Source organism: Myotis daubentonii, chromosome 2, assembly GCF_963259705.1.
Source record: "Myotis daubentonii chromosome 2, mMyoDau2.1, whole genome shotgun sequence".
NCBI classification, from domain to species: Eukaryota; Metazoa; Chordata; class Mammalia; order Chiroptera; family Vespertilionidae; genus Myotis; species Myotis daubentonii.
In genome coordinates this window covers 15349836-15420225 of record NC_081841.1, presented here as the reverse complement: position 1 = coordinate 15420225, position 70390 = coordinate 15349836, and the positions used below count along the sequence as shown (strand labels likewise).

General features: G+C 43.6%; 1 protein-coding gene across 1 annotated transcript; it reads left to right on the top strand.

Moving 5' to 3' along the window:
• Positions 1-21458: 21458 nt before the first annotated feature.
• Positions 21459-64749, top strand: DRAM1 (DNA damage regulated autophagy modulator 1). The gene is made up of 7 exons (XM_059681844.1): positions 21459-22052; positions 42959-43026; positions 46372-46514; positions 51670-51847; positions 57852-57910; positions 61857-61949; positions 62845-64749. The coding sequence occupies exons 1-7, from the start codon at positions 21922-21924 to the stop codon at positions 62887-62889; spliced, it is 717 nt and encodes a 238-aa protein (XP_059537827.1). The 5' UTR covers positions 21459-21921; the 3' UTR covers positions 62890-64749.
• Positions 64750-70390: the final 5641 nt, after the last annotated feature.

The window sequence follows — 70390 nt, the reverse complement described above, 5'->3', positions numbered from 1 at the left end:
TTTTGTTTGTTTGTTTGTTTTGTTTTTTCTATCTTTTAGTTACAGAATATAGACATCATAAAAGCAGGAGACTTGCCCATCTTATTCATAACTTGTTCATATTTCCACCTTTAGCATTGTTCTTGACTATAGTAGCCCATTGATTAAAAAAAAGTATTATATAAATGAATATCTTTTACACTGATAAAAGTATTAAAATATCTAGTTGGCAACTACTGAAGTTTTGGTGAACTGAATTGTAATGTGTTGTTAAAGAAAATGACATGGAGAATAACTAAATTTTGAAGTAGATCGCACCTTGAAAACTGTCTGGACATAAATCAAGTATTTTGGTTTGGGGGATTTCCAGAAATGTAGTCAAGTCATCTAGGTTTTAAAATCCCTATTGTGGTTATTGCTATTTACTCTCTATTTGTTTCATTTTGTGCATTACTTCTTTGTATCTTCTCAACTTTTTTCTAAAAAAAATAAATAAATAAATAATTTTTTTTTTTTTTTTGCTTACTCTTTGGCTATTCTATTTTCCTGTGTTTTGTTTTGTTTTCTTCAACTCATTGATTTATGTCTTTACCTTTGTAACTTCCTTTCTTCTTATTCTCTGAATTTGCTCTGCTTTTCTTGTACTAGTTTCTCAAATTTAAACTTAGCTCAATTTGTTGTCTTTATTGCTTTTAATAAATGTTTCCAATCTATTCACTTTCCTCCAGGGGCTAATTTTATTGCATCTCATAAATGTTGGAATGGGATGCAGGTGCACATGGGGAGTTTGGGCTCCGCTGGGGGCGCCTGGCCTGGGCACACGGTGTCCACACAGGCCTAGGGCAGGGTGGTACCTGTGCTCTCAGGGAGTGCATGGCCAGGGCAGAGCACTGCGGATATTCTCACCTACTGGTGCACTAACCCACCACACAGCAGAAGGAAGGAAAAAACCCTTTGTTCCTGTAAAAATCCCTCTGTCGCCCTCTACTGGCAAAGCCTAACATCGTACTCACCGCAAAGAAGAAATGCTTGGGAGTCCAGTCTGTTATCACAGAGCAGGTTCTGAAAGGGTGAATTTGGAACTAAGAGACAACAGTTGATAACTGACACCTCTGCAAAACTAGGTTTGCGGATGGGATTCAGATTTTCCTCATCATATAAATGTGCAGGTTTTCATCTGGATGTGAGTGACATGGGGAGAGAGGCAGGGCAAAGGGCACCTATTGTAGCTAGTGAGTCCCTGCGAATGTGTAGTTCTGAAGCCAGTGACGGAGTCAGCAGCTTCCTTGGCAGCTCAGTTCAGCTGAGGCTTTTGGAGCCCTTTCTACAAATTCAACCCAACGTCTCTTTGTTCATCCCTCCTCATGGTTCATGGACGAACCAACTGAATCTCTTTCTGCTTAAATCAGTGAGTGGATTCTTTAATCTACAGATACTCTGACCAAAACATGGTAAGGAACATTTGGATGATACAACTCTTTAGAATTTATCGAGGCTTCCTTGGTTGCCTAGTACATGGCCACATTTTGTGACTGTTTCAGATATGCTAAAAAAGAATATGTATTTTCCATCTCTCTCTCTCTCCTGCCATCCATTTAACAAGAGACTTCAAATAGTTCCCAGGGTCAATATCAAGCCCACCATAATATACTTTGCAGAATCTACCTATTTGCAAAAGCTAACTCATATCCCTATGTTTGAGAGTTGGATCAGTTTCCTGACCGCCAAGCCTTTGGAACTTCATGATCTCTGTGATTTTAATTTTTTAAATCCTCACCTGGGGATATTTTTTCCATTGATATTTTAGAACAGTGGTTCTCAACCTTCCTAATGCCGCGACCCTTTAATACAGTTCCTCATGTTGTGGTGACCCCCAATTTTATTGTTACAAACTGAACATAATTAAAGCATAGTGATTAATCACAAAAACAATATGTAATTATATATGTGTTTTCCGATGGTCTTAGGTGACCCCTGTGAAAGGGTCGTTCGACCCCCAAAGGTTGAGAACCGCTGTTTTAGTAAAAAAGGAAAGGAGAGGGAGAGAGAGAAACATTGATGTGAGGGAGACACATGGATAAGTTGTCTCCTGCATGCACCCTGAAAGGGGCCAGGGATGGAACCTGCAACCCAGGTACGTGTTCTTAATTGGTACATAGGCCGATGCTTTAACCACTTAACAACACCGGCCAGGGCTTTGTAATTTTTTTAAAATGTTTTTAGTTTTCTGCTCCTTAGAGCCAAAATAATGAGCAGTCAACAGATATAAGTTGAGCCCAGCTTGGTGTGGCTCAGTGGTTGAACATCGACCTCTGAACCAGGAGGTTGAGGTTCAACTCCTGGTCAGGGCCTGTGCCCAAGTTGTGGGCTCAATCTCTGGTGTGGGCTGTGCAGGAGGCAGCTGATCAATGACTCTCTCATCATTGATGTTTTTATCTTTCTCTCACTCTCCTTTCCTCTTTGAAATCAGTAAAAATATTCTCTTAAAAGACATAAATATGTTGATAATACAACTGTTTGTCCAGCTCATTGCAATGTTAAGTGCATAATTAAGCAGGAAGACTTTTGCAACTTGTACAGTTGGCCTTCGTAGAGGCAGCCAGGGGTAACTCTGATATTTTACTATAATAATCTTTTTGCAATACTTTACACTTGTAATAGTCATTGTAACCAGACTTAAGGAAACAGTATAAATCCAAATGATGCCAACTAATTTAGTAAGGGCATCAAATTCCAGAGTAAGTTTATCTAAACTACAAATGCCATATGTAAGAGGCTAATATAACTCGTGCCTCTGACTTTTCAGGCTAAAAGAGTGAGGAAATGACTATGGTAAGACTCTCTAAGGTACCAAGGGGGAGGGTTAGTAAATATTAGGGTTAGTATGAATAAAGAGAAACTCCTGAAAAATAAAATCAGATTTTCTTTTGTCTTTTCTTCTGCCATCAAGTACAAACTAGCCACAGGGTTCTCTAAATGGCTCCACTGTGAGGAACTTATGAAACAAACAGATTCTAAAAGCTGCAATATAAGTTCCCTTGCAATGTGGACCATTCTATTCCTTTCAAGGGCTAATATACCCTTTGAGTCCTTAACTTAGAGCAGCGGCATTACAGTTGCACTTGGATGAAATAGAAGTACTTTTACTCAGGTTTCCATCTCACTTCATATTGATCACTTCATACTTGAAATAGGTAAAGTCATTCTTTTTGGCTTTATTTTTACTTCACAGTGTACAGATTCACTGCTAATTAATTTGGGAAATTTTCCTGTAGATAAGCTGGAAACATCCTTTTATATTAAAACAAATTTTTCTCAAATCTGTATATATAAAAACCTAAGCAACTGTTTGACTGTTCAAACGTTCAACCATTCAACCGATAGCTATGGTTCGCACTGACCACCAGGGGGCAGATGCTCAACACAAAAGCATGGAAACATGGAACAGACAATGAATCTCAGAAGGAAGGGGGAAGAGTGGAGGGTGTGAAGAGATTAACCAAAGATCTTATATGCATACTAGAGGCCCAGTGCACCCTCAGCCTGGCCTGTGAGGATCAGGCCGAAACCGGCCCAGTGCACGAATTCGTGCACCAGTGGGTTCCCTTGGTGTGGCCTGTGGGAATCAGGTTGAAACCAACAGTTTGACATCCCCCAAGGGGTCCCAGATTGCGAGAGGGCGCAAGCCAGGCCGAGGGACCCCACCGGTGCACGAATCTGTGCATCGAGCCTCTAGTATTATAAAAACAAAAAATCATGAGTCAACACCTCAATATCCGTTGAGCAATCATGCAATGTTTGTTTCCATTTCCATTTTCTATCCTAATTCTTTTTCAATTTCTTTCAATAATCTCTATTTAACATTTTGAAAAACAACTTTATTGAGATATAATTTTACATATCATAAAATTGACCCATTTTAGGTCAACAATTATTTTAGTAAATGTATAGAGTTGTTCAAACATCACCATAATCCAGAATTAGAATTTAGAATAGTATTTCTATCACTCTAAAAGTTCCTTTACTAGTATACCTGCTTACAGTTAGTCCCTCCTCCCACCTCCAGCTCTAGGCAACTAGATCCGTTTTCTGTCTCTCTAAATTTTTCTTTTCTAGAAAATGGATTAGAATCATACAGTGTCTAGAATATCTAGTCTCTTGTGCCTGGCTTCTATCACTTAGCGTGATGCTCTAGATCAGGGGTGGGCAAACTTTTTGACTCGAGGGCCACAATGGGTTCTTATTCTGGACCGGAACAAAAGCATGGATGGAGTGTTTGTGTGAACTAATATAAATTCGAAGTAAACATCATTACATAAAAGGGTACGGTCTTTTTTTTTTTTTTTAGTTTTATTCATTTCAAACGGGCTGGATCTGGCCTGCGGGCCGTAGTTTGCCCACGGCTGCTCTAGATTCATTCATGTTGTAGCATGTATCAGTAGTTCACTCCTTTTTATTGCTACACAGTATTCCATTGTATGCTTACAACATTTTGTTTATCCACTCCCTGGTTGATAGATATTTGAATTGCTTCCAGTTTGGGGCTATTATGTATCATGCTTCCCTGATAAATTATACACATACTAGAGGCCCGATGCACAAAATTCATGCAAGAGTAGACCTTCCTTCCTCCAGCTGCAGGCACCGGCTTCCCTCTGGCACCTGGGACCCAGGCTTCCCTCTCAGCCCTGGCTTCATCCAGAAGGTCACCCAGAAAGACAACGGTCTAATTAGCATATTACGCTTTTATTATTATAGATCTCTAGGTGGATGTATATTTTTATTTCTTGTGGGTAAATATGAAGGAATGGAATTAGTGGGCTGTGTCATAAGTTTATGTTAACTTTTGAAGTAACTGTTTAAACCATTTCCAAAGCAACTCTGCCATTCTACATTCCCACCAGCAATGCAGAAGGGTTTCAGTTTTCTCTTCCTCTCCAACACTTGGCACTATCTGTCATTTTCATCTTAGTCACTCAGTGTAGTTTTGATTTGCATTTCCTTCCTTTGCATAATGACTAATGATGTTATCATCTCTTCAGATCTTTAGTACCCATTTGTATGCCATCTCTAGTGAAACGTTTATTCAAACCCTTTGCCCATTAAATTGGGTGCCTTCTTTAACCTTTAGCAACCTGGTTTCTATCCTTACTCTGTTAAAACTGCCCTTTGAAATAATGAAATATCACTCAAATAATGAATCCTAACAAATCCAGTACTACTTTTTTATTCATCTTCTCCTGACCCTTCGGTAGAACTTGATAGTGTCTTCAATAACCCCTTTTGGAAATGTTGTCTTACTTTGAGAACTCACTTTTTTTGGGTAATAGTCCTCTTCCTGGGCTCTCTAGGTGGTCCAGTCCACGTAGACTAGACCTATGCCCTCTGCTCTTCTCCTTCTAACTTTAATTCCGTGGCAGTTGTAGTGTCTTTAAGGAAATGTCTAGAAGGAAATGAGATAGTTAACCATGTCTTCAGGGAAATGGTACAATCAGAGCCTGGTGAGAGCTGGAGCTGCGGGAGGGGCTGCCTGGTAGGAGTTGTAGTTATGGATTGGAAATGCAGCTACTGTGAGAAAGGATGCAGTGAGGCAGAGAGGGAACAGAGAAATACCCCAGACTTTTATCTATTTCTACCCTTTCATTGCCTATTGGTGCCTCCCGTTGGTTGAAGCCAGAGGCTAAAAGAGGAAGGGTAAAGCCATCAGTGGGATCACCAAAGGGGAAGGGAATTAATCTGGGAGCAGTGAAGAATAGCCAACATAAGACCCTATTGTGCCTTCACATTCAGTGTCTAAAACACATCTCATCTCAGTGGCTAAGTCATCTCCCTGTTTTGACTTCTGTGTCTCTGTCAATGGTACCATTACTCTTCTAGTCTCCCAGGCGGGAACCTTCAGAAAGCACTCCAACCCTCGTTAAGTGATCTGCTCTGCTCATAAATGCTCTACTCCGCATTTGGCATTAACCATCTCATGACGTTGTACTTGATGACTGCTAAGATCCTCCATACATGGAAGATTCCATGGCTTTACGGTAACACAACATTATGTCATGATTTTATTGAAAAACCCTCAAGTGTGAACTGTCACTTGAACAAGACTGCAAGCATTTTCAGGGCAGGGTCTGTTCTTCTTATTTCTTCAAATCCTTTTTGTGCCCATCGGTGTTCTATTAGGCTAGGGCCTCAACAAATGTTTGTAAAATGAATAAGTGAATGATTCAGACATGGACCTAAAACTAGCCCCCAAATTACAGATTTTGACAGCAAATAGTCAACACATTTCACCACTAAGTGGCAGCATCCACAGTGATAATTTCCAAAGATGGCCCACTTCCAGCTAGCACATCGTGAGGCTGCACTCATTCTAGTAACAACAGTATGATAAGAACAGAACCAGTTAGTCAAACTGTTCTTTCTGGTGAAAAAATACCAATGAATTACTTTCTCTGCAGATAATTCCTAGTAAATACAGTTAAGAACCAAAAGTGTCTGTGGGCTTAGCAAATATTTACTTTCATGTATTACTTATATGAGTATTAATATTCTTTTTGTTTTTAACTAAAGTTTAGTTTTCTTATTTTGAAAGTGTTACATTCTTAGTATAGAATAGGTCAAAGAAGATAAAAATCTTCCTGTTCTTTTCCTCTGTAAATGTTTCACCTTGCTCTTTACTTTTGCGAATTGACCTTTAAATTATATTGTCCCCAAACAAATCATGCTCATATAAAATATAAAAACAATACCCAGGGCCAGTGGGGCTCAGTTGGTTGAGCATTGTCCCATGCACTGACTCGCAGGTCCGATTCCCAGTCAGGGCATATACCCAGGTTGCAGGTTCAATCCCTGGTCGGAGGCAACTGCTCCATGTTTAACCCTATTAAAAAAGAGCAATTGTAATTTTGCAGATGATAAGACTGAGACACAGAGAAATTAACTAACTTGCCCAAGATCACAAAGCTAGTAAATGACAGTGCAGGAGAAAAACACAGGCAGCCTAGCACCAGAGTCCACAGGTTGCATCATTACACTACTGCCTCTACTCTATGTTCATAATATATGGTCTACCCTATTCCTTTTATGGGTGCATAATATTCCACAGAATTATTATTTTTTTATATTTTATTGATTTTTTACAGAGAGGAAGGGAAAGGGATAGAGAGCCAGAAACATCAATGAGAGAGAAACATTGATCAGCCGCCTCCTGCACGCCCCCCACTGGGGATGTGCCCGCAACCAAGGCACATGCCCCTGACCGGAATCGAACCCGGGACCCTTGAGTCCGCAGGCTGACGCTCTGTCCACTGAGCCAAGCCGGTTCTGGCATCCACAGAATTATTTTAATGCAATATGTTTAATGGTGTCCTTACTATCCTTATTCTTTTCTTAAACTCATTGTTTATTTTTAATATTAATTTTAATTTATTGATTTGAGAGAGCGAGGAAGGGAGAGAGAGAGAGAGAGAGAGAGAGAGAGAGAGAGAGAGAGAGAGAGAGACATCAGTTTGTCGGTCCATTTATTTACACATTCATTGCTTGATTCTTATATGTGCCCTGACTGGGGATCGAACCCTCAACTTTGGCTTATTGGGATGATGCTCTAACCAACTGAGCTACCCAACTGGGGCTGACTCTCCTTATTCTTAAATTTTTGTGCATGTTTATAAATATTTGTGTCAAGCCCTAGCTAGTGAGCTCAGTGGGTACAGCATCGTCTTGCGGACTGAAGGGTCCTGGATTTGATTCTGGTCAAGGGCACATACCTTGGCTGCATCACAATCCCCATACAGGAGGCAACCAATCGATGTGTCTTTCTCATACCAATATTTCTCTCTCCCTGTCTCTCCACCTCCATTCTCGCAAATTCTAGGAGTAGACTTGTTGAGTCAAAAGCTATGTATATTTTAATTTTGATAAATATTGTTGCATCCCTGCAGCACTCTGAATAGGCCCAGAAACACTCGATAGAGTGGTGTTTTCTTCATTGCAAAGCAAAAAGCCAGACCCAGGCCCCCTTTGCATTTGGTTCATCTCCTCATTGCAAACTGGAGTTTTCCCCTTTTCTGACTAAGCCCCTTGAGTTTCAATAGGGAGCAGTGGTTGTGTGCAAAGCAAAGGTCTTCATCTGTAACTCCTTCCCCCATATCTTCCACACCCTGAACCACAAGACCAGAGGAGGGCTTCTTTCTCAGAGGGCACCAGACTATGCCACCCCAAAATATGCCTTTTAGGCATTTGGATTATTTTGAGCTAAAGGGCTGTGAGAACCAGCAGATATCAGGAAAAGCTTTAGAAAGTGGGCACAGCTCTTCCATTTGTAATGGAAACTGACAAAGTGTCACCGGAAAGGGGACCTGGCCCTTAGCGGGTCTGCCTAGGGCAGTGATGGCGAACCTATGACACGTGAACTCATTTTTTTGGTTGATTTTTCTTTGTTAAATGGCATTTAAATATATAATATAAATATCAAAAATATAAGCCTTTGTTTTACTACGGTTGCAAATATCAAAAAATTGCTATATGTGACACGGCACCAGAGTTAAGTTAGGGTTTTTCAAAATGCTGACACGCCGAGCTCAAAAGGTTCGCCATCACTGGCCTAGGGCCTTGCTGGTGGTGTGTGAGTTCTTGATTCCACGCAGGAAGAAAATTTAACAACGCAAGTCCAGGTGAATTTCAGAGGCTGTGTGTTAAAGCTGGGGACAGTGAAACAAGAAAGGGCTGGGGAAATGAGCTTAGGCTGGTCTGCCTTGGCTCACTAAGAAGTCAGAGAAAAGGGTGCTTGGGGGACAGGTTCAGGAGGTTCGCCTTGGATGAACTGCTGCTGCCCATTGCTGGCCTGGTTGCAAGCCTCATGGGGTCCCTTAGAGTTTAGGAGATGCGTACCTGTGGGGGTAGAAAAGGAGAGGGGAAGGGGTGAACATGCTCCCAGACAGGAGAGCTTGTCCTGGGATCTTCATTTTGAGGGCTTTTAAAGGCTGGGTGTTTAGGGGAGGTCGTGAGGGAGGATCTCAATAGACTACTCATCAGCTTCATGCTGATGTACCCAAATGAGATTTATTCTTTTAACTCATTTGTCCTTGGATGCTCTTGCAAAGGCATTAATTAGATTTCTGCTATCTGTCTCCCTGAGGAGAGTGATTTAAGCTATTTTAACCTCTGGTTGGGGAGGAGAAGTGCAAACGATTTACTCTTAAGTGTCCTTGGTTTAGGAAAGATAGGATTTAGCAGATGTCTGCAAATTGCTTGGCATCTAGATTTTCTAAAAGGCTGCAAGTTGCTGTTTATCTGTCTCAGTTTCCCTATTCCACTGTCCTGGTTTACTAGCTTGTCTCAAAAGGACTTTTCCATTTGTAAAAGGTGACTCTCCCTAGCAGGAAGAGGAGGACTCTGAATAACATAACCAATCTTACTAAACAACCTTATTTACCATACTTTTCCTGCTCACCTTCCCATAACCTGCTTTCTCCTCCCCCCCCCCCCCGCCCCCCACACACAATGCAGAAGGCCAAAACTCTGCTTTCTTTGTTTAGCCTGAGATGGTATATAAACCCAAGTTCCAAGTACGACCTTGGGTTTCTCATGAGTGAGTGCTCCCATGTGTTTGCAAGATGCTCATGTTGATAAACTTGTTTTTCTCTTGGTGATCTGTCTTTTGCGGTCTCATTTATAAGGCCCCAGCCAGAGACCCTAAAACGAAGAGGAAAAACTGCTTTTTTCCTTCCTTACATTCCATTCCGTAATCTAAAGCTAGTTCTTTTTTTCCCTTTCTCTGAGGCCATAAACATTTCCCAGCCCTAACGTTAAGAATGTTTATAAAACAAGAAAATAGATTACAGAGAAAAAAAATATTTGGGAGAGGTGTTTCTGTAGTAGGCGGTGGGAACGGCACCAGGAGTCTGACTGGTGGGGTCAGACCAAACCTGGTTTCAGCAACCTCAGTACTTGAGCTCTGGCGAAGAAAAGAATGCGGACTCTCTAAAACCCTGTCTTCCCACGAGGGCCTATAGGGCCTAGGCGTGCGGCAGCTCGCCTTGGTGTATCCTGAGACTTTTGCTGAGTAGCCCCAGAGCCAGCACTGGTGTTGAGTTTGAACTTCTATCAATCTAGTGAACACATCTCTATCTGGTGACTCACTGAGAACCACCTGCCTCATGCAACTTGGTTTACCGCCAGAGGCTCTTTCAGTGACTGAGCCTAATAGGTAGCCAGCAAGTAGAGGCAGATCTCAAGGTACCTTGGGCCTTTTGCTGACCTGCCCCTGGGATTGTTGCTGGTGAAAGCTGGTCTAGGTACATAACTGGGCTCCTCCCATGAACCACTCAGGCCCAGCAGAGGCAGCCACGAGCTATGCAATGCTTTGTAGCTCTAAACAGGTAGCCCAGGGCTGGTCACAGGCAGCACCTGACTTTGACCTGCACCAGTGTCCCTCCCAAGAGGCTCCGGAATGAACACACCAAATGGCAGGCTTCAGAACAGATGAGAGCATGACCCAATTAGCTCCACAAGTGGCACAGTCAGAGGGAAATCTCGGCCAATACCAGACCCTGCTGGGGAAATTTTCGCTTTGTGGGATCAGCCCCCCACAGCAACTTGTGCGCTGTTGATAGGGTCAATCTTCACCGTCAGCCAGTCTGAGGGTGAACCTCCACCCACAAATGGGCCAACAGCAATCAAGACTCAACCACAATAAGAGGGCTCATACAACTCACACAGGGGACATTCCTGGAGCACCTCGCTCAGTTTATCAGGGAGACTGTGCCACTGAATTCCACAGGTTACCTACTACAGAAGCCCACCATACCAAGACCAGGAAACATAGCAGGTCTACCTAATACATAGAAACAAATACAGAGAGGAAGCCAAAATGGGGAGACAAAGAAACATGCCCCAAATGAAAGAACAGGAGAAATGCCCCCCAAAAAAGAGCAAAATAAAACGGAGGCAAGCAATCTACCAGATGTAGAGGTCAAAACAAAGGTTATCACCTGCCTGGTATGGCTCAGTGGTTGAGTATCAACCTATAAACCAGGAGTTCATGGTTCAATTCCTGGTCAGGGCATATGCCCATGTTGTGGGCTCGATCCCTGATCATGCAGGAGGCAGCTGATCAATGATTCTCTCTCATCATTGATGTTTTTATCTCTCCCTCTCCCTTCCTCTCTGAAATCAATAAAGATATATTTTTTTAAGTAATCTGCATACTACAGATGCATGTCTTGAGGTGACTCATTTTGAACCCCCACAAGATTATGAAACCTAGATTATGGTCATTGAGATGGAGACTCTGCCACCACAAAGCCATGTCAATTTGACAATACTCTCCGGTTTTAATTTCTTCTTTTATACATCTAAATGACCTCTAAGGAACTTATCTTAGGATCAACTGAGATGGTTTATTTTCTTGAAATGTGTCGCTGAGCTGTTATTCATGGGTCACATGTTAATCCCTTACTGGAAACAGAATATATCACATGGCTATTATGTTCTTTTAAGAGTGGGGTTATTAAAGTTAGTCAGAATGTTCAGCCCAATCTAAGCACAGACACATAAATTACATGACTGAGATTGGTAAACAAAAAATTCCTGTAAAGGAAACATTTTTGCTTCTATTTATGTCCTCCTCCTCTCCCTCTTGCTCCATGACCTTATTTTATCACTTACTTCCTCTGCTAGAGTCTTCAAATCCTCCCTCAGATAGGATTCTGTCCTAACTCAGAAATGTGAGCATTTTGTATTCTTGTAATACTCTCTACCTACCACCTTGGAACTGCTTTCACTCCTCAGTCCATTGTTCCACTCTACTGAAATATTTCTTATAAAGATTGTGGATGACTACTTATCTGCCAAACCAGTCTTTTCTTGTCCTTAATTTCACTGCAGTGATTTTTTTTTCGGTCTACTGTACTTTTATTATTTTTAATTGAATCTTTATTGTTCAGATTATTACAGTTGTTCCTCTTTTTTCCCCCTATAGCACCCCTCCACCCGGTTCCCACCCCATCCTCCGCCCTAACCCCCCCACCCCACTGTCCTCATCCATAGGTGCATGATTTTTGTCCAGTCTCTTCCCGCATTCCCCACACCCCTTTCCCTCCCAAGAATAGTCAGTCCACTCCCTTTCTATACCCCTGATTCTATTATAATCACCAGTTTATTCTGTTCATCAGATTATTTATTCACTTGATTTTTAGATTCACTTGTTGATAGATGTGTATTTGTTGTTCATAATTTGTATCTTTACCTTCTTCTTCTTCTTCCTCTTCTTAAAGGATACCTTTCAGCATTTCATATAATACTGGTTTGGTGGTGATGAACTCCTTTAGCTTTTTCTTATCTGTGAAGCTCTTTATCTGACCTTCAATTCTGAATGATAGCTTTGCTGGATAAAATAATCTTGGTTGTAGGTTCTTGGCATTCATTACTTTCAATATTTCTCGCCACTCCCTTCTGGCCTGCATAGTTTCTGTTGAGAAATCAGCTGACAGTCGTATGGGTACTCCCTTCTAGGTAACTGACTGTCTTTTTCTTGCAGCTTTTAACATTTTCTCTTTGTCTTTTGCTCTTGGCATTTTAATTATGATGTGTCTTGGTGTGGTCCTCTTTGGATTCCTTTTGTTTGGGGTTCTCTGCGCTTCCTGGACTTGTAAGTCGATTTCTTTCACCAGGTAGGGGAAGTTTTCTGTCATTATTTCTTCAAATAGGTTTTCAATATCTTGCTCTCTCTCTTCTTCTGGCACCCCTATAATTTGGATGTTGGTGCACTTGAAGCTGTCCCAGAGGCTCCTTACACCATCTTCGTATTTTTGGATTCTTTTTTCATTTTGCTTTTCTGGTTGGGTGTTTTTTGCTTCTTCGTATTTCAAATCTTTGACTTGATTCTTGCGATCCTCTAGTCTGCTGTTGGAACTCTGCATAATATCCTTTATTTCAGTCAGTGTATGCTTAATTTCTAGTTGGTCCTTTTTCATAACCTCGAGGGTCTCACTAGATTTCTTGAGGGTCTCACTACATTTGTCGGTGGTCTCACCAGACTTTTTGAGGGTCTTACTAAATTTATTGGAGGTTTCTAGAAAGTTCTTGAAAAACCTTAAAAGTGTAGTTTTGAACTCTCTATCCAGTCATTTGCTTTCCTCCATTTCTGTCATTTGTGTCCTGTTTCTTTGTCTCGGCATTTTTTATGCTTCCCTGTGTTGGTAGAGTGGCTTTGTGTGCTAGGTGTCCTATAGGGCCCAGTGGCTCAGCCTCCCCAATTACCTGAGGTGGACACTTTTGGTGCACCCCCTTGTGGGCTTTGTGCACAGTCTTGTTGTAGTTAAGCCTTGATTGTTGTAGGTATCACTGGGAGGAATTGACCTCCAGGCCAATTGGCTGTGAGAATCAGCCGTGTCTGCAGTGGGAGAACTTCTGTGCTAGAGACACCCCTTCGGGGCAAGGCTTGCTTCAGTGGGGCTTTGGTGCTCACTGAGTCTGCTCCCTGAGTGTGTCCTTTATGGATCCTAGGAGTTGCAATCTGGATGGTCCCACTCTGACCACCGGGCACACTGGCTCCTGGATCTCTAAGGAGTTGCTAATCTAGACTCTTCCTGAGGCTACCCAGCAGGAAGCTCAGCTGTGAAGCAATGCAAGTTGCTGTGGGGCCTTGGGCCAGCTGCAAGTTTGTTAGGTAATTTTCAGATTGCAAAGGGCCAGGCCTTTCATATGCAAAAGTCAACGCACAGCTTGGGCAGGGTGGGGGCCCCAAGGGATCAACAGGGCAGAGCAAGCAGCTATGGCTGCCCTCAGAGGCCCCACTTCTCAGTGTCCTGGCAATCACTGCAATCACCTCTGAGAGAAAGCTGCTCTCAAGTTCCGACCGATGCCAGACAGTCCAGTTTCTTCCATATGAGTCTGGGTTCCCAGAGACTCACCTGGAACTGGAGCTCAGAGCTTGAGACTCCCCACTGATTGAAAAAGACAACCATGTCCTCAGCCACCAGTCCTCTCCGCGTGTGCCTCCGTACCTCTGTACTTTACTTCAGCACCAAAGCTCCTCTGAATCTTGGTATGCTTTTCTCTTTCCTTCTAGTTGTAGAATTTCCACTCAGCCAGCCTTCCTGTGGTTCTGGATGATGTCCATTGCCGGGGTCCAACCCCAGCGGGTCCAGGGGTCCCCAAAGGTGTGGACGGAGTCGGCGAAGAAGGAAAGACTCGGAGGCAGCGTTCAGTTGATCAGCATGGTTGGGTTCTATTGCCAGGTTCTGTAGGTTCTCCAGCCAGGTTTGGTCGCCAGATTCTAGTCAGGTTCTCTTGCCAATCTCTGTAGTCAGGTTCAGTCCAGGATTCCTTGCCATGTTCTCCCGCTAGGCTCTGTCTCTAGGCTCCGAGGCCAGTCCCTCTCCAGGATCCTCTGGCATGCTCTCTCCAGCGAAGTTCTTCTGCCTCTAGAGAACGTTCTGTGTAGGTTCTGTGCCTAGGCTCTGTCTCTCTTGGTCCTGTCTTCTAAGCCCTGTGTTCTGTGTTCTGTGTTCTGAGTTCTGTCTCTTTCTGTCTTGTTACAACTGTATTTATACCAGTTGATTCAATCCTATCAATCTCTATTACAAAGGTTAGGGCGTTTCTTATCTCCATTCCAGGGAGAAAAGATTATGTAGTTTAAGCATGATTGTTCGTAGTTAAAGGGATTAATTACCCGCCTGGCACTTAGTTGAGGGGTTTTATTCCCTCCCTAACTTCAGGGGAAAATCCCTACCTGGGGAAAACAACCTTTCTCAGAGACCTTGGTTAAAACACATAGTGCCAAGAAGGTGAACAAACATATTAAGAACAGTATGCCATATATGCCAGGTCCCTTGAAACAGCAAGGATGGACCGGCTCCCGGCAGTCCATTCCATCTTTTAGTTGTATTCTTGAAGTGGTTGTGCTAAGCAGCAATCTCTGGTGTTTATCTATGCCGCCATCTTGGCTTTCTCTCCTTCAGTGATTTTAATGGTGTCCATCAAATGACGTCCATCCCTGTTCATCAATGCCTTCCAACTCAGTTTCCAACTACCAGCAGTTGTCTTCACCTCGGCATACTACATGCATCTTACACAATTTATTACATTGATGTCTATCTAAAAACAAACTCATAATCCTCCAGACTTCGTCTGTTCTTTGGCTGAATTAATGATTAATATGCGCTGAGCTTCTCAAGCAGGAAATCAATGCCATCTCATTAATTCTTCTATCTTATTCCACTCATCTAATTGGCTACCATAATTCTTTTCTCCATCCACAATCCACTGACTTAGGTCATTAGCATTCATATATATATATGAGTTTATTTGAGCCAAACTGAGAACATATGCTGGGGAGCATGATCTCAAATATTCTTCATTAGCATTTCTTAAAAGGAACTACCCATCATCAATCCCCACTGCTATCTCTAGTCCATCTCCCGCCCCCCCGCCCAGCCTTGTTGGAGTTTTCACCACAGATAATAATCCTGATAAAATTTCACCTCCTTGAAGCTTGTTTCCAAGTTTCATCCAAACTCTTTAGCATATTGATGCAATGCCTTTCACAATGTCATCATCATAATCTCTCCAGCCTTATCTTCATGTGTTCCAGTCACACAGGACCACTTTTCATCTCCTAAGCAAACCAAGTTCATTTGAACACCATGACCTTAATGAAATTAAGGCACTGGGTTTTCTCTTTTCTTAATTTATTACTTCCTTTTTTGTTTTAATATATTTTTATTGATATCAGAGAGGAAGGGAGAGGGAGAGATAGAAACATCAATGATGAGAGAGAATCATTGATCTGCTGCCTCCTGCACAACCACTACTGGGGATCAAGCCCACAACCCAGGCATGTGCCCTGACCAGGAATTGAACAGTGACCTCTTGGTTCATAGGTTGATGCTCAACCACCTAGCCATGCTGGCCAGGCCTGGGTGTTCTCTTTATGTATGTTCAATTACAAAGTACAAGGTCTGACAAATTGTACATCCTCAATCAATGTTTGTCGAATGAATTAATCATGAATCCTAGAAGGTTAGTACTTCAATGAGACATTATTAAGTAAGTAAAAGAATTATGAAAAATGCCTCCTTCAAAAATATTACTCCTGGGGTGTGAACACATAATACAATATGCAGATTATGTCTTATAGAATTATACCCCATATAATTTTATTAACCAATGTCACCCTAATGAATTCAATTTAAAAATTACTATTTTTTAAAGGCAAGAAAAGCAAATAATTGCCTGCTAGCCTGCAGTTTCTGTCATTATCCTATTCATTTTCAAATCTTACCCAATTCATGTCAAAAGAAGAACAGCTGACAAAACCTTTCCCCCATTTCTGTAATATCTTTACTAGGTCGAGAAATAAACTCATGAGATTACTGTAAACTTGAGCACCATACTTCAGTTTTTCCATAGATCATGACCACTACAGCCTGAGCTGTACTCCATAAGAAAACCCTATGAAGGATGGTCGAAGTATATAGAGATTTAAGGTTAGCTAAACTGAGAAAGATAGATCATATGAGTTCCCATATTTGCAAGTTAATTTAGAAACTATTCATAAGGGGAAGGGAGAAAAAAAATGATCTCTTAAAATTTAAAAGGAAATTCTCACTCTCATGGTCATAATGGAAATCCCCAAATTTCTCTGCAGCGTGTTCTTCTTCATCTCTGGTAGCATAAAAACGTCTGCCAAAAAATGTTATGAAGAAGTATTTGGTGTCATTGCCCAAATTTATAACTTACAACAATCAGGTTAGCCACATGAAAAGGCATCACTCCCATGAAGGACTCTGATTTCTCCCCTTCACATAACAGAAATTTATAAACCTTTACTGCTGTGTCTTTCTCATTTCTGTACTCAGTGATATGGAGTTAATTGTGCCTCCCATGAGATGCTAATATGTTTATGGTATGTACGATGGTATAAAGACCAGATTCTCTAGGTAATAGTATTAAATAGTATTAAACTAGTATCAAGCATTCATTTATTTTTCAATAAATATGTATCAACCATTTATTTTGTGCTAGTGGTTGGCACTGGAGATAGAAATATAGGGGATTCAGTTCCTGCTTGCAAACAGTTTAGAGTCTAGTAGATAAGCTGACAAGTTAACATTGTGAAATATGTAACAGAAATAGCCCAGGATGCTGTGGGGTGGAGAGGAGTGAAACAGATGTCAGATCTTGGGGGTTTTTGGGAAGACTTCCTGGAAAAGGTCATTGCTGATGCGAATACATTCAGCAAGTCCTATATAATAAAAGGGTAATATACAAATCAACCAAATGGTGGAACGACCAGTCGCTATGATGCACACTGACCACCAGGGGGCAGATGCTCAACACAGTAGCTGCCCCCTGGTGGTCAGTGCACTCCCACAGGGGGAGCTTCACTCGGCCACAAGCCAGGCTGATGGCTGGTAGGCCTAAGCCATCAATCGTACATCCCCAGAGGGCTCCTGGACTGCAAAAGGGTGCAGGCTGGGCTGAGGGAACCTCCTCCTCCCTGCCCAGTGCAGGATGTCGTGCACCGGGCCTCTAGTAGTTAATAAGCACCTGAGTGAAGCCCTGTCCAAGCCTGGAACATAGCAGAGAAGAAAGCAAAGCCCTGACCTGGTGGAGCTCACATTCTAGAATGCCCTGAAGAAAGACCGACAGATGAACAACCAAAAAAGAAAATGAACAATTTATCTTTAAAGGTGGATTCTGTACAAGTGAGGATAACTGAGACACCAGAAAAAATCTGGCTCACTGTGTCACCTCTGTCCTATTCAAAACATGTTGAGGGTGTGTTGAAATTTCCTGCCTTTGTGAACAGAGGGGACTGCTCTCCATCCCTGGGAACAGGGCCCAGAATACGTTCACAGCCCAGGGGTCCCTGCCATAATAAAGACACACACACATGGGGTGGGCCATTCACATGGTGACAGATACCCCAAATCATGACATCCACATTGTGACAATACCCCTTTTCCAAAAGCAGGAATATGCAGGAAAGAGATTCTATCTAATCTCTACCCTGCAAGAGCATATTCTAAGTGTATTCTGACCACAAAAGGGAGAGTAGAGCTTATGCACATTACTTCTAAAGAGATGGTACACATTACTATGTTTGCCATTTTTTTCAGAGCAATGGTTACACATATTCACTCATAAATTCACTTGACTGTTTCTAAGGACTCAGAAAGAGAAGGATGCTGACATGCCACCTGGGTGGATTGATCCCCGTGACCCTGCCATTCACCGAATAACATACTATTTTGATTTAATTCTAAATATATTGAATTGCAATAATCTTTCATTCACGTTAGTTCTCCTGTATATGTTTGTTGTGCACAGCGGTGTTAACATCTGCCTGACCCACTCTGAGAAACAGGAAATACCACATGTCAACTCACTTTAGATGAGTTAGAAAAGGTGGGAGAGTCAAGTAGACTTATGTTGACAGTCTCTATCCATAATATGTGGAGTCCAAGGTCATCATGGCCATTGGTATCCAGCCAGCTGATGGGGGTAGAGAGAAAGTGAAGAAGGGATACTCACTTATTCACCACCCTTGGGTCCCGGGTTCAATTCCGGTCAAGGGCATGTACTTCAGGTTGCAGGCTTCTCCCTGGCCCAGGCCCTGGTTTGTGCATGTGCAGGAGGCAACCAATCAATGTTTCTCTCATATCAATATTTCTCTCTGTCTCTCCCTCTCTCTTCCACTCTCTCTAAAAGTCAATGGAAAAATATCCTCGGGGGAGGATAAAAAACAACAAGAATGAATTTGTACAGAAATGACATGACAAAGGAAAATGGTTTTAGGTTCCAATGGGGGAGAAACTGGGAAGGTAAACAAATTGGCAGGGGTGGAAACTAATGGAGCAAGGTTTGCAGATTCCTCTGGTGCCTTCTCTGGGCTGAATCTAGAGCAGTCTCCAGTAAAGGAAATATACATCCTACCTTTAGACAGGAAGGCGGATAGAGAGAGCTCTTCCTGCTTTTGCTGCTTCTGAATTGCTTTCAGTTCAAAAAAATTCTTATGTCAAAGTCGGCATACTTTGGGGTGGTATATTCTGGTTTCCTTCACCAGTGAGGTTGTTTTCTAGGGCTTTAACATTTCGTACCATATAAACTTTATTATTCCGAGGCAAGGGTGTTAGTAAGGTCTACGGTATGGAAAACTTTTAGAAGCAGCAGCTCTGTGCTTCTCAGGGCTGTTTGATACCATATGTACATATATATAGTTAAAGTGATCTGTTTTATTTTTTTAATATGTTTTTATTGGTGAGAGAGAGAGAGAGAGAGAGAGAGAGAGAGAGAGAGAGCATTAGCTACCTCCCACTCGCCCTCTACTAAGGATGGAGCAGAAACCTGGACATGTGCCCTGGCCAGGAATCTAATCAGGGACCACTGGGTGCATGGGATGACGCTCAACCACACTGACCAGAGCTATCTACCTGTTTTAAATACATACATGCATACATACTTATTTTAAACAACAAAATACCTATTGCCATTATAGTCACACAATTCTTATAATTGTGTGCCAAGTGATGAGTTAATTTGATTACCCAAGGGAATTACATAGGCAACAGAAAGATATGATGAATGGGTCAATTCCATTTGATGTCATAATTCCCCTGCCTCAGGGAGGGTTTTTAAGATCAGGTGAATCTAGTAGAGCAGGAAAAGAGAAATGCAAGGGGGCGGGGGGAAGGCCAGGGAAGAGTGGTTTCCAGAACACACAAACCACCGGCTAGTGTGGCTAAATAGTTGAGCATTGACCCATGAACCCAGGTTCAATTCCCAGTTAGGGCACATGCCCAGGTTGCAGCTCAATCTTTGGTGGGGGGCAGGCAGGAGACAGCTGATCCATGCCTCCCTTATGGAGGTTTCTCTCTCTCTATCCCTCTCCCTTTCCCTCTTTCTAAAAAAAAAAAAGAAAAAGAAAAATCAATAAAGACATATTTTTAAATAATAATAAAAAAAGAACACACAAGCTTAGGTAGAGATGTACAATGAATCACCATGGATGACAGCTTTTGTGGTTTCTATGTTTATTTTTCAATGACAATTGACAATTGACATTCAATATTATTATATTAGTTGCAGGTGTACAGTATAGTGGTTAGACACTTAATTTACAAAGTGACCCCGTCCAGTTATTCTAATAGTCACCTGCCACCACACATCGTTATGCGCTCTTGTGATATTTTTTCTTTTTGTTGATCCTTTTCTAGCTTTTGTGATTTTTTAAAAAGCCTTAATTTGAACCTTCTGGTTTATTCAATATGGTGCTCACTCCCCCCACCGTCACAATGATCTCCTGAAATATGAGTCTGTTCATGTTCCTACACTCTCCTCACTACCAAAAACCAAACCAAATCAAAAACAAAAAAATAGCCCAACTGGTGTGGCTCAGTGGTTGAGTGTCGACCTATGAACCGGGAGGTCACGGTTCAATTCCCAGTCAGGGCACGTGCCCAGGTTAAGAGCTCGATCCGTGTGGTTGCAGGAGGCAGCCAATCAATGATTCTCTCTCATCACTGATGTTTCTATCTCTTTCTCCCTCTCTTAAATCAATAAAATACACATATTTTTTTAAAAAAAGCACAAAAAACATCACACACCAAAGACTCTTAGCAGGGCTCTGGAGACATGGTCTCTTTGTCCACCTCTCCATTCCCTGCCGACACTTATTTGAGTACTTTTCTTTAGTTCCAGAAAAACAAGCAACTTCACACTCTATATTTTCTCCTGTTTCTTTGGCCTGGAATGCTAGTCTCACCTTTCTTTGCCTGGAGAACAATCATTTACTTTCAAAAACTCTACTATCTGTCAGGAAACCTGCCCCAGTTCTTCATCGAAGCACTGGCCCTGCCTCTCATCTCTCTGCATATTCTATTTTTTTAAAATCATCCCCAAGCTAGTTAATATTCCATACAATTTTGTTTTATTTTGAAAGTCTGTTCTCTTAAACCTCCTAGCAGGGTGGGGCACCCAAGAAATGTTTATGCAGCTGAAATGAACCCATGTTTGGTCCCCAATGACCCAATGACCCCCACCCTGAGCTCAGAATCCCTAAACTATACTTCCAACTCTCCATGCTTGTAAGTGCCTGCAGGTCACAAATCCCTATCGCAGGGTTTGACAAGTATGAAGTCACCATTACTCATCTTACTTAGCTAAGGGCTCCAAGCTGGTACTAACCGTGATCAGTGAGAGGAGAAAGGGAAATGTAATTTTTAGGAAACCAATAGTCCAAGCCCGCGCACTCGTTTAAAACAGAACCACAGGAGGCACACGAGGCCGTCCATCCTGACGGGCCCGACCCCTACCTGCCCCACACTCTCTAGGTTTTCATGGGGACACCATGGGGGGGGGGGGATGTCACCGCGGTGGGCTCCCCTCTCCCCAGCGGCGCGGGCGAGGCTCCTGGGAGGGGAATCCCGGGTGTTCCAGGCCTGGTACCCCGGAAACCCCGAGGGAAGGAGGGGGCGGGAGGAGCTCAGTTTCTCCGAAGTTGTGCAACCGCGGGGCTGAGAGCCGGACATTTCCGCCCGCGTCCCCCGCACAGACCCGCCCGCCTGCGCCGACCCCGCCGCATCCGAACCAAAAGCGAAAGGAGCCGCGTCTCCGGAGTGGCGTCCGCGGGGAGGTCCGCGCGCCTCCCATTCCGCGGGGCCGCCACTTTGTGACTTCACTCGCTTCGCAACAAGCCCGGGCCACTCGCGCCCCACCCACCCGGCCCGCCGCTCGGCCGCCCGCAGGCTCCTCCGCTCTCCGCGCTTCCCTTCCCTCCGGCCTGGCCTGCTTCCCCCGTCGCGGAGTCGCCCTTCGCGCCGCCCGTGGCCGTGCGCACCGCAAGGTGGCCGCCGCCTGGACGGCTGGCACGTGGCGCCCCCGCCCCCGGAGCTGCCCGGCGCCCGGCCCGGCTGAGCGCCGCGCACCCCAGGCGGCGCGATGCCGCGCTTCCTAAAGGGAATGGCCTTCGTCCCCTTCCTCCTGGTGACCTGGTCATCCGCCGCCTTCATCATCTCCTATGTGGTCGCTGTGCTCTCCGGGCACGTCAACCCCTTCCTCCCCTACATCAGGTAGGCTGGGCGGAGGGTGGACCCGGCGGAGGCGCCTGGGGTGCCACTGATGCAGAGGCTGGGACCCAGACCCAGCGGGGTGTCTTTAGAACCTAATGAATGGGATCTGACTACACGGAGAGGAGAGGCTGCCCCCTGGCAGATGTGTAGAGGCAGGGGGCGCGCAGCTGAGCACCAGGAGGGGTTCGGGACAGAACTACACCGAACTTTCAGGCTGGGGATGGGACAGAAATCTCAGGAAGATGCTTTTCTGGGCAAGGACGGATGCCATTTATTGAGAGTGCAAGTTGGAGATCCAGGTGTGAGCTAAAACAGCTCGCGTATTTCACTTCTGCTTCCCAGCATCCTCGAGAAGTGGATGTCTGGTTCATGTTTTCAAGAAAGGAAACTAAGTTTAAGCAGATGTTGAAATACCATCAGTAGTGTGACACTGATGTCACAGCTAGGAAATGGTGGAAGCAGAATTCACACCCAAATTACATCCCATGCCCAAAGCAACACTCCAGGTCTTTGGGAATCAGACTGAAGCTCTCCTGGATGGAGCTGGCCAAGACGCCCTCCCCCCCCCCCCCTGCCCCCGCCCCCCCAACCCTTCTCTGTCTGGGTTCTGTGCCCCCAGAGTCAGAGCCCTCAAGCTGTCAACAACTTGTGGCATCTCTTGTGTTGTCATTATGCCGATTCATTTTTCTTGAGTTTTGGGCTCCACCTTTTTTTTTTTATATTTTATTTATTTTTTTTTACAGAGAGGGAGAGGGATAGAGAGTTAGAAACATGGATGAGAGAGAAACATCGACCAGCTGCCTCCTGCACACCCCCTACTGGGGATGTGCCCGCAACCAAGGTACATGCCCTTGACCAGAATCGAACCTGGGACCCCTCAGTCCGCAGGCCGGCGCTCTATCCACTGAGCCAAACCAGTCAGGGCTGGGCTCCACCTTTTTAAGGTCACTTCATCGTTGCCCAGGACACAGGTCCTGATTCTCTTCGTGTGGCTCCCAACTCCGTGTCTTGCCCATAGCAGTCTTTATTAGAACGATTCATCTCTATCCTAGATTGTGTGGCTTCTCTGGGTCTGTATTGGCTGGTGAGGGGATAATAAAGTTGGTGACACCAAAGTTTGTAGAGATGATACAGATTATAAGCGTTTTCTCTCCTGCAGCCCTCTGTCTCGTGGGCAATATTCTGTAATATTTTCTTTGTGGGTGAGGAGGGGGAAATGAAGGTGAGGCAAGAAGGGACTACGATTTAGAGATGCAAGGAAGAGAGCATTAAGGAGATAGGGCAAATCTGCAGTCGTGGGGGCTCAAGGAGGGTGTTTCCCATACAGAAAGAGGCTCCATGCATCAAGCAAACGTTCCCATCTGGTCGCGTGCCCCTGAAGAAACCTGGGCTTGGTGTCTCATGGCTCATCTCAGTCCTAAGTGCCATTGTCTTGCTCCTTAAAAAAAAAAAAAAAAAGTTTATTGATTTCAGAGAGAGGTAGGGTGAGAGAGAGAACATCAATGATGAGAAAGAATCATTGATTGGCTGCCTCCTGCACGCCCCACACTGGGGATCCAGCTGCAACCCGGGAATCAAATCGTGACCTTCTGGTTCATAGGTTGCCACTCAACCACTGAGCCATGTGCCGGGCTGTCTAATTCCTCTTGATTCTGAAGCAGGATAGATCTCCTCAGACCTGTGTTAAAAGCTCTTCTCACTGCAATGGTTTGAGTGTCTGTGCATTTTAAAAATTTTAAGTAGGAATTATTTGAGCCAAACTGAAGACACGCTAGGGAGCAAGATCTCAAATGCTCCCCTCCCTGCAGTGCTGTGTGTGTGTCCTGGACCTGAAGGTCAGGGACAGATACACATTGGCCAGGCAGCCAGAGGCAGGGTTGGAGTCTTGGTAGACGTGTCTGAAATAGTTGTGATTAATATCACCACAAGGTGAACTTGAAATGGAAGACGTTCAGAAATGGGGAAATGAGCTGACAAGACGAACCACTTGTGAGATGCTCAAATCACAGACGTGCCAGGAAAGAGATTGTACATTTAACAAGGAAAAGAAGCCTTTAGGAAAAGCAGAATGACTGGAGAAAAAGGCATGAGATTGTTCCGTTGTTGCCAGGAGTCAGCAGCCTACACACACACAGCAAACATGTGGATTGTTTGCCCACATGTGCCTGGGGCTTTTGGTTGTCTGAGCTCTCTGCCTGCAAAAGCAGCTGGAGCTCTGAAATGCCTCTGCGCCCCCTAGAAAACCAAGTCATTGAGGAAAGGGCAAGATGTAGGTAAGAACTAGACATCAGGGCCTGATGGGCATGCCTGAATGATCAGTTTTGTCCAGAAATGTTCAGCTTTGTCTTCTATGATTCATCTCTGCTGTCAATACCTCTTACTCTTCCTTGCCCCCACTCCCTCCATTTCCTCCCAACTGCACTGGCTTCCTCCGGTGTCTTAAATGTGCCAGGTCTCCCTGTATCCAGTCGTATTATTCACCATAGTACCTATCACCTTCTAACAAACAGGGTGATTTACTTATTATGTTGGTCACCTGTCTTCCCTCTGGCGTATCTATGTATCTATACTAATAAAAGGGTAATATGATAATTAGACCAGATGTCTTCTGGATGACCTTCTGGACATCCTTGACAAAGCCAGGCCCGGGTGAAGCCGTTCAGGGTCCTGGGTGCCTGTGGCTATGGCTGGCCCGTGTGAAGCCGCCTCTGGTCCCGGGCGCCTGCGGCCAGCCTGGGTGAAGCCAGTCTGGGTTGTAGGTGCCTGTGGCCACCCAGAGGGAGGGAATCCCGGGTCCTGGGTGCCTGCAGCCGGCTGGAGGAGGGAAGCCTGGGTCCTGGGTGCAAGGGCCGAGGCAGAGGCAGTTAGGGGTGATCAGGTCAGCAGGGGAGCAGTTAGAGGCGATCAGGCCAGCAGGCATAGGTGGTTAGGGGCGATCAGGCAGGCAGGCAGGCAGGCGAGCAGTTAGGAGCCAGCGGTCCTGGATTATGAGAGGGATGTCTGACTTCCGGTTTAGGCCTGATCCCATAGGGATGGGGACTGGGCCTAAACTGGCAGTCGAACATCCCCCGAGGGGTCCCGGATTGGAGAGGGTGCATGCTGGGCTGAGAGACACTGCCCCCCCCCCCGTGCACGATTTTATGCACCAGGCCTCTAGTATATATATAAAAGGCTAATATGCTAAGTGTTCATCTGACTAGTAGCTGTGACATGCACTGACTATCAGAGGGCATATGCTCAATGCAGGAGCTGCTGTGATGCACACTGGCCATTTACAGAGAAACAGCACCTGGTGCCCACAAAGCAACACTCAGCTTCCCCCAAGTGGGACACAGGCCTCCGCCACCACCCTGGAGTGACAGCCCACCAAATCGCAGCTGACGCTGCAGAGACCACATGGCGCAAAATGTGGCCCACAGCCCAGCTCAGCCAGGAACCGGTGGCTGTGGGCACCGGGTAATGACGTCACATGGCAACGCCTGGCTTCTTCTCCCTAGCAACTAGCTTCCTTGCAGTTTCTTCAGCCCAGGAACACACTTGCTTTATAGCCAGGTGGAAACATTTTACACTTTAACCAAATGTCTGTGAAGTGCTTTTCTGTGCCTCATCTCATTTGATCCTCACAGAAGTCCTGGAGTAGGTAGATAGGAGACTCAGTAGAATCCTATTTTTTTTTCATTAGCCAGAAAATGGAGATTTAGAAAGCGTGGAAAGTTGACCTGACTGAAAAGAAGTAGGAAACGGTGGACCTTGAAAATGACTTTAGGTTTTCTCACTGTGCAGAATATACTGCTGCAGTTAAATATTTTACCCTTTGTTCTCCCTGTGTGATCTACAATAATAATCTGCTTCATGTTGATATTTACTGCTGTGTTGCTGACAATTACCTGAAAGAGAAGTTGGGCTGGAAAAAGTTTAGCGAAATCACAAAGCAGGTCTAATTAAACAAGTTTATTTTCTATATATAAAAGGCTAAGTTGACTCGCACGTGCACAATACGTATAAAGCACTCGCTGGCGCCAATCACACGCGTGTGTTTCGATCTGTCATTGTCTATCATGAATTTGGTTGACACTTGTATTATAGAGAAAGGGCAAATAGTGATATTAAAATAGTTCTTCTAATTAATTTTCTTTCAATGTGCATGAATTTGTGCACGGGGCCACTAGTAAGATTCATGAAGGCTCTCAATATTAGTTGAATTGATATTTCTCAGACATCCACTATGGATATTGTTATTCTTCTTCTAGGGCAGGGCAGGTCGCTCTAGGGGAGGCTTGATCAGGTAGTCATTGGTGGTTGGGATGCAGATAATCCTTGATTGTGGGGTTACATCCTGATAACCTATCTTAAGTTGAAAATATCAACATAAAAAATGTTCAAACCTCTAGAGACTTTTCTTTTTTAAAAATTTTTATCTGAAAAAAAATTTTTTTTATCGTTTTTCTTGTGTTGTAGAGAATTTTAATAGGAGTTTATTTGAGCCAAACTGATGACATGTGCGGGGAGCAAGATCTCACTGCTCCTGAGAATAACAGTTTTGCAGGTTCTTTTATGCATTTGAAATTAAGGAGAGAACTTAGGAAGATTACATGGAGGTGGAAGGAAGTAACTCGGAGATTGGACAGTTAACAAGACTATGTGCTCTCTTGAGGGTTGGTGCCCCTTCAAGATGCATTGCTTCTGGTATTTCAATGGTGTGTTAACCTACATGTGCAATGGACAGGGCTGGTTTAAAACACTTTATTAAAGGAGTTCTATGCTTGGGGCATGACTGCCCACCATGACTGCCCATCATTTAGGAATTTATGATCAGATCAGCCTGTGAGATTACTTTCCATAGAATTCCCCTTTTTGTGGTCCAACATACCTTAAGTTGAAAATGCATTTAGTACACCTAATCTGCTGAACACAACAGCTTAGCCTAGCCTACCATAAACATGCGCAGAATACATACATTAACCTATAGTTGGGCAAAACCATATAACGTGTTGAATAGCTCATGTAATTTATTGAATACTGTAGTGAAAGTGACAAACAATGGTTGTATGGGAACTCTCCATTGACCATTAACACAGCTGAAAGCACACTGGGCCTGGAGAATGTTTGAAGCATTGAACTAAAACAAAGAATGTTGGCAACACTGTATACTGGAGAGTGTTGGTTGTTTACCCTCGAGACCCCGTGCCTGATGGGGAGTTGGGGCCCATCGCTGCTGTCCAGCATCTCCAGAGTACCTACTGCATATTGCTAGCCTGGGGAAAGATACAAATTTAAAATTTGAAGTAGGGTTCCTGCTGAATGTCTATTGCCTTTGCACCATGGTAAAGTAAAAAAAATACATTTAAAAAAATCACAAATAGAACCATCATAAGTCGGGCACTATCTGTATTTAAGATGGTCCTTTCATGTGATGACCAATTGGATGTTCTGATTTTTTTAAAAATAAATATTTTATTGATTTGTTTTACAGAGAGGAAGGGAGAGGGATAGAGAGTTAGAACCATCGATGAGAGAGAAACATCAATTGGCTGCCCCACTGGGGATGTGCCTGCAACCCAGGTACATGCCCTTGACCGGAATCGAACCCGGGACCCTTCAGTCCTCAGGCCAACGCTCTATCCACTGAGCCAAACTGGCCATGGCTGTTCTGATTTTTTTTTAAACAATGTTGAAAACTTTGAGTAAGACCCATTGCATTTTTAAACAAATATATGTTTATTGATTTCAAAGAGGAAGGGAGAGGGAGAAAGAGATAGCAACATTAATGATGAGAGAGAATTATTGATTGGCTGCCTCCTGCAAGTCCCACACTGGGGATTGAGTTATCAACCGGGTCATGACTGGGAGTTGAACAGTGACCTCCTGGTTCATAGGTCAATATTCAAACATACCATGTGGGCAAGCCATTGCATTTTATTTAAGAGCCAGAACCCTGGGAGGATCCCTATCCAGTATGACATTCAAACTGAGTTTCCTTATAATATATTGTCTTATTACATTGTTATTCTTCAGTATGTTGGGTAAATGGACAAATAGCTCTTAGACATGTAGAAAGATGCTCAAGCTCATGAATCAAATAAAATTTCAAATTAAAACGAACTGATACAATTTTTCATCTACTAGATTGGCAGAAACCCAAATGTGTGACACACTCTATTGGTGAGACTTTGGGGAAACAGGCTATCACACTTTGCAGGTGGAAATGTAAATTGATTAAATCTCTAGAGAGGGATGTTGGCATTATTTATCAAAATGACAAAAATAGCATTACTCATAGCATTGCTTTTAATTAAAAAAGGTTGGAAATCATACAAATAACCATGAGTAGAGGACTGGCTAAATAAATATACTTTATTCAAAGAAGATTTCAAAAAAAAACCTCTCTATATAGAATACTCTTTATTTATTTTAAAATATATTTTATTGATTTTTTAAAATTTAATCTTTATTGTTCAGATTATTACACTTGTTCCTCTTTTTTCCCCCCATAGCTCCCCTCCCCCCGGTTCCCACCCCACCCTCCGCCCTCACCCCCCCCACTGTCCTCATCCATAGGTGCACGATTTTTGTCCAGTCTCTTCCCGCATCCCCCACACCCCTTTCCCCCCCAAGAATAGTCAGTCCACTCCCTTTCTATGCCCCTGATTCTATTATAATCACCAGTTTATTCTGTTCATCAGATTATTTATTCACATGATTTTTAGATTCACTTGTTGATAGATGTGTATTTGTTGTTCATAATTTGTATCTTTACCTTCTTCTTCTTCCTCTTCTTAAAGGATACCTTTCAGCATTTCATATAATACTGGTTTGGTGGTGATGAACTCCTTTAGCTTTTTCTTATCTGTGAAGCTCTTTATCTGACCTTCAATTCTGAATGATAGCTTTGCTGGATAAAGTAATCTTGGTGGTAGGTTCTTGGCATTCATCACTTTGAATATTTCTTGCCACTCCCTTCTGGCCTGCAAAGTTTCTGTTGAGAAATCAGCTGACAGTCGTATGGGTACTCCCTTCTAGGTAACTGGCTGTCTTTCTCTTGCTACTTTTAAGATTCTCTCTTTGTCTTTCGCTCTTGGCATTTTAATTATGATGTGTCTTGGTGTGGTCCTCTTTGGATTCCTTTTGTTTGGGGTTCTCTGCGCTTCCTGGACTTGTAAGTCGATTTCTTTCACCAGGTAGGGGAAGTTTTCTGTCATTATTTCTTCAAATAGGTTTTCAATATCTTGCTCTCTCTCTTCTTCTGGCACCCCTATAATTTAGATGTTGGTACGCTTGAAGCTGTCCCAGAGGCTCCTTACACTATCTTCATATTTTTGGATTCTTTTTTCATTTTGCTTTTCTGGTTGGGTATTTTTTGCTTCTTCGTATTTCAAATCTTTGACTTGATTCTTGCGACCCTCTAGTCTGGTGTTGGAACTCTGCATAATATCTTTTATTTCAGTCAGTGTATGCTTAATTTCTAGTTGGTCCTTTTTCATAACCTCGGGGGTCTCAGTAGATTTCTTGAGGGTCTCACTACATTTGTCGGCGGTCTCACCAGACTTTTTGAGGGTCTTACTAAATTTATTGGCGGTTTCCAGAAAGTTCTTGAAAAACCTGAAAAGTGTGGTTTTGAACTCTATATCCAGTAGTTTGCTTTCCTCCATTTCTGTCATTTGTGTCCTGTTTCTTTGTCTCCACATTTTTTATGCTTCCCTGTGTTGGTAGAGTGGCTTTGTGTGCTAGGTGTCCTATAGGGCCCAGTGGCTCAGCATCCCCAATTACCTGAGGTGGACACTCTTGGTGCACCCCCTTGTGGGCTTTGTGCACAGTCTTGTTGTAGTTAAGCCTTGATTGTTGTAGGTATCACTGGGAGGAATTGGCCTCCAGGCCAATTGGCTGTGAGAGTCAGCTATGTCTACGGTGGGAGAACTTCTGTGCTGAAGACACCCTTATGAGGCAAGACTTGCTTCAGTGGGGCTTTGGTGCTCACTGAGTCTGCCCCCTGAGTGTGTCCCTTATGGATCTGAGGAGCTGTAATACGGATGGTCCCCCTCTGACCACTGGGTACACTGGCTCTTAGATCTAAGGAGGTGCTAATTTAGCCTCTGCCTGAGGCTACCTAGCAGGAGCTACGAAGAGATCTGCAGATTCCCCTTCCTTGTTTGGGGTTTGGAGGTGCCCAAATGAGGTCCAGCTGTGAAGCAATGCAAGCTGCTGTGGGGCCTTGGGCCTTCTCTTGGAAGTTCTGGGTCTGTCTGGCCCAGCTGTAGTTTGTTAGGTAATTTTCAGATTGCAAAGGGCCAGGGCATTCATATGCAAAAGATTCTGCTGCAGCTTGGGTGGGGCAGGGTCTCAGGGAATCAACAGGGTGGAGCAAGCAGCTATGGCTGATCCTCAGCCTTGCCCTAAGGGGCTCCTCCTCTCAGTGTCGCGGTAATCGCTGCAAGCACCTTTGAGAGAAAGCCGCCCTCAAGTTCCGAGTTCTGCCCGCTGCCAGACAGTCCAGTTTCTCCCCTTTTGAGTCTGGGTCCCCAGGGACTCACCTGGAACTGGATTTTAGAGCAGTCGGGGGCTTGTGACTCCCTCCCAATTCAAAAAGACAGCCCTTGCCGCGTGCGCCTCCATGTCTCTGCACTTCCTCACCTCCTCTGAGTCTCAGTGTGCTTTTCTCTTTCCTTCTAGTTGTAGAATTTCCACTCAGCCAGCCTTCCTGTGGTTCTGGATGATGTCCGTTTTGTCTTTTAGTTGTATTTTTGAATTTGTTGTGGAAGGCAGCAATTTCTGGTGTTTACCTATGCCGCCATCTTGGTTTCTATGCTTTATTGATTTTTTTACAGAGAGGAAGGGAGAGGGATAGAGAGCTAGAAACATTGATGCGAGAGAAACATCCCCTACCAGGGATGTGCCCACAACCAAGGTGCATGCCCTTGACCAGAATCGAACCTGGGACCCTTCAGTCTACAGGCCGACACTCTACCCACTGAGCCAAACCGGTTAGGGCTAGAATACTCTTTAAATTAATACATTGATATAGAAAAATCTCTGATACATTGTTACATAGGAAAAGCAAGAAGCAGAATAAAATATGCTACCAATTAGTGGAGGTGGTGGGGCTTGAGGGGTAAAGGGCGGGGATAATACACATTTATATTTGCTTACATAAAGAAACTAATAAAATGGTTTATCTGTGTATGATGGGCAGAGTAGGTCATGGTCAAGAAGACCTTAGCAGATAAGAAATAAGGTGGAAATAAGACCTTTTTTCTTTTTAAAAAATTAACCTTTTTACTTTGAGATCATTGTTGATTTACATGCAGTTACATAAAGTAATAGAGAAAGATCTCATATATCTTTTACCCACTTTATCTCAAAGGTAACGTCTTGCAAACCTGGAACACCTTTTTGTATGTAGTTATTTTTCAGCCACATGGATGGGTTTCTGGTCAGAAAATTCAATTAGAAATATGGGATTTAAACAGCTACTAAATTGCAGTAGTATAGTGTGATATTTCTGGATTATGAGGCCATTAATGCAAGGATGTGAAAAGCAAGGGCAAACAAATGTCAACATGGAAGGATTAGTTTAGATTTTTACAAGGTTACACCCACATTCTTGAGCACCATCAAGGTTAATTTGTTATAGTTTCTTATATTTCCTCTGTGACCAAATCCCTCAGGTTATCGTGGTTCACTAGTTACTTATCAACTCCTCTTAGCTTATAAGCTACTCTCTTTTACAACTTCTTTGGCTTGTGTCTCATGCTTGCAGAATGTTCTGTGGCCCTTGGTTTTGCCAATTCTGCATCCTGGTTGCATCCTTTTTTAGCCTGCTCTCACTTTTTGTCAAGTGCTGTTTGCTGTACCAAGTGTAGTCTTTGGTCACTCCCATTGTTCTTCCTCATGATCACAAACACTGCTCAGTGATTGGTGGCAGAAAATTGGGTCACCTAAAATTAAGCCACTTAAAAGGGGGGAAAAATGACACAGTAAACAAAGTAAAAGAGGTTGAGCCTCTCAGTTAACAAAATGTAGGTTAAAATCACATTGTACTAATTCTTATAACGTACAAAATTCATTATAATGAACACTTCTTATAATGAACAAAAAAATGAAAATGCAAAATTCTTAAAATGAACAAAAATCTGAAAATAATTCAGGTGCTGATTTTTAAGGGAGGAGTACATAATTTTCCAATACTGTTTTGTGATTGCATGATACGAAGTCCTTGATTTCACATTTGATTTTTGAAGGGGGATAGGAAAAGGGTCATTTCTGCAGAAATGTTTTAACTTCAATTTTCCAAATGATAATTCTTAATCTATGTGTAAGGATATTGATATTGTTTATTGTCTGTCTCTCACACAAAAGTTCCATGAGGGTAGAGATATAGGGTCTGTTCACTGCTGTCTCCCCAGCATTTACGACAGTGCTAGACACATAGGGGATGTTGAGTAAATATTGACCGAATCCTAAGATCACTTACAACAGAAGGGCCTACTTTATTTATGCCCATTTTATTAATCTGGTCAGCTTCTCTTCAATTGTTAACTGATTCTGCCAGCATTCACTGTTTATTAACTTTGATTGTGTTTCTATCTCTTCTCTGACCCCATTTCTACTGACTTCATGGAATTCTTGATATTTTACAAGGTTAGCAACTTTGGAATCATTCTGACTATGATAAGCCACTCTCTATTATATCCTCTACTTTGGCTGTGTCTCATGCTTCCAAAATATTCTGAGTCCCTTGACTTTTAAAGTTTTGCCAATTCTGCATCTTGGTTGCTTTTGAGTAGCCTAGTCTCACTTTTTGTCAAGTGCTGTTTGCTGGATTGAGTGTGGTCTTTGGTCACTCCCATTGTTCCTCCTCATGACCACAAACCCTGTTCAGTGATTGGTGGCAGAAAACTGCATCACCTAGTAAATATTCACCATGTTGAATGTTTACAACATTTGGTAATCATACTGGGAGGGAATACAGTGTGTTGGATAAAGGAGCAACTTTAGAGCAGACAGCTTTGGTTACAATACAAGTCTACCACGTGCCCCAGCTATGGGACTTTGGACAAGTTACTTCTTTCTGCTTCCCTGTGGTTTAAGAATAGCACCTCCCTCATGAGTTAACACATGAACCCACTTAGAACTCATTAACACCCTGGTCCAAGGACATAATAAATTCTCTGTAAGCAATTGCTATTAGTATTATCAAGGGACAAGTCCACATTGGTCTGGATAGATGCTAGTGTTAAGTAGGACAGGATATTTGGTTGAGTCTGTTTTATAAGTGATTGGTGTATTTGTGCACATAACAGAAACTTTCTTAACAAAATTCAACTTAATGAATTTGCTGGTTTAACTGATAACCTCATTCTCTGAAAAATACACGGACTAAAGCCAGTGGACCCTGAAGACCACGCCCAGTGATGGCCACTCGGAGCTACTTGCTTGCTTCTTTCACCTGTTTCTTTGTACCCTTATCGAACGCCAGCTGTGTTTGTTCCCAAAGTGTTTATGCCAGTTGTATTTTTTTATTGTAATGGTGTGCTTTAACTCAATATAAATAAATTGTTGGTCTGTCAATGCAGAAAGAGAATCGTAGTTTCTAAGAAAACTCGGTTGAGTGTTTTGGAAAGATTCAAAAGAGACTGCAGTTTGTTCACTAGTGTTTCTGACAAATGTAAGGATTTATAAAAACTGTAAAAAAACAACACTAATCCCAGCTGGTGTTGCTCAGTGGTTGAGTGTTGATTTATGAACCAGGAGGTCAGGAGGTCACAGTTAATTCCGGGTCAGGGCTCATGCGCGTGGATTGCGGGCTCAAGATCCACAGTTAGTGGGTGGGCAGGAGGCAGCTGAGCAATGATTCTCTCTCATCATTGATGTTTCTATCTCTCTCCCTCTCCCTTTCTCTCAGAAATCAATAAAAAACATATAAAAAAAAACCACAAAAAGGATTCTGCACTCAAATTGCTTCAAAAGTGTCTTAAGATTTTTCTTAACTTTAAAGAAACGCAAACAAAATGAGATGATTGAGAGTAAGAGTGGTGTATATATCAGAAACACACACATTGGATTTATACTCATGTAACAGTCTTGGCCTACATTAACAAATAGGCAAGTGAATGTATAATTCTATGCTTATGGTGGGTATGTATCCATATACTTTTTGATGACTTCCTGCTTAAACTGACTTTTTGATTACTAACTACAATGAATTTCAGGCAACAGTGACCTTTGCTTTCCTGTTCAACGGTAACAATGGGGTCCGGAAAATAAATACCCAGAAAATGAGGTTTGTGTACAGAGAGCCACATATTCTGAGGTGATGTTAATGCCATACAGTGCAGTGATGATTATCCCCTAGTGTTTCTAAGCCATAATGTCGTGAGGACCAAAAGGCAGGCATGCCATTTAAAACATTTAGCTAAGAAAAGTATCAGTCTTTTAAATGATAATTTATAGTGTACTAGAGGCTGGGTGCACAAAATTCATGCCCGGGGAGGTTGAGGGGGGGTTCCCCTCAGCCCAACCTGCACCCTCTCCAATCTGGGACCCCTTGGGGGATGTCTGACTACCGATCTTGGGGATTGGGCCTAAATCAGCAGTCGGACATCCCTCTCACAATCCGGGACAGCTGGCTCCTAACTGCTCATCTGCCTGCCTGCCTAATCACCCCTAATCGCCCCCCCCCCACTGCCAGCCTGATCATCCCTAACCACCTCTGCCTGCCAGCCTGATTGCCCCTAACTGCCACCCCCTGCCAGCCTGGTTGCCCCCAACTACCCCCCCTGCCAGTCTGGTAACCCCCAACTTCACCCCCTGTCGGCCTGGTCACACCTTACTGCCCCTCCTGCCAGCCTGGTCGTCCCCAACTGCCCCCCTTTGCTGGCCTGGTCACTCCTAATTGCTCCCCCATTCTGGTCACCCCTTACTGCCCCCCCACCAGCCTGGTCGCCCCCAACTGCCCCCCCTGCTGGCCTGGTCGCCCCCAACTTCCTCCCAAGTCAGCCTGGTCGTCCCATACAGCCTGCTGTTCAGTCGTTTGGTTGTCCCTCACTAATCCCCCTGCCGGCCTTGTTGCCCCATGCAGCCTGCTGTTTGGTCATTACTGTTACTGTGATGGCATCCCGGACAATTTGCACATTCCTCTATTATTAGTATAGATTATTTTCTTAAGAAAACATGACCCAAATTATTTAATTCTAAGAAAAGTATAGCCTGGCCAACATGGCTCAGTTATTGTGTCAACCTATGAACCATGAGGTCACGGTTCAGTTTCGTCAGGGCACATGCCCAGGTTTTGGACTCGATACCCAGTAGGGGGCATGCAGGAGGCAGCCAATCAATGATTCTCTTTCAAAATTGATGTTTCTCTCTCCCTTTCCCTTCCTCTCTCTGAAATCAATTAAATATATACATATATATATGTGTGTGTGTGTGTGTGTGTGTGTGTGTGTATATATATATATATATATATTTTTTTTTTTTTTTAAAGAAAAGTAAATGACAAAATTCAAGATCCCAAATCTCTACAGCTTGAAAATTAATGGAGGTGATGGATGCAGCATTTGGCTTCTAAGCAAGCCAACAGTAAATTTTGCCTCTGTTCACTTTTTAAATTTTCCATTGTCATTTGATTACATTTCAGTTTTCCCTCACTACGTTAAGTAGAATTGTGAACATTTTTCTTTTATTATTCTGACTTTTAAAAATGCATTACAGTATTGCTTCAAAAGTCTTCACTGATTTGAGCTGACAAATTTGAATATAATGCCTCAAATTTAACTTAAAAAAAGTGTTCACTTAATAGTTCTTTTTACCTGACAGTAATTGCATTGCGCTCCATAAAGAGCATGCATCGTAGAGTTATTGCACGTGAGGACAACTTACTGATGGCTCCAGAAGGAAGAGCTGATGCCAAGCTGCTTGTAAATATACAATGCTGTAAACTCATATGGAAATATGAACATTATGAGAAGAAATGGAATAGGGCATGGCAGAGAAGAGTTCCTAAGTTGTGTCCATTGAAAGTAGACAGCTCTCCATGCATGTCTTGGCTTCCCCATTAACTATCTGTGTGACCTTGAGTGAGTTACTCTTCTAATAATAAGTACTTTCCTTATAATGTAAAGGCCAGATGAGATATGCCTGGCTGAGTGTAAGCACTGAGGAAGTGTTAATTGTTTTTTCTTTTTCTTTCTTTATTTTTAAAATATATTTTATTGATTTTTTTACAGAGAGGAAGGGAGAGGGATAGACAGGTAGAAACATCGATGAGAGAGAAACATCGATCAACTGCCTCCTGCACAGCCCCTACTGCCTGCAACCAGGGTACATGCCCTTGACTGGAATCGAACCTGGGACCCTTCAGTCTGCAGGCCGACACTCTACCCACTGAGCCAAACCAGTTAGGGCTTTCTTTTTTAATATAGCAAGTCTAAGTAGGATGGGTTTCTAGCGACTTCCCTCAAAAAACTTCACGAATTACCACCTTCCTCTTCATCACCACCCTGATCCCAGCCACTATCATCTCTTTACAAATTCTTACTCAAATCCAGGGAAATATATTCATCCTATCTAATAAAAGAGAAACATGGTAATTAGCATACGACCGCTACCCTTCCCATTGGCTAATCAGGGCGATATGCAAATTAACTGCCAGCCAAGATGGCGGCCGGCAGCCAGGCAGCTTGAAACTAACATGAGGCTTGCTTGCTTCAGTGACGGAGAACTCCAACGTTCCCCGCCTGCCGCTGCAGGCCTCTGAGCTGCAACTCTAAGCAACTATGTTACAATTGTAGAAGCTAAGCAAAACCCCAGAAACCTGCTTTAGTCCTCCGGGCTTCAGCCAGCAGGATTGCAACATTGTTTCAAATACAGAAGGTAAACAAAGGCCAGAAACCTAAGAGCTGGAGCCAAGCCTCAGAGCTAAAGCTGGCCCAGAATAAAAAAAGAAAAAAAGAAAAAAAGGAGCGGTTGAGAGCTTCAGTCACCCGCTAGCCTGAAAACAGCCCTCAGCCCCTCACCCAGACTGGCCAGGCACCCCAGTGGGGACCCCCACCCTGAAAGGTGTGTGACCAGATGCAAACAGCCATCATCCCCTCATCCAGGCTGGCCAGGCACCCCAGTGGGGACCCCCACCCTGATCCAGGACACCCTTCAGGGCAAACCAGCCGGCCCCCACCCATGCACCAGGCCTCTACCCTATATAGTAAAAGGGTAATATGCCTCCCAGCACCGGGATCAGCAGAGCCACGAGGCCTCCCGGCACCGGGATCAGCGTGACTGGGGGCAGCGCCCAAACCCCCTGATTGCCCTGTGGCTCTGTGTGTGACAGGGGGCAGGGCCACAACCTCCCTATCCGCCCTGCTCTGTTTGTGACAGGGGAAGGCACCCCAACCCCCTGATTGGCCCTGCTCTGTGCGTGACAGGGTACGGAGCCCCAACCCCCCTGATGGGCCCTGCTCTGTGCGTGACAGAGGGCAGCGCCCCAACCCCCTGATTGGCCCTGCTCTGTGCATGACAGGGGGTGGCGCCGCAACCTCCCCATTGACCCTGCCTTGAGTATGACAGGGGGTGGTGCCCCAACCCCCCAATCAGCCCTACCCTGAGCGTGACTGAGGGTGGCATTGCAACCTTCCAATCCGCCCTGCTCTGTGCATGACAGGTGGCGGCGCCCCAACTCCCCAATTGTCCCTGCTCTGAGCCCGACCAGGGCCTGCACCTAGGGATTGGGCCTGCCCTCTGCCACCCGGGAGCAGGCCTAAGCCAGCAGGGCGTTATCTTCCGAGAGGTCCCAGACTGCGAGAGGGCACAGGCTGGGCTGAGGGACCCCCCCCTTACCTCCCCCCCCCCACGAGTGCACAGATTTGTGTGCACCAGGCCTCTAGTTTATAATAATAAAAGCGTAATATGCTAATTAGACCAGACATCCTTCTGGACGACCTTCTGAATGAAGCCCGGGCTGCGAGGGAAGCCCAGGTCCCGGGTGCCAGAGGGAAGCCGGTGCCAGCAGCTGGAGGAAGGAAGGCCTACTCTTGCACCAATTTCGTGCATCGGGCCTCTAGTAAACTTTAAAGAGATATAATAAACAGTTCATAATGGCTGTTCAGAGGCAAAAAAAAGGTAAAATAAAGGGTGGTGCCTCAAATGTGCTCATTTATCATTCAGTCAGGTTACCCCATCCCCATCAGGTAATATGATGGCACTCCTAATGGTCTCCCTGGTCTACACTTGCCTCTCTATAATATTTTCATTACATCCTTTAAAAACATCACCTTTGTAATTACTTCCCTGCTCTCAGCCCTCAACAGCTGCCCAGCATGCCGAGAATAACATTCAGAGCCCTTACCACGACCACGACCCACGGGACTGTCTGTGACCTCCATTCGCACATATGCGTCCTTGCTCACTTCCCTCCAGACACAACCACTTCCTTGCAGTTCCTCTAGCATGTTGCCACCTGAAGGCCTTTGACTTTGCGGTTCTCTCTGCTTTTAATTTTCCTGGCCCAATAGTCCTCTTCATTCAGATCTCTATTCAAGTACCCTTCCCAGAATACCCAGTCTTAGTAGATGACTCACCATCACCCTCTGTCTTCTTAACCAACTTTTCTTCACACTATTCCTCGCTCTGCAACTATTTTTATTGTCTCTCCCCCATAAGAGTATAAGTTCCACGGAAGAGCAGATTTTTTTCTGTTTCATTTACAATCTTATTCATCATGCCTACAAAATTGCCTGCAAATATAGAAAGCAATCAGTAACTATGTGTTGGACCCACGAGCCCTTGAATTTTTTGTTAGATATTAAGTTTCTTGAAGATAGTAAATTATCTTTTCATTTTTGTAGCCCCATCAACTGGCACAGTTCTCAACACTTAGGTAGTGCTTAACAATTTTTACAAAATGTTGTATGAGTACATCCAGAGGAAACTCAGATTGATAGAAGGAAAATTGCATATGGACGGTGTGAGGAAAGAGCAAATGGTTTGCATTGATGAGTAGGAAATTCTTTTCACATTTAAAAATAGTTGGTATGGCTTTAGGGTGCCTCCCACTCTAGAATAACATCTCCAAGTGGAGCTGCCAAAAAGTTAGTCCTAATAATAGGAAGTATCTAATAAAATGTAATGTCTTTTATTACCATACATACTCCTTTTAAATAATTTACTTATTGTGAAGATAAAGGAAGCAATGGTCTCCTTTTCTAGTGGTGTATTAAGTGTTTTTAGGTTCTAAGTCCTGATTAATCTGCCAAACAATAGGCCTGACTAATCTTCCAAGCAAAACACCTCAGTCTGGGCATGCAGATAATTTTGTATCTTGTCATTTCAGTCTCCCCTAATAAACCATGACTCAGGCTTTGGAGTAATGGATCCTATGTGTCCAATGATTAAAAGAACAGCATTTGACCAAGCTTATAGTGTCATTCATGTTTTCTCTGTATTGTTTTCATTCCATTGCCCCCATCAAGTGATTATGCACTGGCTTAACATCATAAATTAGTTTGGAGAAGGATGTTAAACAAATAACTTTGAATTTTCCAGGATGAACTTAACTTGTAGAAATGTAAACAAAGGAAATATAGAAGAAAGCTAATTTCCTAGGCACAATTTACCGTAAAAACTACTTGTGTACACATGACACCCTCAACAGCTGCTAAGCCACATGCAAATAAACAATAAGTTCCTAGTCCCGTTTTAATATTCAGGAAGTGCCTCATTTGCAAGATGATAAGTGAGGAGGTGGATGGGGCTGGGGCAGGGCTGGAACCATATTGCCTAAGCCACAATGGGGGTGCAGAATGCTTCTCCAGCCGGCACCTATGGTGAACCGAAACTGGTACTCAGATGCCAACATGCCTGCCCAGGCACTGACGAAGGGCTACATGGACATTGCCATGCAGTTCATCTCCAACCTGGACATTGACGCGATCCTGGGTGGAGGCTGCAAGTATACATTTCCCAAGGGGACCACAGATCTTGAATACCCTGGAGATGCCAGACAGCGCAGAGTCAGGCTGGACAGACGGAACCTGGGTCAGGAGTGGCAGGCCAAGCACCGGGGTGCCGGGTATGTGTGGAACCGAAGGGTGCTCATTTAGGCGTCACAGGATCCCTCTGTAACACATTTCTTGGATCTCTCTGAGTCGGGGGACTTGAAGTATGAAGTCCACTGAAACCCAAGCTGGACCCAACCCTGATGGAGATGACAGAGGCAGCCTGAGTCTGCTGGGCCTGAACCCCTGTGGCCTCTACTTGTTCCTGGAGGGGGAGCCCACATCGACCATGGCCATCATGAGAGCAGAGCTTACCTGGCACTGACCAAGACCATCAGTTTCTCTTCCTTCCTTCCTTCCTTCCTTCCTTCCTTCCTTCCTTCCTTCCTTCCTTCCTTCCTTCCTCCCTCCCTCCCTCCCTCCCTCCCTCCCTCCCTCCCTCCCTTCCTTCCTTCCTTTTCAGAGAGGGAGAAAGATAGATAGAAAACATCAATGATGAGAGAGAATTATTGATCAGCTGCCTCTTGCACAACCCTCACTGGGATCCAGCCCGCAACCCAGGCATATGCCCTGACCGGGAATCAACAGTAACCTTCTGGTTCATAGGCTGATGGCCACACAGGCCAGGTGTGAGACCATCAGTTTCAATGATGCCATGGACAGCGCCAGCCAGCTCACAAATGAGGACACACTGACCCTTGTCACCACTGAACACTCCCACATCTTCACTTTTGGTGGCCCGAGGTAGATGCCCTTGTGAGCACAACAGGGTGCTTAGTGGGCACGAGGAGGAGACAGGAGCCAGTAATGAGAAGAAGGCAGTGACAGCTCTATCTTTGGGCTTAACTTTTGCTAGAAAATTCATTCTCACAGGGAAGTCAAGCCTCCCAACCCAACTCCCACCCCCCATTGACTTCCAGGCTTTCTTGGCCCAGTTCATCATGGAGGTGACCTCATTACCATGTGTTGGTTGTACTGGTTACATCGGGCTGCCCCACTCACACCAGTGGTCTACTAGTTGGTCTTGACCCCACACAGGTAGGCTGTGGCAGTGTTTGTTCATGTTGCATGTCTTGGCCAGAGCCATGTATGGGAATTGATCCATGGCCTGGGGTTATCCCAGGTCCTAGCTTGCCATTCATCTGTTCCTTTAAGATCTGAGCTGCTGTCACCATGGACACCCCCATCCCATCCCCCAAGAAGATAATGAGGTTCTTGGCAGCCATCTGGGTGGGCTGCAGCTTCTCGGCGATGTCCAGGGTCTGGGCTGTGTGGTAGTTCCAGAAGGCTGGGTCTTCCTCCTCAATGGGAGGATGCCCAGAGCCATAGCCTCAGGTCCAGCAGCAGCAGCCAGGCTCCCCGTAGGCCTGTGGGACCATGGGAAGGTGGCGGAGCTGGAACTCCAGACGGGCTGGGACCTGGTGAGGCTGGGCCTTGGGCAAGGCTGAGACACCAGAGTGCCAGCTGCAGGGCAAACTCTACTCTTCAAATATTGAGTGTTTACAAAGGCTTCTGCTTTCCGCACACACAGGCTTCTTGTGGAGTTCTTCAAACACTTTGAAGTGTGTCTCTTCAATGTGATCCGTCTTTCAATCCTTAATTTCAGACCTGTTTTAAAACATGGGGACACTCAAGATGGGTACAAGTTGTTTTATCTTGGGAGCTCTTTTGTCATCAGTTTTCAACTGTTGCTTTACACGGGCAGCTTGACAGTGTAAAAATTCAAACCTTGGCATTGATCAGTAGAAAACAGAACCTTTCACCCAGCTAGTGTTGCTCAGTGGTTGAGTGTTGACCCACAAACCAGGAGGTCACAGTTCGATTACTGGTCAGGAGATGTGCAGGAGGCAGCCGATCAATGATTCTCTCTCATCATTGATGTTTCTCTCTCTCTCTCTTCCTCTCTCTGAAATCAATAAAAACATATAAAAAGAAAACAGAACCTGTTGTCCATGTTTTTCTTCCCTCTCAGGTGTGCATCTCCTAAACTATAACGGTTCCCAAAGGACTTGCAACCAGGGGAGCAATGGGCAGCAGCCGCTTGTCCTGATCTAACCCCCGGAGCCTGTCGCCAAGGCCCCCTTTTCTCTGACTCTGCAGTGAGCTGACAGCAGTCGCACCTCAACTCACTTCTTTCCCATTGGTTTCTAGAGAACCAATGCAGCCCTGCCGAGGCTCTCTCCTGTTGCTTCTTTTATCCTAAGCCCTTTCTTGCGTCACTGTCTCTAGCTTTAATAAATGTACTCTCAAAATCACCTGGAAAAAAGGAAAAGAAAACAACTGCCAAACACGACTTTCCAGCTCATTTAATTACTGAATTGGTAGACTGCACCTGAAAAGTGTTTTATAGAGGTAATTTTCTTATTAAAATAATTTATCACAATTACTATACACCCTAAGTATACTATTGTTTCCATAAAGTAGTGATAGGTATCAATAATATTGCTCAGTTTTTCATCCTTATATTTACAGCACTGTAAACTTGTGCAAAAATCAAATTGTTAAAAAATGTAGTGTGTTTATGTGTATTTAATATCCCAATGATATAGATATTTCAAATGTGATTTTAGACCATCATACCCACCCCTCCAAAATAGTTACATTCAGTTCTTCACTAAGAATGGACACATATCCATCAAGTTTATCGAGCTGGATTATTTCAGAAATACCACCACCATTCACTTTCAGCATTTCTTCGTTTTTTACAATTAATTAAAAAAAAAAAGGTAGAAAAAAAAAGAATTTTAGATTTTTTCAAAGCCAGAATTAAAGCACTTTAGAACAAAATCAGGACAAATCTTTGCAATTCAAAGTGACTAAAGACCCAGAAGAAACACATCATGAAACCTGCCAGATCATGCCTATCCAGAGGTCTGAACTGGATTCCTTTGTAATAATTTGAATATTTCTTCTCTTTCTCAGTGATACAGGAACAACACCTCCAGAGAGTGGTATTTTTGGATTCATGATAAACTTCTCTGCATTTCTTGGTAAGTACACAAAAATTATTATCAATAAATGAAAAATTCACCATCCCATGTGAAGGAAAATATGTTATTGACAGTGTGTGTATATAATTTTTTATTGTTATTTTAAAACAGACTTTTTATTTTTAGAACAGTTTTAGGCTTCAGCAAAATTAATCCAAAGGTGGAGATATCCCATATAGTGCCTGCTCTGTCTCCCCCATTACAAATTTTTTGATGAGCCTACGTTGACACAAAGTCCATAGTTTATATCAGGTTCATTCTTCGTATGTGTCATTTTTTTTTAAAGTATAACGTTTTTGCCTGGCCATGGCGGCTCGGTGGTTGAGCATCAACCTATGAACCAGGAGGCATGGTTCGATTCCTGGTTGGGGCACATGCCCAGGTTGTGGGCTCTGTCTCCGGTGTGGGGCGGGCAAGAGGCAGTCGATCAATGATTCTTTCTCATCGTTGATGTTTCTATCTCTCTCTCCCTCTCTGAAATCAATAAAGATATATTTTTTTTTTAAAAAAAGGAAAAGCATTAAAAATAAATAAAAGTACAACTGTTTTGCCTGTCCCTCTCTATTGGTCCAAGCAACTGGAATTTTGCTCTACTTTGAAAAACTAATATGACTTGAACTCCAGAGTTATTTATGACCTCATAGAACTATTCTTCAACTTTCCTGGCAGTTTACCATGAGATTATGAAATGAATTTTAAATGTAATTTGATTTTTAAAATTATGATTTATATACAATACATTTGTGTAAGCCAAAGACACCTAATATATAAACTCATGTTTCTCAGAGCATATTCCGAAGGCAGCTTCCATGAAAAGCAGCTGGTGTGCTGGTTAAAATGCAGGTCCCAGGGCTATGCCACAGATGGACACCATCAGCACCTCTGGGAGTGGGGCCCAAGGGCATGTGTTGTGAACCAGCAGTTTAGGGGAGTTGGATTCTCCCTAAAGCTTGGGAACCTCTGGCTAAGGTGTTGTCTCACCTGTTAGAGAGAGAGGGAAGGGGAAGCAGGGCAGTTTGTCTCCAACTAAGGCATGGTTTTCCTTTTCAGTCCCACAAGTGCCCCTGAGGTGCAGCTGATAGGATACAACTCTCTCATGAGTAATTAATGTAATAACGGAAAAGCTCACCACTAGGGAGTGATTCTGGTCTGCAGATGTAACATAGAGAGCTCTCTCTCTCTCTCTCAGTTCTTTTAAAAGCGCCTACCCTACGGAACAAGCAGGTGTTTGCCAGGGACACTTCTGTCCCTCTCTGCTGGTACAGGTGGGAGGGGACAGAGACGCTGGAAACTTTACTTAGTGACTTGGCACCTTTGGAACGTGTTTTATCCTTGGCAGAGAGAAAGTTTCACCCCGTCAACCATTTGTGGTCTTCCCCACCCAAGGTTTTGGAGGTGAGCAAGGGGAGGTAGACACAGTACATCAATCCGAATGCTCTCTTCCACCATCCTTGCCCAGAGTCCCGATTAAAAAGACAGATTATTTTGTCACCAGCAAGTGTTAAATATGTTTTTGCTTTCAGACAAGGCAGAATCCGACACGAAATGTCTTTGTTTAAAAGTTTACAGTAAATGATTAGCTTTTAGCCTGTTTTTATGTTTTAAAATTTATTTTTATTGATTTCAGAGAGGAAGGGAGAGGGAAAGATAGAAACATCAATGATGAGAGAGAATCATTGATCAGCTGCCCCATACCAGGACTGAGCCTGTAACCTGGGCATGTGCCCTGACTGGGAATCGAATTGTGACCTTCTAGTTCATAGGTTGATGCTCAACCACTGAGCCACGCTGGTCAGGCATGTTTTTAAAATTCAGCACAAATATTATGGCCATTACACGATTTCAATACATAGAGAGCACCTTTATTCTTTTAACACATGCATGATCTTGAACTCATGGATGTATTATAATTTATTTAGTTAGTCCCCTTTGTTAAATACTTAGGCTATTTCTGATTTTGGAATTTAAAATGCTAAAATTAATATCCTTTTAAACATATCTTTGCATAATGTATATATGAGTTTCTCTATAAGATAAATTTATTGAATTAAAGGGAACAAAGATCTAAAATTTTGATAGCTGTCCATTTATTCAGCATTCCTTGACTAAGTGCCTACTATGTGAGAGGCTTGTGCTTAGTTCTTTAATCATCAAATTGACATTTTTGAGTAGATAGAAAATGAAAACTTCTGAGTGATAAAAGATACAAGAAACAGAATTAGAGACAAACACAGAAGCAGAAGAAAACTTGTAATATTTATTAGAGCAGACAATAGACTAATGTACATAATGTATAAAAAGCAGCTACAAATTAAAAATGAATAGACCGCATGGCTGGTGTGGCTCTGTGGTTGAGTGTGGACCTATAAACCAGAAGGTCACGGTTTGATTCCCAGTCAGGTCACATGCCTGGGTTGTGGGCTCAGGCCCCAGTAGGGGGTGTGCAGAAGGCAGCTGATCAATGATTCTCTTTCATTATTGATGTTTCTATCTCTCCCTCTCCCTTCCTCTCTGAAATAAAAAAATATACATTTAAAAAAACGAATAGATCAACTCAAGAGAAAATACAAAAGCATTGTAAACATGCAATTTTCATAATAAGACATGCAAAATGACAGTAGGCATGCTGAAATTTGCTTAATCTCACTAATGATCAGAGAAATGCAAAGTAAACCAATAGGTGGCTATTTTTCATTTATTAGATTGGCAATCATTAAAAAGGCACAGGCATACAGAATTGCTTTCAAGCTTTGCTCTGGGAGTATAAATCGCTACAGTCTTGGAACAATTTTGAGATACTTCTTGGCATTTCAGGCACAGTTTTTTGACCCAGTAATACCACTTCTAGGAATTTGTCTTTCAGAAGCACTGAAAGTGTGCCAGAGACACGGATGTTCATTGAACATTGCTTGGAATAGGAAATACACAGAAACAATGTCGAAATCTCTCATTAGGAGGAGAATGAAATAAATGTGGCATCTCACTATATACCAAGATGGGACCTCTAAACATGATGAGATAGACCTATTTGTACTGACATGGCAAGATCTCCATGGCAGAGTGAAAAAAAAAAAAAGCAAAAAAAAAAAAGCAAGTCACAGAACCGTATGTGCACAATAGCATTTATGTGAAAAGAATACAGCCAAGAAGGTGTGTGTGTGTCCCCACCACACTGGGGGAAGAGCAAGATGGGGTGAGGAAGGACAGGTTGGGCCTATCGGGAGACTACTGCAATTAGGAAAGTGAAAATACAAACTTTAAAAAAAGCAATACGAAACTGTTTCTGTGTTTTTTCTTTAAAACAGTCAAATAAAAAAAATTCACTACTGTACCTTTCTTTCTCAGGTGCAGCCACGATGTACACAAGATACAAAATCGTGGAAAAGCAGAATCAGACCAGCTACTTCAGCACTCCTGTCTTTAACCTGGTGTCCTTAGTTCTGGGATTGGTGGGATGTATCGGAATGGGCATTGTTGCCAATTTTCAGGTATGGCCTGAAGTTCTTTTGGATATGGGGGTGATGGAGTTTGTGAGTCCGGAAGAGAGAATCAAGAATACAAGAGTCGAGCTTGTGCTAGGATAGCTATCAAATAGTTGATGAGTTTATTAAAATGGGTTAATTTGCTTTTTAGAAACAAATACCATTTAAAACACAGTCCCATCTGGTGTTTGGAAGTGATGGGGGGCATGTGTGCTTGATTATGAGACAGAGAGAGAGTGCTTTGAGTGAAGCTGTAGGCTTTACAATGCTCCATATTCTCAGTGATGTGGTTGATGTGTTGGGAGAATGACTTCAGCTACTGTGATGACCTCACTAAGTGTGAAAACATTTGTGTATGAGTATGTGTGTGTCTGTGTGTGTGTACTTATTTTACGGTTTGAAACTCTGATGTTAAAGTCAAACAATGGCACCTGATCCCTTCCTTTCCCAGAATAGGCTATAGGTGCCTGGAAGTGAAATAATTTGCTCAGGGTTCCTTAGCTAAGTAGTTGCTGAGCCAAAATGTAACCCAGCTAGAGCCAATTAACTTACATGACGACTACTGAGGAGTCTGCTCAATCTATTCTTATGGTGTCAGGTGTTCAGAAAACACCCTACTTGTTTTTCTAATTTGTGGATTCCTATTCATTCTGAGATCTCTTTCAAGAAAACATGGGACCTACTTAGCTACGGAGACAATGTTTAATATTTTAAAAACATTTGTTGTGTTTAAATTAGTACTAATTATAATAGTACCCAGCTCCTAGAATTATTGCAAGGATTGGGTGAGATAATGTATGGTAGCCAGTGGTCTGTACTTGGGGGTCATTATGTCATCATGGGTTCATCATTACAGGCTAACACTAGGGTGGTCCTGCTCTCTCCATCACTATTGTCTCCTGTGACAGCAGAAAGGAAATTACTCCAGGACAACTTTTTGTTCAGCCAGGGGTACTCCTTTAATTTAATTTAATTTAATTTAATTTAATTTAATTTAATTTATTATTATGATTATTTTTAATGTGTTATTTATAAATGTATCTTTATTGTTGAAAGCGTTACAGATGTCCTCTTTTTTTTTTCTCCCACTGACCCCCTCCTCTCCACTTCCTTCCTCTCCCAGGCTTTCTCCCCACTATTGTCCATGTCCATGGGTTATGCATACATGCATATAAAAGTTCTGGTTGATCTCTTCCTTCTGAGAATCCTCATGCTGTTGCATGCTTCCATGTCATATTATTTTGTTCATTAGATTCCACATATGAGTGAGGTCATGTGATACTTGTCTTTCTCTGACTGGCTTATTTCACTCAGCATAATACTGTCCAGGTCTCTCCATACTGTCTCAACAGTTAAGAGATTCTTCTCTTTGATAGCTGCATAGTATTCCTTTGAGTAAATATGCTACAGCTTTTTTATCCACTCATCTACTGATGGGCACTTGATCTTAGCTATTGTAAGTAATTCTGCTATGAACATAGGGGTGCATACATTCTTTCTGATTGTTGTTTCACGCCTCTCAGGATATATTCCTAAGAGTGGGATCACTGGGTCAAATGGCAGCTCCATCTTTAATTTTTTGAGGAAACTCCATACTGTTTTCCATAGTGGCTGTATCAGTCTGCATTCCCACCAGCAGTGTACTAGGGTTCCTTGATTATTAGAGGAAAGACTACGTCTCTATGGTGTAGAGCAGTGATTTTCAACCTTTTTCATCTTACGACACACAAATTAATTACTAAATTCTTTTTGCCAATCTGATAAAAAATAGCTATACTTTTGATTCATTCACATTGGATGGCTATCATTGTGTTGGTTGTTAACTTTTTAAAAAAATTTTACAATCTAACGGAAAAGAAGTCAGTGCCCCTGGCTAAATAGACAGGTATTGCATCTTTCAAAAATTCTGTCACAGAACGCCAGTTGAAAATAGCTGGTGTAGAGAGAGAGAGAGGTGAGGGGGAAGGGCGAGAGCTCGCTTTCTTCTCCTATTGTTCCCCTGTGGTGAAATCAGATATTCTGTGCTGCAATGCATGGTTGCCCATGACATTTCCCACATGGCAGAGACTCTGTGACATTTCCTTATGTTCTATGATCATATTCATTTTGTTTCTCATAACATGTAATGGAAATTTTCTATGTGACATACTTATGACAGCATTCACTGCTCTAACTCATACAATTCTAATGACAACCTTCGAAGGTAGGTAGTATAATTTTCCTTATTCTCAACGGAGAAGTGGAGGCCCAGAGAGGTAATACTTACCCAAGATCATAGGAGTAGGAAAGGTAGAAGTGGCCCCTGCATTGAAGCAGTCTGTCCTGACCCCGTGGGAAAGAGGTAACCTCAATGTTACAATGAGGGTATCTCTGGGAGAAAAAAGCATGTCATGATTCACAGAGTTGCAGCATCAGAAAGCATGATGAAAAAAGTGGGGAGGGGCGCCTAGAATGATATCCTTTGTCTAGTAGGTGTGGATAGGAATTGTTCCGCAGGGGATAGTAGGCACTGTCTGATATCCTAATTACTTTATTCTCCAAATCACTCAACATTGTTAGTGATACACCTGCCAATTTTTAAGCCACAAAGGGCAGACTTTCGGAAGAAAACTTAGATGGTTAGATCATTGGACTCATGACGAGATTACATTTTATCAAAACCCAGAAATAGAATTGGTAACTTTCCTGAGAGCAAAGTGTTTGCCTTGTCATTGTTCCCATCTTGACAACTTCCTTGTTTGACATCCTGCAATTCATTTTCGACAGACCATGAGCAAACCAACTTGAGCTGTTACCTTGAGAAGAAGGAGAGATGTGAGGGCAGGAGAGAGCCTTGGTTCTGGTGGGATTTTCCTGAGCAGGAAGTATATTGTGTTTATCAGAAGTTCACAGATAGCTTCCTTTCCTGGACTGGTGGGTGGGATGGCTACGTTTAGGTACGTCCTCACCAGTTTCTGCCTCTGCTATACTTTTCCTCGAGAAGTTTCCTTTTTGAAAAGTCATGTTTTCTAAGGTTGAACATTCTCAATATCCTAGTTTTCTCTCTTTTTACTCAGTTTTCAATTAACCAGAGAGTTTTGCAAAAGAGATCTCAAAAGGGCACCAGGTGTTCATCTTATCCTCAGTCCAAGATTCATGTCGGATCTAAGAATCATTTCCCTTCAAAAGGCATTTTTGATAAGAGAGTTTGTGTTCCACAGGCCAAATACAGCTCTGTGATCTGGAACTGTCAGGGTTAATGTGGGGCCTGTGCAGTTTGCAGATTAAGATCCCTAAAGGAGTGTTGACATGGGCCAGGCCGAGGAAGCAAATCCCCTGACAGTGCTGGTGGGAGGGAAAAAGTATGTAAATTCAGAATGTTGACTTAGCATGGAAAAAAAGTGGAGTGGAAAGAACCAGGATTCTCAGAAGATTATTCCTGGAAATGACTCAGCAGTGGATGCCTTGCTTTTTGTTTATTTTCCCTTGACCAAATGTGCCTAACTAACATTCAAGGAGTGAAAAAGACTTTTTCTTCTTAATTGTTTTTTTTCTTTTTTTTTTTTTGGTTTAATATTGCTTTCTCCCCGATTTTATTGAGATACCATTGACATATTACATTGTATCAGTGCAAGATATATAATATAGTGATACGATATATGTATATATTGTGAAATGATTAAACAATAACTTTAGTTAACATTTATCACCTCTTATAGTTACTTTTTTTCTTTGTGAGGAGCATTTTTAAGATTTACTCTCTCTGAAAAAAAATTTATTTCCTTAGCAACTTTTGGAAATACATACACCTTTATTCAATATAGTCACCATGCTGAACATTATATATAACTGAAAAGTTTTTACCTTTTATTTTTATTTTGTAAACTTTATTTAAATATATTTTTATTGATTTCAGAGAGTGAGGAAGAGAGAGATTCAATGATGACAGAGAATCACTGATTGGTTCTCCCCACATGCCCTCCGCTAGGGATTGGGCCCACAACCCGGGCATATGCCCTGATTGGGAATTGAACCGTGACCTCCTGGTTCATAGGTTGATGCAGTATGTTTTTGTGTGAACAGTCTGGATGAAGAAGACAGTGGGGCTATGGAAACCTGGGTGGTCAAAGAAAAGTCTGGAAAACAGGTGTGGACAATGAGTTGTGGCCAAAATTAGGCTTTCGTGGACAATACTTTAACCTGCCCCTTTGCAAAACTCAAAATTATAAGTTCAAGTAGGGACTCAGTCATTCAATCTAAATGTCATTGTTATGCTGGAAGGTAGGTGCCCATTGAACATTTGAAAGGAGCTTAAAGTGAGCTTTCTGATGGCTCCCTATGACCACATTTGGGGTAACACCAGGCTTTCTGCCTAGACTGGATATAGGGGCTGCCTTCTTGTTGAAATGACTCGGGGCCAGGGACTTGATTTTAAGTTGTCTTAGCATTGTAAGAGCAGTTTTTTAAGATTTGGGGTAGCTTGGGAGGGACAAATAGAGATTAGTGAGGAGCAGGGAGCCTAAAAACTCAAGCACCCTTGGCACTTTTGCATAATTTTGTATGCAGTTTATCAAATAAGCTACATTGCAGACCTGCAAGGCAGAAATGAATACAGCCATTTTACAGATCAGAAATTGAGGTTTTAAACTAAGGACCCAAAGCCCAGTGGTGGAGTCAAGATTTTTTTACTCAGGTTAGCCGGACTCCACAGCCCACCATGCCCCACTTTGCCCCTCTAAGGTCTGTCCTCTGTCCTCATCCCTCATGCCCAAGCTTGCTGTAGAACATTTACTTCATTGTGGGGGAAGGCTTTTCTCTTGGTAATCTTGTGCAAGCAGCCACATTTTCTTCCTTTTTAAAAAATATATTTTTATTGATTTCAGAGAGGAAGGGAGAGGGAGAGAGAGAAACATCAATGATAAGAGAGACTCATTGATTGACTGCCTCCTGCAGGCCCCACACTGGGGCTCGAGCCTGCAACCCAGGCATGTGCCCTGACTGGGAATCAAACCCCAGACCCTTCAGTCCTCAAGCCTCTGAGCCAAACCAGCAAGGACCATCTTTTCGATTTGGGGTCATCTGTGACCATGGATGGCCTCCGATAGCCCAGAGGAGGGAGTGCTCAGATCACCGTGTGGACAGACCCATTTGGAATAACGCATACATGTGTCTTTCTCCCTAGGAGTTAGCGGTCCCTGTGGTCCATGATGGTGGTGCCCTTCTGGCCTTTGTCTGCGGTGTGGTGTACACACTCCTGCAATCCATCATCTCCTACAAGTCCTGTCCCCAGTGGAACGCCCTCTCCACCTGCCGTGTACGGATGGCCATCTCCTTCATTTCCTGCGCAGCTCTCATCCCCAGTATCCTTTTCACGTCTGTTAGTGGCCTTACAAGCTCGACACCTTCCCCTACCTGCCCCCCAGCAAAACGGAGCATGAAAAAAGCAAAGGTTAACAGCCAGGTTTCCATATACTTCAGACGAACCATTGGAAGAAAATGTCTCAACTTGGTCAGGTTGGATAAAAACCATGTTGAGGGAAAAGAATGGTAGGAAAGGAGGCTGGGAAAATGACTTTCTGCTTCTGTTTACTTTCCTTCCAGCAGGGTCAGTTTTAAAAGCCCTGTAAAATATTTATTTTTCTTTGGAGTACTTGGCTAAAGAAAAGACATCAAATATTGACATTGTACTTAAAGGAATAGCTCTGAAGTCCTAGGAGCTCAGACTCTCCCTTCTCAATGCCTCTAGGCCAGTGGTTCTCAACCTTCCTAGTGCCGCGACCCTTCAATACAGTTCCTCATGTTGTGGTGACCCCCAATTTCATTGTTACGAATTGAACATAATTAAAGCATAGTGATTAATCACAAAAACAATATGTAATTATATATGTGTTTTCCGATGGTCTTAGGCGACCCCTGTGAAAGGGTCGTTCGACCCCCAAAGGGGTCGCGACCCACAGGTTGAGAACTGCTGCTCTAGGCAATTCGATGTTTTCATTTACTCATCCACATTAAGAGGTTTTGAAAAGCTCTATATTATTTATTTCTAAGTCAATTAAAGTACAGGTAGCCTTTTCTTTTTACTACTGATTTTATTTTCAAAATTTTATCTCATTTTGTAATTCAACGTGAAAAGAAAAAAATGTATCTATCACATTTGTATGTTCTGATTTAGAGGAAATGAAAGCTCTCTCTCTCTCTCTCTCTCTCTTCCTCTCTCTCTCTCTCTCTCGGCATTAAACAAAGAACATAAAAAAGCTGTGGTCTCCACGGGGTGGAATATTTCCCATCTTTTGAAATACCATCTGCACTCCTATCGGAGAAAGCTGCAGAGTCATGAAAAAGGGTGATTATGTTACAGGAAAATGGGAACTCTTCTCTTAGCCATGTTGTCCGTTTGGGTTGGCCTGTGGTATAAAGAGGGCAAGCTTGGGTGGCAGTACACCATGTGCTTCTGATATTAAGTTCTGCATTGCTCTTTTGAGATAGAAGCTATACAAAATGCGAAGTCTGCACATGGTCTTGGGGTTGGTTTTGTTTTCATTTTGGGGAAGGAAATTTTTAATTACAAAATTTGTAAGCACAGAGGAAACAAATCTTACTAGTAGTATTGAGAAATTTAACGACAAAATATATACCCTGGTTCCCAAGATAGTTCTTTCTCAGTTTTCTTGTCCTGTTTATGGATTGAAGACATTCATGCTTTCTCTTCAAATACATTTCCTTCAGACCTTTAGCCTGAAACCTTCCCTTGCTTTTAACTCTGGAGACAGATGTCTAAATATTAAAATCAGAGAGAGTTTTAGCACAATAAGCATTTCAGGCCTCAGAGTTTCAAATACTATGAGTTCCTGTTTCTAGAAGTTCTTAGCCATGCCAACGGATTGCAGCCCCACACAGAAGCAGGGTATGTCCCTGTATCACCTTACCTTGAACAAATTCTTCCAAATAGAAAAGTCTTTGGCATTAAACACTAGCATGGTATTTATATTCACTTACAAAAATTGCAAAGCATCTTTAAAATGCCTTTGTTTCTCTTTACTGTGAAATAGCCTCATTTAACTACTGAAGAAACTGAGGCACATTAGAGATAGGCTTCTAGGCCCTTCCTGGTAAACTCTGTCTTGCACCAGCTTCTACAGTGTAAACTTCACAAAGTAACAGCACAAGGCCCAGGTTCCCTTGCTTGAGACATGTGCTCTGAGAATCCCCAAGACTGGGCTGTTTCCTGTCCTCTGCTTTTGCCCCCTGCCCTTCTCCTGGCTGAGTACCACCCCCTCCACCTTGTCTTTCTGGCCAATATGGTCGCCACAGGCCACTTGTAGCTATTGTGCTCTTGAAATGTGGCTAGTCTGTGTTGAGACGGGTTATGGTGTAAACCACGCCCCAGATTTCAAAGACTTAAAAAAAAAAGTAAAATGTCTCATTAATAATTATTTGTATTATTACATGTTGAACTGGTAATATTTTTATCTATTGTGTTCAAGGAGCTATGTTATTAAAATTAAATTTCATTTCTTGTTTTTAGTTTTCTTAAAATGTTGCTGTTAGCTGAGAAACAACGCCAGAATGTTCCTGGCAAATGGACCTCAGTTCAGCAACCTTAGTACTTGAGTTCTGGCTAATAAAGAATTCAGGGCCAAGACTTAAATACAAGCAGAAGTTTATTTAGAAAGTCACAGAGGTAGAAGCAGAAGAAGTGAGCCAGCTGGGCTGCGTGGGCTCAGGAAACAAGTTACAGGGGCAAAAGAAGGGCCCTTGGAGCTTAGGAAAAACAAAGGCAGAGAGAATGCACCTTGGGGAAGGAGAGGGGGAAAAGCTCAGATGTGTTCCCAGAGAGCCTGCACTGGGGAAAGAAGGGGGTGGGGAAAGGCCCTGATAGGCTCAAGAAAGAGAGAGAGAGGGAGGGAGGTTGGGGAAGAGGGAGAAAGAGAGAGTTGGGTCCTCCATCCAAGGGTTTTTATCCTCTCTTTAAAGGCAGGGCTCTTCGGGGAGGTCCTAGGGAGAATCTCAATAGAATATTCATCAGCTTTACCAGGTGTGGTTGGTAGGTGCCAGGGCAGAGGGTCAGTAGCCATCAAAGCTGGTCCTAATGTCAGCCATGTGTTGCCCTCCTGGCCTTACTGTTTTTCTGGGCTTGGAGCTGAGTCCTAGCTGTTATCTCCAGTTTAACCAAAACTCTGTCCTGGTGGTCAACATACCTGAGGCTGTGCTTCCAAAATCATGTGATATGTGCCAGAACCTCATTGTCCAGAGGACTTACTGCTTAAGAAGTGATTGTGCAAAGAGTCATATGAGACTATTCTCCTCCCCCCTTGTTCCTCCTCTAAGGGGAGGGTGGGGGTGGTCTGCCTCATGACTAGTGAGACACGAAAGGCTCGATAGGGGAGGAAAGGTCACCCTGGGGTAAGGTCCCTGTTTTCCTAGTTTTGCCGGTTGCTAGGTACCCTGGGATTTCCGCCCCGGTGACATTCCATACCTGGCCTATGGCTCCTAGCCTGCTCATGCCTGTCTAAGTGCCTACTGCACAGACACTGCAGTAGAAAATTTAACATTACACATGTGGCTGGTGTTGTGTTTCTGTGGGACAGCTCTGCTCTAGAGGGCTCCTCAAACTTCATAACTTAGAGTAAGTTCAACTCCGGGAAGGCCTCCCTGACACCTCAAACCCCATTCCACTCTGAATTAATACTTTTTCCTCTGCCTCATCACAGTGCTTTGTTCTTGTCTCTCATATGGCACAGCCCTGGGCTTCCTTCAACAAGACTCTGAGGTTTCTGGGAGTTGAGACCAAATCCATTTAGCCAGGGTTTCCCCCACCTCTTCTTTTTCCCCCTGCAGCATGGTACCAGGTGCCCAGAACTAAAAAACAAATAAACGAAAGAATTAAGAGGCTTTAAAACTATTAGAAACAGAAATATGGTCATAAAAGGGTCGGAGAATCTGCTATGCTTTATTTAAAAAAACATAGAAGTGTTCAGCATTGCAAACTATGGGGGTGGGGGGTACGGAGAGGAGTTGCTGACCCCGAATTTAGAGGAGGCTCTAAACTTGGCATTGAGGCAACACTTTGAATTTTTAACTTTTTTTTAGAGCATCTCAATTCTCTTTCTCTTTTGCCTTCAATCAAATGGATGTCACTGCCTTTATGCAGACCTTGCTGTCCACAGAGGGCAATGGACTCAGTGCCAGGTCATTATTAGGCTGGCCTCAAGGTCAGGTGTAGGACATATCTCTTCGATTTTTAGAATATATTTTAATTGATTTCGGAGAGGAAGAGAGAGGGAGAGAGAGAGAAGCATCAATGATGAGAGAGAATCACTGATCAGCTGCCTCCTGCATGCCCCCTACTGGGGTTATCCCCCAATGTGGGCAAGTGCCCTGACCAGGAATTGAACTGTGACCTCCTGGTTCATTGGTCAATGCTCAACTACTGAGATATCCAGCTGGGCATCTTGACCACTTTTTAAGTATAGTTCAGTGGCATTAAATAACATAGTTGTGTAACCATCACCACCATCCATTCCATATTTTTTTCAACTTGTAAAACAAAATCTACACTTATCCTATACTAGGGGCCCGGTGCATGAAATTCGTGCACTGGGTGTGGGGCGGGGGGGGGGGGGGAGTGTCCCTCAGCTCAGCCTGCCCCCTCTCACATACTGGGAGCCCTCAGGTGTTGACCCCCATCACCCTCCAATCTCAGGATCGGCCCCTTGCCCAGGGGACCCTCATTTCCCCCCATCACTGGTTCTGCCCCCAGCCCAGGCCTGATGCCTCTGGCCTAGGCGTCCAGCCCGGGCAGCGGGAACCTGCAGTGGCAGCGGGGGGCACCGCGATCGGGTGGGCTCCGCCCCTGCCCCTGCAGGATGCCTCTGGCTGAGGCGTTTGGCCCTGGCAGCGGGGACCCGCAGCTGCAGCGGCCCCGCGATCGTGGGCTCCGCTTTAGGCCCAGGCAAGGGGCCCCTAGCTCCTGGGACTGCCACCTTCGACCGTGCCCAGCTCCCATCGCTGGCTCCACCCCTACTTCCTGCTATCACTGACCAGGGTGGAAAAGGCGCCTGATTCTCCGATCATGGCTGCCCCCAAGTTCTTAGCTCCCCCCTGGGTTTCCGATCACTGTCAGTGGCAGGGGGCTTCTTCCTGCTTTCCCTTTCGCCTCCCTGCATTGTGCCTACATATGCAAATTAACCGCCATCTTGTTGGCAGTTAACTGCCAATCTTAGTTGGCAGTTAACTGCCAATCTTAGTTGGCAGTTAATTTGCATATAGCCCCGATTAGCCAATGAAAAGGGTATCATCGTATGCCAATTACCATTTTTCTCTTTTATTAGTGTAGATAATAAAACCCTAATATGCAAAGCAGAACTACTGGTCGCTATGCTGCACACTGACCACCAGGGGGCAGACGCTCAATGCAGGAGCTGCCCCCTGGTGGTCAGTGCACTCCCACAGGGGGAGCTCTGTTCAGCCAGAAGCTGGCTTCACGGCTGGCAAGTGCAGCAGTGGCAGGAGCCTCTCCCGCCTCCACTGTAGGCGGGTGGTAAGGAGTGAGGGGTCCCGACTGCTAGAGGGATGTCTGACTGCTGACTTAGGCCTGATCCCTGGCAGGCAGACACCCCCTGAGGGGTCCTGGACAGCAAGAGGGCGTAGGCTGAGCCCAGGGGCCCACCCACCTTCCCTCCGCCCTCCCCCAGTGCATGAATGTCATGCACCGGGTCTCTAGTTAAACAATAATTCCCTATTGTCCCCTTTCCCCAGGATTTGAAACTGCTGTTCTACTGTCTTTATGATATTGACTACTTAAGTACCTCATAAAAGTGAAATCATACTGTACTTACGTTTTCTAATGGGCTTATTCCACTTAGCTTAATGTCTTCAAGGTTTATCTATATTGTAGCATATTGCAGAATGTCCTTGAATAATATTCCATTGTATGTATATAGCACATTTTGCTTATCTATTCATCTGTCAACGGACACTTGGGTTGCTTCCAACGTTTAGCTATTATGAGTAGTGCTGCCATGAACATGGCTGTACAAATATCTCTTTGAAACTCTACTTTCAGTTATTTGGGGTGTATACCTCAAAGTGGAATTGCTGCGTCATATGGTAATTCTAATTTTAATTTTTTGAGGAACCTCTGTACTGTTTTCCACAGTGGCTGCCCCATTTTACATTCCCACCAACAGTGCACAAGGGTTCCAACTTCTCCACATCTGCACCAACACTTGTTTTCACAACCTAATGGGTGTGAGGTAAAACATGTTTAACACTGTGTAATTATACTACTAGAAGAATAATCTAGTCTTAACATTAAAGGACCTATTTTCTTCAGTACTTTCCTTAGCACTCTTCTTTTTTTAGTGATTACCTGTGCTTCACTGATTTCCATAACCAAGCTGGAGTGGAATCCCCAAGAAAAGGTAAAATTCAAGTCATTTTCAATATGAGTGTCAAGACTAGTGGTATGAGACTGTGGCTGTGTGAAGCCTTCTTAGAAAGAAAGGATCACTGCCATTTCTTAGAACAAGTTGCAAAATATGAAGTAAGTAACTTACTGTCCAACTATTTGGCAATTCATGGGTCGTAATTAGCTATTGGAGTAATCCCAAATGATTCCTGGGATTATTTTCGAAATTAAAAAAAAAATCTTTCTCGTTGAGAGTATCACCCTGCTTCAGGCCTTCATCACCCTATTATCTGTGTGCATAGGTAATGCAAAAGATCTTTGAGTAATCTCTTCCCACCACTCCCCCTTTCCTCTGAGGGAAGTAAATTGAAAGAATATTATTGGATGAGTATTAGTTAGAAGAAATGCCTGGAATTGATTGAAGAGGAGGGAGCCCAGATTTAGGATGATAGAGAAGGCAGTTCAGATTTCAAATAAAGACCAGCCTAGATTGATTGGGAGTAATAGGGGGAAAATATTTGATGAGCACTGGCACGTGACTAACATGAGAATGAAAGAACATGATGAATCAACGAGGACTTCTTGGACAAGCCAAAGAATTTGTTCCCATGACAGAGAGAGATAAGATTCCTAGGAGGATAGATTATTTCATGGGGGACGTGGATGGGTTTGTTTTTAGAATTGTTGAGTCTGGGGCGGTAGTAAAACATCAAGGAGAAATGTCCAGTTGGACACATGGGACTGGACCTCTGGTGGGATTGAGAGCCATCAGAGCAGAGGGTAGAGTGAGATTTCCAGACCAAAGATCACAACACCCAGGACTGAATGTTCAGGTTTGAGATGAACTTGTGCCTTTAGATACTTACAGCGGTGGCTCATCTCGATGCCATATGGAGAATGAATGACACCCTGGAGAGAAGAGTTGATGAAAGAATAGCAGGAGTGGGTGTTTGTTTTTTTGGTCTCTTTTAGGAACGTTTTTTCAAGGGAGAGGTGGAGTTACTGATGTTATCCAAAATGCAGTTTCAGTTAAGAATGCTGAAGTTAAAAGCCAATTGCAGGAGGTTGAAAAAATGGTGAGAGGAATCTTTCCTTTATCCAGCTGTCCATGAATATTTGGAGGTGAAAGGGAAAGGAGAAATGAGATGATGAAGGCTATAGGGGACAGTGTGGTTAGAGGAGGATTCTGGCATACAATGGGAGCCTGCAGAAGACAAGGGAGAGACTAGAGATGCTGAGGAAGAGAATGATTCAGAAAAATTTTACAAATAAAACACTAGAGGCCCGGTGCACTGATTCATGCATGGGTGGGGTCGCTCAGCTTGACCTGTGCCCTCTCACAATCTGGAACCCCTCAGGGGATGTTGGACTGCTGGTTTCAGCCCAATCCTTGAAGGCCAGGCTGAGGGACCCCACTGGTGCACGAATCTGTGCACCAGGCCTCTGGTATGCATGTAAGATCTTTGGCTAATCTCTTCCCACCCTCCTCCTCCCTCTCCCCCCTCCCCTCTGAGATTCATCAGTCTGTTCCATGTTTCCATGCCTGTGTGTTGAGGGTCTTCCCCCTGGTGGTCAGTGGGCATCACAGCTACTGGTCGAATGGTCGAACGGTCGAATGGTCACTTAGGCTTCTATTTATATAGATTGCTTCCTGAGAGTGAGACCTCACAGCAGAGCGGACTCAGGTGTACTTTACTTTTCAACCACTTGGGGGAGACTTTCCCCCACAAATCAAATAAAAATCAGCTGCTGGGAAGGGTTCCTCAAAGCATATCCCCAGGCTGTTTAAAAAGCCTTTTTATTTTTCATTCCTTATTTAATCTTAAAAATGTTAAAAGTACCTGTTTTCATATTTACTCCATAAAGTACCATGCCACTCTTAGATTGCCTTCTGTTCCCAATATCAATAAATAAAACGAAAGTCCTTTGCATTAATTCACTAAATGGAATAAGCACTTAGGTACTGCCCCAAACGAATGTGTACTGCTTTAGGGCTTTCATAATGCAGACGTGTGCATTGACTAACTTGGTGGGGAGGGTGAGAATTAGAATTTAACTGTCTCATTTTATGGAGCAAGGAAATTAGAGCTTTGCCTGTACTCACACATGGATAGTGGAGTATGGGCTTCTGGTTCAGCATACTTTCATTAACATCATGCTAAAGAAATTTCTGCCAAAATTTTATAAGCCATCTTTATTGTCCCGGGATGATAAGGGGATGAAGCAGATCCCCTGGTTCTGTCACCAAAAGGGGGCAACTTCTGTTCTCTACCCCCTAGTGCAGTGGTTCTCAACCTTCTGGCCCTTTAAATACAGTTCCTCATGTTGTGACCCAACCATAACATTATTTTCGTTGCTACTTCATCACTGTCATGTTGCTACTGTTATGAATCGTAATGTAAATATCTGATATGCAGGATGGTCTTAGGCGACCCCTGTGAAAGGGTCATTCGACCTCCAAAGGGGCCGCGACCCACAGGTTGAGAACCGCTGCCCTAGTGTGAGGTGGTTAGGTTCTCCCCAGTTCGGCCTGGATAAGGAGAGAGGGTGGATGGTGATGTCCTGGAAGGGGGAGAGTAAGGAGAGGTGTCTGAGAGTTCGATGTTCCTCCGTTAATCTTTGCGGATGAAAACTGGATCAAAGAAAACAACTGTCATCATAGAACTGACATGCAATCCAGTACCATTTGTTTATTCACACTTGTGATCTATAGCAGAAAGCAAAGTGGGGGTGGGGGGAAGGGAAAATAACAAAAAGCAACAGGTCATGGTTTGAAATCAGACCTGGCAGTCCACAGGCCTGATTTGGCAAATGGGCAAAGTCAAAATGCAGGTGTTAGTTTTTACTTAGATGGGGTTTAAAAATGCTTTTTAAAACGTTTCCAGCATTTCAAAATCAGGAGATCACACACACACACACACACACACACACACACACACACACACACACACGCTCACTTTTGTTGTCATTTTTTAAAAGCAGCCCTGGTGTTCCTGGTGTCATAGGTCCCCATTTGGTGAAAATGGAATTGAGCTGATAAGCATGGGCTTCCTCCCCACTTCACTCCCTCTCTGCAACTATCAGTTCCGTTGATTTTTATTAATCTCCTGGCTTCCATAGGCAGCTGACCTCGGAACCCCAGTGAAAGCCATCCTCATTCTTGCTGCCCATTCTCTCCTTCCTGCCCCCAAGAAGGTAGTCAGTGACTGTGTACAGATGTCTCGTTAGCATTTGCTTTGCTGCTATGTTTACATATAATGTTAAGCCGAACTATTTTCTGAACTGACATTTTCTGTAGCAGCAGAGACCACAAAACCCAGTGCTGACAGTTAGCCAATTTCCTCTCGATACCTACGCTTTGGAAAACTTGGGGATTCCCAGCCTCTGGAGAGCAAGTCCTGCTCTGCATGGGAAGTTCTGCCTTCTGGGGAGTCCACATTGGCTTCCTGTTCTCAGCCATTTTTTGGCCCTTCTTTTGCTTTTTGAAACTCTATAAACAAAAACAAGCCTTTTTTAAAAACAACAACAAAATCCCCAAAACATTTTTATTGATTTCAGACAGAAAGAGAGAGGGAGAGAGAGGTAGAAACATCAATGATGAGAGAGAATCATTGATTGGCTGCCTCCTGCACACCCTACACTGGGGATGGAGCCTGCAACACAGGCATGTGCCCTGACCAGGAATCGAACCTTGACCTCCTATTTCATAGGTTGACGTTCAATCACTGAGCTAAGGCTGGCGGGCTATAGTCAAGTCTTAAAGCCAGAGCATAGAAGAGGGAGAAAGTACTTTGGGAATAATTGCACCCACGTTCTAACTGGGCAGGCGCCCTGCCATTCACCTGCACAACCTTGCTGCTGTCTTTGCTCCAGGGGTTGACTGATGCTCTCGGACAGCCTCCTCTGCTCTGAAGTGCATCCATTTAGGCTAAATTGTGTTTCTTTCCCATTGCTGTTAGGATTATGCATATCATGTGGTGAGTGCGATCTGTGAATGGACAGTGGCCTTCGGTTTTATTTTTTACTTCCTAACGTTCATCCATGATTTCCAGGTAGGTGTTTATCCATTTCAGTGTTGTAAATTGCTGACAATTAGGATTGGAAAAATCCATAGAAAATTTTTTGCATGAAAAATGAGAGCACGATTTGCCTTTCTTTTTACTATTACGTGTTTGGAAAAATATATGTATTGTGCAACTTAGTTTTTTCCCAAAGGCATGCGGCTTTAGCAGCTCTCCCAAACAATGAAGTTTCCAGTGTCCTCTGCCATTTGATGTTTATAGTTATACATCCTGATTTTGTTTTTTAGGAGATCTCATTTACTGGTTCCAAATGATATGTCTTTTTATGTTGTTTTATTTATTTTATTTTTTATTGTTGACACAATTACAGATGTCCCACATTTTCCCACTCTTTGCCCACCTCCACCCATCCCTCACCCCTGGAGATATGTTTTTATTTATTTGAATTTTTTAGTTATTGATGAGAGAGAGAGAGAGAGAGAGAGAGAGAGAGAGAGACATCGATTTGTTGTTCCACCTATCTATGCATTCACTAGTTGATTCTTGTATGTGCCTTAACCGGGGATCAAACCCCAACCTTGGTGTGTTGAGACACTGCTCTAACTAACTGAGCTACCCAGCCAAAGCCATATATATGTCTTTTGAAAAAATAAAAGTATGTTGTTGAAACATGTCCACAAGGCAGAGAGAAGGTGGAACCTTATTAGATTTGGCCACAGGTAAAAATCTTACATTTTTGAAACCAATGAATTGGGACTAGCTAAAAATATATAGAAAGCCAAGAAACTTCTTGAGGAGTCAACTCAAGCTTAGCACAAATCATAGTGAGGTCATGCTTCGGGGCTGCAATGCTTTGGGGACTTGAATAGCTGGTCCTGGAATTGCTGACCTTCTTTTAAACCTTTCTTTGCTTTTTTTTTAATAGAGTGTCACCCTGAGGATATCCACAGAACTTAATAATGACATCTGAAGAAAGAGGAATGGTATCTTACTCATTGCAAGTCGCAGACAGTTTCTAGATGTGGCACAGGGGACAGATCGGGTATGAATGCTGCCCTGGAGCAGGCAGGCATCTGTGGCACACCCGGGACTTGAATTTCACGAAGAATTCCCAATAGTTGTCCTATTTCCAAAGGGATGTTTTCCTAGAGAATGTAGAGCACTTATGACCTAGCAATGTTTGTATAATTTTCTAAACTGGTACTTTTTTTATATTCACAAGTTCATTACACAAAAGATAAGGTGTACGGAAAATGGAGAGCTCTTATTTTTGTACAGATTTTGTTGTTTCTTTGTGTGTGAGTGATTTCTGGAAATACACTAAATGAGGAATTTACTAACAAGTAACCTTGGGATATTTTGAGAATAAACTATAATTTCATATGAGGGCATTTGTACACTTCAATTTATAGTGATCATCAAGATTTAGTTAATAAAAGAACTCTAGCTATGACACGGATTTTTAAATGAATTAAATAAGCCAAATGCTTCTATCAAAAAGCCTTAATACCACCATACACATTAACGCTCCACAGAAAACCTCAGTTTTGAACTTCTGCCTTGCTCACAAGAGCCAGAGTCTTTTCCTTTGCTGCTGATTGGCAGTTTGTAATGGGCATACTTTTAAAAAATACATGTTGTTGTTTTTTTTTTATTGATTTCAGAGAGAGGAAGGGAGAGGGAGAGAGGGATAGAAACATCAAAGATGAGTGAGAATCATTGACTGGCTGCCTCCTGCACGCTCCCTACTGGGGGATTGAGCCTACAACCCTGGCATGTGCCTTGACAGGGATTCAAACCGTGACCTCCTGGTTCATGGCTCCATGCTCTGCCATGGCTGGGTGGGATGGACTCAGCAGTGCTGGTTAGAAATCACAAACCTTTCAACAGCAGAGCAACATGGAGGTGAGCAGCTAAAGGGAAAACCTCCCCGAATTCGGGTTGAGCAAGGAGGGAAAGTGAGTCTCAGGGGCATTCGTGGAAGGCGGGACTATAGGAAGGAGACTTGTACTTAATACTAAACCTCTGCCAAGTTACGACAGACCCAGGAATGGTTATCAGGTCCCTCTGGGGAGCACTGAGGAGATACATGGCTTGTCCCATGCTGTGGGTCCCCATGATCACCCTGGAACTGGAAGACTGATCAAAGCTATGTCGAGCAGTTGTTTTTCTGAAGGGAGGAGGAATGCCACATGCCTTTAGCATGGAAACTGCAGTTCATGGTTGGTCTCACTTTGGACAGACTTGTTATCAGCACCTCCTTATGCATGGTCTTTCTCTTTTCCACATCTCTCTGTGAGATTAGATTGGGAGCTCCTTGAGGGCAGAGTATATGCCTTACTCTTGATCCTTATAACTCTAGCATTTAACCAGGCACCACCTGGTACACCATAGGTGCTTAATAAACACTCATTGACTTCATGAATGAATGAGTGAACATATAAAGGAATGACTAGAGATATTTGTAGTGCTGCCTACTGAGATTTACACTGATTCGCCAGTTAAGTGATGGATCAATGGTTGTTGACTGTTTTTGTTTCATGTACTGTAAACATTTCAGTTGTGTGGGCTTCACTATTCTCTGACAACTCTCTTCGCGCTGGATAGTTATCACAGAAATTGTTACCTGGGCTAGACAAAATGGTACACCTGGCCTTGGCCAACAACTAGGCCAAAACTCACTCCAGACAGCCACTTTCTGCTGATTCCATACAACCTTTAAACTTGGTCTGTTCCACATTTCGGTATTATTTCTCATTTCCAAGAACTTGCATTTCCTTGGACCTCATGGCTGAAAGAGTCAAATAAAATGAAGCACTTCTTTATTTTAGCAATTTGTGTGTCTGTTAAATTATAATATGTTGCCTGGGTACAACAATGATATATATTTATCAGGGAAACAATTCTAGCTCTTTTGGATTTTATAAAGGTTTAATTTAAACCTTACATTTTCTTAAATCATGTAACTTTGCATGTGGGCACATGGTTTATCTTTGTAGAGATTCCTTTTATTATTTTACTAAAGGCCCAGTGCATGAATTCATGCACAGGTGGGGTCCAGCCGGCCTGGCCCCCATCGGGTGGATAGGGGCTGGGCCTATCAGGAGGAGGAGATGGCGGGAGGTTGGCTGGCCTGCCTGCCCTGATTGGGCCCGATCAGGGCCGGGCTGGCTGGGGGAGGGGTTGTGGGTGGTGGGCTGGCCAGCCCTGTCCCTGGATGGGGTGAGGGGTGATCAGGGGCAGGGCCAGCCAGGGGGAGGGGCTGCAGGCTGATCAGGGTGGTGGGGGCCCATAGGGGGTAGGGATGGCTGGGGGGAAGGAAATGGGGGTGGGTGTTTGGCCAGCTGGTCTGCCCTTGATCAGGGTGGGAGAGTCTGATCAGGGACGGGCTGGCCCAGGGGAGGGGCCGTGGGAGGTTGGCTGGCTGGCCCCACCCCCTGATCAGGCCGGTTCGCTGGCCACAGTGGGCGTCATAGCGGCCGGTCATTCTGGTCATTATGGCGTTACTGTCACTGGCTTTTTATATATATAGATTTTAATTACGGTTCACATTCAATGTTACTTTATATTAGTTTCAGATGTACAATACAGTAGTTAGATAATGGTATAATTTACAAAGAGATCCCCTCAATCTTTCCAGGACTCTCTTTATTCTCTCCTGTCAGCTATGCTTTCCTCTCTGGTGGCATCATTCTCAGGCAGGCTTTCCTCTGGTCAGAGTGAGATGGCTTCTGGAAACCCCAGGCCTGCACCCTGTCCAGTGGGAAGGGAGGACTTCTCAGTAGTTCCAACAATAGCTAATGACTTGAAACTCGTTGTCTGCAATTGGCTGGCTTGGTCACATGCCCATCCAGTAGCTCTGGAAGGCAGGATGCTCGGATTAGTCAGGCCTGGGTCACATGTCCACCTCTGGAGCAGGAAAGAGTCAACACCCACCCAAACTACTCAACTGATGGTGGGTGGAAGTTGTTTCTCAGAAGGAAGGGTTGAGAAATGGGTCTTGGACAAACACAAAGCAAGATCCTATTGTGAAGTTAAAGTCCCCTCGCCCCACCCCCATATACCAGAAAAGCCAACCTAACTTCTTTCAGAGTAAACCAAAGTGTACTTGCTGACAACCTTTTCAGGTTGAAAGAGAAGAGAATGTAAGCCATGTAGGTAATAAGCATGCCTTCAGTTAACTTCAAAGTTATGTTTGTGCTTTTTCAAGCCTCTTGTGTTCTTAACCTCTATGTGCTTGGTCAGGCAATTAATTATCACATGTTTCGCCCTAGCTGGTTTGACTCAGTGGAAAGAGCGTCGGCCTGGGGACTGAAGGGTCCTGGGTTCGATCCCAGTCGGGCACATGCCCAGGTTGCGGTCTCAGATCCCCAGCAGGGGGTGTGCAGGAGGCAGCCGATCAATGATTCTCTATCATCACTGATGTTTCTATTTCTCCCCCCACCCCTTCCTCTCTAAAATCAAAATAAAAATATTTTTAAAAATTATCACATGTTTCAGATGAGGAAGGCAAAGAGAAGTTCAATGACCTGCAAGAGGTTCTACTTCCAGATGGCAACAGATTCCAGATGGGAATCCATCTTCCCTAATTTCTAATCAAGTGGGTCTTTTTTTTTTTTTTTTTTTTTTTTAACACACAAGAGGATTCCACAGAAATTGTATTTATAAACCAAATTAAGTACATCAGTGTTATGCTCTGTGTGGGATTCCACACATTCCTCACATGTGGCATTATCCCATGTTCCCATTTTTTACTCAGTTGGAGACATACTGGTCTGGTGTTTGGGTCTGGAATGAGGAAGGAGTGTGAGGGAGATAAGTGGTATCCCGTTCTCTCCCACCCTTTATTCTGGCAGTCGGCGAGCCCAGCCGTCTCCCCACACACATACTCTCGGTCTGGCTCTGAGTGCCCCGCATTCTCAAGGCCAGAGAGTCATGCCTCCGTGTCCAGCCGGTTGCACAAGAAGCAGCCACAGCCTCAGCCTCAGAAAAGCTGCTGATTTGCCTGGGTCACCCTAGCAGATTCATCTTCTACCAAGAAGGGAAGCAGGATGCCCAACTGATATTGGGGCTTGGGTGGGAGTGACCTCAAAATTCAATGCTTGGAAAATACTGAGGGAGATTCCAACCATATGCAAACACAGTGCACTCCTGTTTTCCCGACTCACTGCACTGGGGTGGCAAGAAAATGTCTAGTGGGTACTCAACTGCTGCCACTCACCACACTCTCTGAGCCATTGGTTCCTATTTAAAATGTTCAAATCAGTAATACTCACAATTCAAAAAATCAAAACAATATAAAAAGGGGTTCTGTGCAAAAGCCTTTGTATTTTTCTCTATCCACATTTATTCAACTCCTCTCCTTGAAGATACCCACCTTTTATGAAAATACAAGCAGAAACACATTTTGAAATGTTTCCATTTGAACTTCTACCCCGAAAGTAGCATACTGTAATTTTGAGCTTTCCTTTTTTTTTTTTTTGACTAAGCAATGGATGTCTCCTTGTCAATACACAGGAAGCTTTCTCATTTCTTGGTTCTAGTTTACACATGTACTGTATTGCACTGCAGCGCTGTGCCCTCATTTATTGAACAAGTCCTCTATTTGGTGAACAATATTGTGGTTTTCAAACTTTTGCAATTACAAGTGGATGACCTCATAAGTACATCATTGCACACATGCCCACGGAAATCTGTGGGAGAAATTCCCATAAGGGGGAATGCTGGGACAAAGAGGAATTGTATCTCTAATCTGACCAACACTGTCTATCATCTTGTCTTTAGAATCTTTTCACTTGAGTATGTTTTGTTTGAAAATCTTTCCAACTCTCTCACACTTTCTTCTAAGCTGAGGATGCCAACTATAAGTTCACTTTTCCTTAATGACTCATTGATTCATCCACAGGCACAGCTGCGGGCTCTGTGGTAGACAGTGTGGGACAGAGGTCAGCTGACTTTGTCATTGCTCTACACACACTCTCCCTCTCATCCCCCTGGATTTAAACACCTGGGGCAGGGCAGGCAAGGTTGTCTACTTCCCCTTCTGCAGACAACAGAACCCTACTGTCTTCTAGCTCCATCATCTGGCTCCTCCTTTTCATGATCAAGAGCGTCTCCAGCTCTCGTGGGCTTTTTATTGTGAGCTCATGCTTTTGTCTCTACCTTTTCTCATCTTGTCCCTTTTCTACTCACTTTTTCTTTGGGGTATTGCTTTGAAGGGCTGCCACGTCACTTATACCTCCTAATCTTTTTGAGCACATTGTGCTTTTACAGACATTAGTCATCAGCCACAATATTCTCTTTCTCTTCTCTCGAAAAGGGACCCATTCATTATAGGGCACTGGGGGAATCTACAGACCACTTGGCCCTCTCTGACCTTGTAGGTTGGTGGTCCGTGCAGGATGATGCACTGAGTGGAGGACACCAGCAGTGCAGGGTACATAAAAAGAGGAAGGGGGAAACTCCAGCTTTGAGAAACTTGAAATATTTAGAAAACATAGACTTTAATTTTGCTTAAAAGTACCTTTTATGTAATTTTTTAAAATTAATAAACTTGACTTTTTACAGAAGTTTTGGTTCATGGCAAAACTGAGTGAAAAGTACAGAATTCTTTCACAGACTTCTCTACCAGAATGGTACATTTGCTGTACTTGGTGAACCTACATTGACACATTATCATTCCTCATAGTCCATAGTTTACTGTGCTGTGCCAACACAGCCAAGGGTTTGGTGAGCCTGAGGCAGGGGGGTGGGGGGTGGGGGGTGAAGGATTAAAGAAAAGACAGACAAAGAGAATATAGCTGGGGCTCAGTGGATCTCCTGTGCTTGGATGAGGCCACAGAGAAGGATCCAGCCAGCAAGCTGAGGCTTTATTTTATAATCAGAGAAAAACAAGGTAGTGGTCAACATAGTTACAATGTTGTTGTGAGTTTCACTTGTTTTGGCAGCACTTGCTGCATCTCCCACAGCCCATTAGTTACCTAGGAAGGATCTAGAGGGCCGCCATAAGGTCAAACTTAATTATGCTAAGAGGGCTCTGCCCTCTAAGCTGGGACTTGTTTGTGGCTCTGCCACAGGTCAATCCGAGGCTTAACTCTAGAGCCACTCCCTACAGTTTACATTAGGGTTCACTCTTGGTATTGCAAACTCTATGGACTTGGACAAATATATAATGGCCTGCATCCATTATTGTAGTATAATACAGAGTATTTTCACTGCCCTGAAAATCCTTTTGTTATTTTGAAAAAGAAAATATTATTTGGAATTACCTATGGGGAAGCATTCTATTTTTTTCCAGCACCAGGTATTTAGGGACTTTGGCTTCACCACTAAGGACATCTGTCTACCTGCTTGCATCATGTTCCATATTGAAGGCACATTTTAATAATTAGCCCATTTTAGTAAATATTAAGGTACAGCAAGGTTATCACCAAGTTTCAAGTGAGGGACAGAAAAAAATCCAGAGCTGTGGCTCCTATAGTTAACCTTTTCCCAATAGAACAATGGGATTATTGACCACCATCATGTGATTATGAATTAATTTTCTGGGGTCATATAATACAAAGCACTGAGGAGTGAAATTCCTATACTGGTAAGGTCAGAAAAATGAGTAAAATGTTTGGGTGGTGGTTTCAAAAGGACAGATTCTGGTTGAACGCTGTGCATCTAAGACTTGGGGGCAGGAGGTAGGTAGTGGGTGTCAGGAGTAGAAATATAATAGAGTGGATGGTGGGAGCAAGCTAGAAGGGGTCAATGGGGGAAAACAGGAGACATATGTAATATTTTCAACAATAAAGATTAAAAAAAGAAATATCATATAGAGAGTGGTCTTATATGCCATACCCAGTCTTTGGTGGGAGTTTGAGATTAGCTCTCCGGCACCCACACACGACCCCTGAGAAGGAGACTGAATGTCCAAGACTTCCATTGGGCAGTGAGGTTGTGGAGTGGGGCTTTCAGTATGATTAAGGTTCTGGGGTCTTAGTGTCTTCTGCTTCTGGTTGGTGCAGTGAGACAAACTCCAGCTGTCTTTTGTTTGGAAAGAAAGATCTGCTTTCTGCTCTCAAGTAGGGAGTCATAGTGGGACTCAGGGAAGACATTTGGGCTGCTCCCAGGATGGGTAAAGTTCAGACTTGTAGATGTGTGGGTCTCTGTGAGACACAGAGTTATCTGAGCCTCTAGCAGCAGGGAGCAGAGAAAACCTTAGGACTCGGAGGAGTCCCGGGTTCCAGCTCTCCTGCTCAGCAGGCTCCTATTAGCACGAGTGATAGGAATGCCTGGAAGACAAATTTCACCTTCTTTTGCTCTGGGTCAGCCCAGAGTAGTAAGTTCCTGGTACCACCCAAGACATCTGATTTAAGGCGAAGAGGGATGTATTTAGAGTTGGCCAGTGCTTTGACGGCCACTAATATAACCGTTAACACAGGTATTAAAATGAATACTGAGCTCAGTTCAGTCTGTCATTTCCTCTT

Excerpts from the sequence above, each read along its gene's own strand:
- DRAM1 (XM_059681844.1), top strand. The coding sequence starts at position 21,922 with ATGCCGCGCTTCCTAAAGGGAATGGCCTTCGTCCCCTTCCTCCTGGTG. Across the intron at positions 43,027-46,371 it reads AAACTTCTCTGCATTTCTTG|GTGCAGCCACGATGTACACA; the intron begins GTAAGTACACAA and ends TTTCTTTCTCAG. Across the intron at positions 61,950-62,844 it reads CGTTCATCCATGATTTCCAG|AGTGTCACCCTGAGGATATC; the intron begins GTAGGTGTTTAT and ends TTTTTTTAATAG.